Source organism: Arachis hypogaea, chromosome 6 (assembly GCF_003086295.3).
Source record: "Arachis hypogaea cultivar Tifrunner chromosome 6, arahy.Tifrunner.gnm2.J5K5, whole genome shotgun sequence".
In the NCBI taxonomy this organism is placed as follows: Eukaryota; Viridiplantae; Streptophyta; class Magnoliopsida; order Fabales; family Fabaceae; genus Arachis; species Arachis hypogaea.
Window position 1 is genome coordinate 11,327,665 of NC_092041.1, and position 72,089 is coordinate 11,399,753.

Genomic DNA, 72,089 nt, shown 5'->3' on the forward strand with positions numbered 1-72,089 from the left:
TCATTTTCTTCGCTTTTGAAAGTCTCGATCTCTATGCCCATAAAACTAAAGTACCCTTGATTTCGCAATATTTTATCTTACACCTTTAGAAAAAAATTGAAACTAATAATATAAAGAATTTTACATCATTATTTAATTAAATTTATGTATTTAGATAATTTTTAAATATGATAATACACAATTAATTATTTAATTTATGTCAAATTCGTTTACGTACAATGTTGATGATTTTTAAAAATTAAATTTTTAAAATAATTAAAAACCTTCATCTTTTGCCAAACGATAAAAAAATGTGTAGTGAACTTTCTTGTAATTATGAATTGTCTACTTTTAAGCTTACATCCATGTTAAAGAAAACGATATTGCTAAAGGTATTTACTAAAAGTACTTAATTAAAGTAGACTCTTATCTATTTTATATTTCTTCTAAACTAATTGATCTGCCAGCTAGTAGCATATACTACATATATATAGTGCAGATTAATAAGATTGTATAGAAAGTTTTGAGTCTTTAATCTTATCATGGTAGCTAGATTCTGGTTTTTGCTACAATAATCTTCAAACACAACCTATTCAACCAGTTCCACTAGAATTTTAAAAATCAACCAATCAATAATATAAATAGTCACATATTTAACTATAGCAAAAAATTATTTACATCACACACATTCATTCATTTACACTAAATCTACTAAATTTGTCAAGTATTCAAAATTTAAAATATTTTAAATTATTTTCTATCTCGACGGATCAAACTCGCAGCAATTAAAACGCAACAATTCCCCTACTTTTCTTTATATGCCATTAAAATTTTAATATTTTATGGTTGATTTAGTGCATTTCCTTATGCTTGTTGCATTGTTCTTATATTTTGATGCTATAGGTGTGTGCATAACTCTTTTATTAGTTTCGTAGTTTTGTTATGTTCAGCTTGTTTTTAATTTTCGGGGTTTATATATTTGGTTTATATTCTTAATTAAAGTTGTACCATATTGTAAACGAAGGGTATTTACAAATTTGATTAATTAATATTATTAATATTAATAAACGGTTATTAACCGTTTTGTATTATTTGGTTGAAGGGATACAACCTTTTAAGGATTGTGTATGTTTAAAACATTGTGTTTATTGGCTAAAGGGACACAACTCTTTAAGAGTTGTATATGTTCAAAACATTGTATCTATTGGCAATAGAAATGACACAACCATTTATATACGTAACTAATCATAATTGCTACGTACAATATGTATAAATAAGTCCTTGTCCATTATTTCAGATATGAAGTACTAAGCGTATAATTTACACTACTATTAAAAGATTTTCTTTGTTCAAGAGAGTTGAGAATTTCTTACTATTGCTAATTAAGAAATTCTTAGGTTTCATTGTATCCTGGGAGAGTATTGTCATCAACCCTATAGCAACTAAGTGTGGAGACAAATTTATCTCTAAAGAAAGCGATCTAATCATGCCTTGAAACCACTACACAAATATAAGATTTTGTCATCTTACTATCTTCATATACCCAACCATAAAAGTGTCTATATACTATGATTTGGGGGTAATATTTACACATCATTTCCTTAATTCAAATAATATATAGTTTAGTTTTGACATATTATATATATAACTAAAATTATGTATTTAATTTTTTTTTAATAATAAATTTAAAAATGAGTTAACTTTTATTAATATAATAATATATAATTTATTGTCTGTATAATTTTTTTATATTGATAATAAATAAAAATTAAATATTTAAAATAAAAAATCATATTTTTCTCTATCACGAACAAGTGATTAGATTCACCGCCAGAAGTTTATAATAATGTATGTCAATGTCTATAATAGTGTATATCAATGTCTCTGTCATAATTAGGGGTGGAAAAAGGCCAGGCGGCCTGCCAGGGGCCTGCAGCCTGGCCTGTGTTTGGTCTGGTCTGGCCTGGCCTGTTATAAAATAGGTACAGGCGCAGGCTCTTTTAAAAGCCTTAATACATTAATAGGCCAGACCCAGGCTCACTAATTAGCCTTATAGGCCTGTCAGGCCTGCCTGTTAAAATATAATTAAATATATAAATAATTATTTATTATTAATAAAATTATGAGATATTTTAAATTTATTATATTTTATTATAAATATTTTTGTATATTTTAAATATGTTAAAAATTTAAAACTTTTTATAAATATTAAATATATGACATATTACATATAACTATTTTTATTAAAAAATAATTTTTTTAAATAATATTTTTATTTTTGTAAAAAAATTATCAGGCCTTTTAACAGGCTTCAGGCCAGGCCAGAATGAATAATAGGCCAGGTCTAGTACTTTATAAAGAGCCTATAACAGGCTGCAGGCCAGGTTCAGGCCAATCAATTGTATAACAGGCCAAGCCTGTTAAGAGCAAAGCTTGGCCTGACCTGACCTGTTTCCACCCCTAGTCATAATATAAAATGACTCATGTTATAAAAATAACGTTAATCGGTACCCTATATGTCGGGTAAAGTTTTCTTTAGATTTGTGTCAAATTTTTAATTTAATTTTTAATATTTTATTTTAATTTAAAAAATTTTGAAATAGAGTTAATATGATTTTACAGTTGAATTTAACACAAATAATCAATATATTTAAGAATTAATATAATATTTTATTTTAATATATAAATAAAATTAATTTATTAATAATTATTAATGTAAATTTTTTTTGTTAATTATTTAAGTAAAAATTAATGATAGAATAATATTAACAGGTCAATGTAGACGTAACTATGTTAGGCCAAAACCCATTTGGTACCTGTCATAACTCATAAATACTCAAACGATATAAACAAATTAGAAGGGTATAGAAGAATCTATACATGAGAGACTATAATATTTAAATTACAGTAGAAACTCAGGTGCAGTCGATTTTATTTGAAGTTGATACATGAAAATTATTAAATAATTTAATTAATTTAATTAAATTTTTATCTAACAATTTTTAAATATTAATTTCACGTGAAATCTACTTCACTTGTGTTTTCATCTTAAATTATATAAAGGATCGGAGTTTCATGAATTTAAATGAAAATAGAGTAATTAAAAAGAAATAATAGTCCCATTCATGATAAGAAATAGAAGATTGAGTGTTGGAATTGAAGTAGATTATTGACGACCATTGATGGTTGTTGTTAATCAGTTTAGTCAAATGATCGTCATATATTTGGATCATTAAATTAATAATATACGTGTTGGAATTTGAATATTTTCTAAATAAATATATATGAAGAAGAATTAATTCTGAAGATAATCATGGTGGCGATGACTAAGTTCAATTTGGAAGAAAAGAATATCAAAAATAATGACAGGAATACAGCCTTTCTCACGCCACAAAAGACGCGTAAAGTAATAATATGACAACTTAAAATTATATTTATGTGAAAATAATAATTAAAATATAAATATATGCATGTTAAATAATTTTAATTAAATATATTTAATTATTTGAAAAATTTTGACTACTACCTTAATGTGAATAAATATATGAGTGCATATATAATAAATTTGGATTTAAATTTTTAAAATTTGAATTTTACTTTAAAAAGTAAAGTATGATTTTTTATTTTTAAATAGTTTTTTTTTATATTTATTTTTAGTTCTATCTATAAAATTAATGGTAAAAAATTATATTTTATTCTCTAAAATAAAATTCAAATTTTAGAGGATTCAAATCCAATAAATCTGACTATTTTTTTAAAATATTTGAAATTGGTTTAATTTTCTTTTATTAATCCCATAAGGATTTGGTTAAGATTATTATACAAAAAATTATTTTTTTAATAAACACATAATTTCATATAAAAAATTTAATTTATAATATTAATATATACTCTAAAAATATATTTTATCTAAACTTATCTTATAATACAAATTATTTTTAATCTACAATATACAAAAAAATATTATTTATATAAGAATAATTTCATAAAAATAATAATTAAATTATTAAATAATTTAATATATTTAATTAAACTGTTCAATTTAAAATATTTAAATTTTTTTATTAAAAATATAAAAAACTTAAAATTTATATATTTATTTTACATTTATTAAATAAAAATATTTAATTTTTTTATTAATAATAAATTTATCATATTATATTCTTAAGATATGTGTTAATTAAATTTTTATTTTTATATAAAAATATTTTGATCTGAATAATTTCCCTATCCATAAGCATAAGAATGTGACAGAGTGAGAAAACAGTGCGCGTAAGAGGCAGCGCCAACCAGATTCGTGCGCGTAACATTGACGTGGCCGTTGCCCAACTTGACTCTCTCTTCCCCCAATTAGTAACTAATCTAATCTAATTCATCACCATAACAAAATTAACTAATTAAGCCTTAAGCTTCTTCCTTTTTTTTTTTTTTTTGAATAAAGGTAGTGTGTTTACAATTGTTATTTTTAATAAACAAATATGTTTGACAGAAAAAAGCCTAAATTTTATTATTTATTTAATACACAATTGTTAATTTTGATGTATTTGAGTTTTACATAATTATATAATTAATTTATGTATTTGAATAATTTTTAAATAATATATTTGAAAAAATTTATAAAAATATTTTATACTATATCTATAACTTCATAGATAAATCAATATTAAAATACGTAAATTATTCATAAGTTATAGATGATTTCATATAAATACAAACACTTCCTTAAAATAAAAATACTAAATATAGATAAGTATTATTCTTATAAGATATTATATATTCTACCACTTATAGAAATAGGAAAAAAAACTTTAGATATGATTTTTTCTTTTTTACATTATAAATTAAGTATCTAGTATATTAAATACTAATAAAATTTAAAGGCAAGTAAAGCAAATTTGTATATTAAAAATAAAATCATACCAAAATCCAATAATATCATAATAATAAGAGCAATGATACATAATTAGCAAAATTTATTAATTTTAATAAACAATTAATTATTAATATTTAAAAATATTAATTAAAAATATAGTATTAGGCTATTAAATTAAATAAATTAGACTACTAATAAAAAAATACTAACCAATATATATGAAAACCAAAAAAAAAAAGAAAAGAAAACTTCAATGTTACAACATATATTTTTCAGAGTTTAAATAAAAACAGAAAAAAAGCATGCACATAAACAGAAATATATAAAAATTTATTAATCATCATTTGAAGAAAAAGAAAAGAAAAGAAAAGAAAAGAAAAAAACATGAACATATACAGAGTTTGAGTTCCCGAAGCAAATGAAACATCAGAGTCATTTTCTTTGCCACCTTCGAAGGAGCCTTCATTCCACGCTTTCTCCTATTCTTTCCTTTGATTTCTCTTCCTCCTTCTTCTTCTTCTTCTTATTCTTCTTCTTCTTCATTTCCATCAACAAAAAGAAACTCTCACAACAGAAAACAGAGCCCTCTCTGTTTTTGAAGCTTTCTCTTTTTCCTTCCCTCCTTTGATTCAATTCTCAGAACAAAGACATGGTTCACTACCACAGGTACCATCAACCCAGAAAAGCTTCAGACCCCATTATCACAAAAGATGAAGAATCACAACAGAACCTTGTCATGGATTGTTCAACCTCTTCTTACTACAAGAGAACAAGGCCCAAGTTGCTCTCTTTCCTCTTCCTCATCACTTTCCTCTCTTGCTGCTATGTCCTTGCACCACTCTTCCTTCCCCCTTCTTTCACCTTCTCTCTCCTCTGTAAGCAACTCCTCTTTTCACTCTCATACACTTTTGCTTTCTTATTACAACATGGGACTTCGTTTTTGACATCTTTTATGTTGTTGTTTTGGTTTGCTTTGGTTTTCAGACTCTCCTGCAACTGAAAATGATGCTCTTGTTGTAAATGATTCTATGTGTTCTTCAGTTTCAAGTGGTAATTCTTCTTATTACCCCCTTTTCTTCTTTTTCAATTTTCAATTTCCATTTTTTCCTTTTTAGAAACATATTGCATGAGTATAAATGAAAAGGGGTTTGATATCATAGCTTTATGCATTTTATAACCTGGGAAAGTAATGATTTTTATGTGTTTTAACCGCACAAATTCTTGTGATTGTTATTAAACTTGATGATGAACAGTTAAAGTTTAATTCGGTGTTTTCATTTATGCAGGAACTATATGCTGTGATAGAACTGGTTATAGGTCTGATATATGTTTGATGAAAGGAGACATTAGAACACACTCCCCTTCCTCTTCAATCTTCCTCTACAACTCAGGAATCATCAACAATGTTTCAAGGAATGTTGGAGCTGAAAAAGGCAAAGGGGATCAGATACTTCAGCACGAAAGGATTAGGCCTTATACTCGAAAATGGGAGAAGAGTGTAATGGAGACCATTGATGAGCTAAACCTCATCTCAAAGAGAGTGAATTTTGGTAATTCAGGCCATGGTTGTGATGTCAAACATGATGTCCCGGCCGTCTTCTTCTCGAATGGGGGCTATACCGGCAATGTGTACCACGAATTCAACGATGGAATCATTCCTTTGTACATTACCTCCCAGCATTTCAACAAGAAGGTTGTGTTTGTGATCCTTGAATATCACAATTGGTGGATCACCAAGTATGGAGACATTCTTTCTCACCTTTCGGATTATCCGGCCATCGATTTTAGAGGAGACAACAGGACTCATTGCTTCCCTGAAGCCATTGTTGGCCTTAGAATCCATGATGAGCTCACGGTTGATTTGGCTTTGATGCAAAGGAACAAGAGCATTGTTGACTTTAGAAACCTTCTTGATAAGGCCTATTGGCCGCGGATTCATGGATTGATTCAAGATGAAGAAAGGGAAGCACAAGAAAAGTTAAGAAAACAATTGTCTTCATCCCCATCATCAGAATCGGAACCAGAATCAGAATCTCCACAGAAACAAGAGTACATAATTAAGCAAAAAGTACAAGAGAATCCATTGAAGAAACCCAAGTTGGTTATTCTCTCTAGAGACAAATCAAGAGCCATAACAAATGAAAATTCTATGGTTAAAATGGCTGAGGAAATCGACTTTGAAGTCGAAGTCTTGAAGCCAGACAGAACAACAGAATTGGCCAAGATTTATAGGTCACTGAATGCAAGTGATGTGATGATCGGCGTCCACGGCGCAGCAATGACACATTTCTTGTTCTTGAGGCCTGGCTCAGTGTTCATTCAAGTTGTTCCTCTTGGCACAACTTGGGCTGCAGAAACATATTATGGTGAACCTGCAAGAAAACTTGGTTTGAAGTACATTGGCTATGAAATTCAGATTAGAGAGAGCTCTTTGTATGAGAAGTATGATAAGAATGATCCTGTTCTAAGGGACCCCGAAAGCATCACAAAGAAAGGTTGGGAATTCACAAAGAAGATTTATCTTGATAGCCAAAATGTTGTGTTGGACCTCAGAAGATTCAGAAAAAGGTTGCAGCATGCTTATGAGTACATAGTCTCCAAATCAAATCACAGCACAGAGTAAAATTTTCTTTTTGTTCTTTTGTTTCATTTTACTTCTCTATGTTCATTCTTTGATATGTGGAGGGAAAGAAAGCTTCCATTTTTTTTAGTATTGAGCATGTTGTACAGCAAAATACTTAAAAATGAATTACAGAATGTGTAAGTATAAGAGCAACAACTTTCCTTTTTGGTGTGAATAAATTAAGGATTTAATTTTGATACATTGTCATCATAAAGTAGTTTTACACATACATTTAATTATGAAACGCCACATAGTAAAAATAACTATCTTTTACATCAACCACGTGAATAGTTATCCAAAAAAACAAATATGATTGCACAAAACACTATCAGTGCATCAAAATTAAATTCTTAATTTAAATGTATTGACAAATTTTAGTATCTTACACAAATATTTGACTAAACTGTTCAACATTTTTTAAGTTGGTACATAATTTGGTGTACAACAATTAAACTCATAACCCTACAATTTGCTTAAATTCTATGGAGAGGTTGAAGTTGTTTGTGCAGTTTGCCCAACCAATGGTTAGGTGTAGATTGAAAAGTCCCATAGCAGGTTCTTTACTTATTTATTTATTTTCTGTAAAATTTAATCCCTTAATTTTACATATATAAATATATAAAACTTCTGGAATGAACTTGAGGTTGCATCATTGAGGTGTGAGGTAATTAATTGGGGAATGACATTCCATGTTGCTGTGGGTCTAATTTCTTTGGTAACAACACATGTTACAATGTGACTTCAGACTGACCCCTGCATGTTCTATTGTTCTTTATAAAATTATTATTGCTTTTATCTTATTTATTTTTAGTGTAATAACATTTCGTTATTATGAAATGGAAAAGGATGTAGTTCTCAGTTATAGATCTAAATTTGATGAAATGAAAATGGTTGTAGTTCTCAGCTATAAATCACCCAAGTCTTATTTTGGTGGATCACACCAAAATTAATTGTATTTGTCAAGATTTGTTGAAGTTGATATTTGAGAGCCGTAAGATGATTTGATTGATTTGACTAAATTTTTATTTAACAGCTCTAAGCTATCAACTTCATGTGAAGTCGACTGCACCTGAATTTTTACCATAAATAAGATTGTATATGAATTATGAAAATTTTAACATTTTTTGACTTAATCTCCGGATTATATAGCTTGTAACCGTCAAATTATAATAATCAGATCAACATCCAAATTAATTCTATTTTAAAATTAATTTCTGGAATTCCGCTAAGAAGCTAATGGAGTATTTGTACAATGGCCTATTTATTTGACTCAATATGAGTTAAAAAAATAAATATTCAGGATAAAATACTACTAATTTCTCAAACACAATACCTTCAAACTATCTAGAATAACCATCCAGAGATAATAAACATTTAATATTCTAATGAATCGAACATCCCTAAATCCTCATTGTACATATTGTAAATACTCAATTAGCTCCTTATACTTTCTCTCGTTCATCTTCACCATGGGATACTACTCCAATTCATTATATTTAGAAATGCATAAAAATAAAAGATCTAAATAGAAGCAACTTTATTATTGGAATAATGATGTAGAGGGTTGTGGCAATTCTAGTGTAAGAGTAGTGTGGGGAACGTTAACCTCGAGGGTTGTGTAGTGCATGTGAATAAACTCCATGATTGCATCTCTTATGCGAGTATGAAGTATTGAAGTGAAGCAAGTACAGATTCAATGGGGACCACTAACGGTTATGATTAATGGTTTATGAACCATCCATCAACCACACTGCATGTATTGTCTCAACCAGCACAACCTTTGTGCCAATTCGTCAGAACAACAGTACCTTTCAAAATTGATTCTCTCCCGTGAAGATTTTTCACAAATTAGTTTCTATTTCAAAGAGAAATTGCTGTAATGTACTAATATTGTTGGTTATTAATTATTTAAAATAATTACAACTTCGCTAAGTAAACAACAAAAAATATGAACAACGTAAACAATACGCTAAAAAAATGTTATATTATAATGATATATTTGAAAGTTTTGTAAAAAAAGGACTGACAAATGGAAGAGTTTAATGAATATCAATGAAATGAGTTAAAAGGGCTTTTCGTTTAGCATGGATTTTCTTTTCACAAGTGGTAAAAGGCAACATGTTTACATATAGGTATTTCACCTATATTAAATTTTTTTATTATATTACGTGTACACTAAAATTAACCATAAATATAAAATATATATTAAATATAAATATATGTTAAAAATAAATTAAATATTTTTGTAAAATATTAGTAGCTAATTTTAGTATACGAAAAATATTTTTGTAAAATTTTTTACCTAAATTTTTACCTCATTGTAAAATGTTATGTGTTGAATTTTACTATTGATTGAGAAAGTGAAGTCAAATATAAAATCTACAAAAATATCTAATTTATAATAAAAGTTAGCACAGATTATGGGATTGGAGTAACTAGATTATATCGAATGAACTCAAAACCGTATAGAAAGTAAGTTGACCGTGGGTATTTTTTTTTATATGAGAATTAATATTTATAATACTTTTTGTGTAGTTTTTTTTGTATGATCATCTTATATTTTATTTTGTATTAATCACATTTAATACAAAAAACATAAAAAGGGTGTGATTACAAATAACTGCACGAGAACAGAACAAAAGCTGTATTTATTTATCTTTTCTTTTTCTTTTCCAAAAATTTGTATTTGTTTTTCATGATCCTAGTTTCATAATTACAAAAATATTTCTAAACACCAAATTTGAAAAAAACAAAATCCACTAAATTGGAGGCTTGGAGCTGCTGGTGTTTCTTTGAGTCAAAGCAACCACCCCAGCATTGATATTTGGCTCTTGAAGTCTTCCTACAACCACCGTTTTGAGGTCTTCGCCGCTGCCGGAGGAGGTGTTCTAGCATTTCTCTCCTTCTCATCTAAACATAACCTTGTACTTAGTATGATGAAATTGCAAAGCATATTAATAGAAAAATGGCAGCTCTATAGGTTTTAACTTACATGGTACCGGCTTCCCTCCAAGCGAAGATCTTCGATTCGGCCCGGATCCATGAATTCCAGTTAGTGATTGCCTCCTCTGTGTCCTTTCTACAGCTGTAACCGATGATCTTACATCATTTGCATGGCTAGCACCCTTGATTGGAGACTTTACTTCAACCAAATTCTGTTGTTGGTTCCTGCAATTCACATTCAAAGATTGACACTCTTTTTTATAGAGTAGCCATAATAATAGACATGCTTAAAAAACAACAATGCCTGCTACACACGCACATACCTCTTTTCAGGGCCATTAATAAGTTTTCCGATTGTTCTCAAGGATCTTCTCAAGGAACCTTTTCCATTTGTGCTACTCATTCCCTTTGTTGTCTGCATAACACTATGCACATCATTGATATCCGGCATTGTTGGTTCCGGCGTCTGAGGTAGTACAAGAGGATGAATTTTGATCCCTTCATCTACTTTTATCAGTCTCTTTTGGTAGGTCATGCTTGTAGGACTTCGCGGAGCTTTGGCCTGCGAATCTGGCCTGGACATGCCATTGCTGAAGTGTCCATAAAGCTTTGACGCAGCTTCTGGATCTTGTGGTGGACGATATTTCTGCACAAGCACAGACTCATACTGTAAAGTCTTGCTAACATCGGATGACGCACTGTCTTTCTTGATGTTGCTCTTGGAGCCTTCCAAACTCAATCTTCTCGAACGAGGTACAAACGAAGGCGATTTACATGCAGCTTTATCCTTATCCTCAGGATTCAATGATTTTTCGCCCTTCACTGTGCTGCAATTCTCAATACTGAGTCTTCTAGAACGCAATGGAGTTTTCATGGTTGGTTTCTCTGATGGAGTGTATGGTTCTTTGGGTCTGCTGAACACTGATTTCTGAGCTTCCTTGTTTGCCAATGCCAGCTTAAGACTCTCAACCTAAACACATAAAGAGGGAAAACCGGTTTAGTTTGACTCCATTTGAGTTTCAGCAACCTATGATACTAACTTTCTTGTGGCTTACGGTATGTCATTACCTGTTCTTTAAGTTGCATAATTTCACTGGTTTCTTTGTTCATACGTGCTATCCCGAGTTCCACAGTTGAAACGCGCTGAGCGAACTTTAGAGTACTCGTTGTTTCACCAAAGGAATCTGCTTCCGGACTCACATGAGCAAACATCAAGGTTTTGGCATGACCACCTAATGCAGAAAATGTCCAAGAAAAAATTAAAGAAACTTTCTCTATAAGGTTAAAGAATTAAAGATAGAATCTTGTGGAATAGAATTCAAGATAGAATTCAATAGCGTGTACCTAAGGAGTCCTGCAAAAGAAGTGTGAGTTTGCTATTTCTATATGGAATGTGAGAATTCTTTTGAGCTAGTGCTGTGATCACATCTCCCAAACAAGAAAGAGATTTGTTAATGAATTGTGCTTCCTTTAGTCTTTCCCCTGTGACTTCTGACTTGTCTACTCGTTCACTTCCGGCAAGGTCTACCAAATGCAGACAACTGCGAATGGTGTTACGGGATGTATCTTTTCCGTGAACATGCACGGTGAGTACACTGAATTAAAACAGCCTTTATTATCAGTGTCTGCATTAAACATTTAAATTCAAGTTATAGGGTCTGAAAAAATTTTAAAAATTACCTGTGGGAACGACTACTCCTATTGTTCAGTGCAGTGGAACTGACAGCACGGTTGACCTCGCCGAGTTTCATGAGGGTCAGAACATCAGTTGTAGATGTCACAGGACGCAATGTAGCATCAGGAAGACTCAATCCATCATCATTGCAGCTCCTAATCTCTAATTTATTATCTGTTTTGTCCTCAGCAAGTAGGTCTCTAACTTGTTCATTGTAAATCTCGACCATTTGAACATAAATGTCATATGTCATAATGTCTTTCCTGTCATTAGACATTCGAAACAAATCGTTAAGAGCGAGATAATTGATCCCCATATCCTTAGAGGTTCCACCTGATGGACCACTCTGCCAAAAGAAAGAAGAAACAAAAGATATTAGATGGATATATAATTGGTTTAAGTTTGCATATATAGTAAGCAGGCATTGCTTGTTATTCCATTGGTCTGTGTCCGCGTTAATTAATATATGGGAGAACCAATGCAATGTGTATCATACTTCTTTTATCTTACCATGGTGTATGTCTTCCCAGATCCAGTTTGACCATATGCGAAAATACAAACATTATATCCATCCATCACGGATCTAATTAACGGCTGAGTGTCCTTAAACACCTCATCTGTGTACAAAGTTAGAATAAATTTCAATAAAATGATGTAAAAGAGAGGGAAGGGGAGGGAAAATTTCTGTAATCAGCATGTGGAACTCTACCTTGGCCAGCCTTTGGACCAAAAACCCGATTGAACTGAAAAAGTTTCCTTCCATCTTTCAATGTTTTGGATGGATCTAAAATGAATAGAGAACCATCCTCCCCAATGAAATCAATAATATTCTTGGATTCAGCCTGGAATGAGGGTCTGATTCTGCAGTAAACTCGAATATTACCTATGATTTGGATTTGAAGAGTTTGACAAAATTAACTTTGGTCAATAATATATAAAGAGAAAGTGACCATTAATTAAATAAGCAATTAAAAGTTCAACCTTTCAGATCTTGAACCATGTTAAATAATTTCCTATTCTCTTCTACTACTCTGTTGTATCCACCAGCTTTAGTTGCCATATCCTCTACTTGACTCCCTGAATTCATAAACCAGTATTTCATCTCAATAATTATATAAAAAACAAATAAACAAGGGAATCCTTTTACAACCAATCAGAACAATGAAAGAAAACCAACTATTTGAAATTGTAATGTTCATGGCTATTCATACCGAGTTCATTAAAAAAACTCTGAACTTGTGATTGCATGTCCTCAAAATCATTCTTGATTTTCAACTTTAAAGCCTTGAGATCCTGAAAAAACCCAGGATGTTACAAGCATTATCACAATGAATGCAGAAAACCACTAAAGCTTCTGTAGTATTTAATGTATGTTAGAATGGCAAGGTAGTAATGTCGATGTAATCTATTAAATTGTTTCTACCTTAACTCAACAATAATTAAAATTTCTAGTTAGGGCACAAATGATGCAACAGTTAAAGATTTACAAATGTCTACCTGAAGTTCATTTTCTTGCAATGCTAAGAGATGCTTCTGATTGCAAATGCACTTTCCAGTGCAACCTCTATTACACTGTGAGATGCACAATGGAAGCATCAGAATCCAAGTTCAAGACATTTTATATTGAATTGGTAATAGTACCACAGTATTAATGATGTAAATGTTGATCAAAAACAATATTCGGGTGAGCACATTAACATATTAACATATACAAATACAAATATTGCAAAATTTTATGTAAATACTACATCAGGCAATTATTCTAAATATTCTAAATTAATATTTCACAGAAAGGTACCTTTGAACTTTCAGGCACTAATGAAGCATCTGATAATGGAGGAGTGGAAGTGCAACAATGAAGTACGCTACTTCTTTCTTTTGTGGAATCATTTAGTGGCGTTGGCAGCTGTGTTTTAGTCAAGGAGATATTTTGTTAAATATCATTGCAATTGCAAAGATAGAAAATATTAACAAATAGAACATGAAAGCACTTTCTTAATATGACCAAAACAAATCTAGAGTTACAGAATTTTGATCCCCAAGGATGATTGTTTTCTACTACTTATGTATATCTCACAATTTTTAGCATTGATAAATGATCATCTCAAAGACTCAAACTAACCTCAGAGGATTTCGTCGGTAGCTTTACCCCACAAAAGTTTGTCATGATTTGCTTAAATAGTTTTACAGGATCCTACAAGCAAAGATTAAAATAATTATGAGGGAGATAAAAAAGCTCAATTGTGTTGAGGAGATAATTTAAACTAAAATTGTTACCATATTTTCGTTACGAAGAGAAGCAGCAAAGTTTCCATCCATATTTTCTTTGGCTTCCAAGATGCGATCGACCAGTAGCTTCACAAGTAGTTCTACATTTTCCTCTGCATCCAGTAGAGTTATTCGAAAGAATGAAATTATATGAGTACGAATGCTCTGTAATCACTTTCAATAGAAGTTTTTTTATCACTTGCAACCAAAACAATATATTTTATATCAGCACAGGATACAAAATTAGATACCAATATATGAGCAAGACTAAGTGATCAAACCTTCTCGTTTCTGAAAATTACTCTCAACAGAATGCACTTTTTCCCATGTGGCAGACAAATCCAATCGCTTACATGCATCGGAGGGAAACGCAGCCGTGGCTCTCGAATGAATTCTACTGGCTGACTGCATAAGTAATGGAGATCTTAAGTGCCTGTTGGAGGATCCATTCTCACTGTTTGTCTTCTTCAACTCTTGAAGTGCTTTAAGTGATAGAATGCAATCAACAACTTTTGATGCTGATCCCATATCTACACTATCCTGAAAATAATAAATAACTTGCAAGTTTACACATGCATAAGCAAGTTTACAAAAACAAGCAATATTGGCATGCAGTTGGACATGCATATCAAAGATGTATAATCTTTAAATAAATTACCCTTTCAAGATCAGAAGCTTCAAAAGCTGGAAGCTTTAGTTCTTCTGCAGCATCAAGAAAGTTCCGAACGTTCTCGAAGTACTGGAAAGCCGGTAATGGCTGGGAATCCCAGGTAAATGATTGCGAAGCAACCGGATTATCCACAACCTTAAAAAACAATCCCATCCAAAAAAGATGAGATAATATGCCCAATATCCATAAATAACAATTGTGCAAACTGCAAAACTCAAATTTCCCAATTTGAACCAATCAATTTAATACTAAAATGCAACCATATATTAGATTAGATTAGATTTCAGTACCTTAGGGACTGATCCTGGATAAATCTTGTTGATGACTTTGCAAAGAATGAGACCATTTCTCAAGCAAGAAATGAGTTCTCTCTCTGAAGGCTGTTTGGATATACCAAGAGGACCAACTTGGCTTTCTAACCACTGTGTTGCCTCATAGCGTCTCCAAGCTGTTCAATTTTTCATAACAGATAGATTCTTTCAGAATAAAACATCAATCAATAGCAAAGTGAAGAGCTTGGTGCAAAATTTCATGTGTATTTTTACATATGGAATTGTACCCAAAAGCAAATGGGAAAAAAAAAGGAAAAACCGTTACCATCACCAATCGAATAGACATAACAAGTACGCAACTTGGAACACAAAACCAAAAGAAACAATGTGATCGAACAAACTAACCTGCTTCTTCAGCTTTTCTTGAAGCCATGTTGATATCATGAACCCTACTTCTTAAGCAATTCTCCATTTTCTTCTTCTTCTTCTTCTTCAGAATCTTGTCTCCTGCAATGTTTCGTGCAGAGAATAAAAGACTGAGACAGTGACAAAGGAAAATAGAAAAATGATTAAAAAACAAAAAGAAGCATTTTTCTTCAAGAACCTGAAAGTAGAAACCAAAGTTGAAGGAAAAAAATGAAAACTTTTTGACGTGGGTGTTCAGTAAAATTACAAAGAAACCATAAAAATGAAGAGAGATTATCAGATTAATGGGACAGTGTTTTTGGCTTTTGGTTCGGACTATCGTGCTTAGCTTCGGATTCCGAACCTGAGAGGTACGGAATCGTAACGTTACATTTCGCTGATTTTGAATTCAAATCAGAAGGCCACGTTATTGGGGTCAGCGAGCATTTCCAACCGTTAGTTCTTCATACTGAGTCAACTGATCCTACGGTTGGGATTTGTTTTATTGGGAAAATACTTGTTCTGAAAATCAGCCCATTATATTTATGAGTTTAATTTAATTTTGATGCACTAATTTAAACGTTTTATATAGTCAGTTTAATTATATTCATTTTTCTTAAATGATTATTCACATAAAACATAATTAATATAAATAATAATTATTTTTATTATATAATATTATTTAATTGAATATACATATAAAATTATCTTATAATAATAATAATAATGAATCAAAATTAAATTCATTTATATGTGAAAATGGAAATTAATAAATACTTAGAGATTTTTGTGGGTTAAATTGTTTAATAAACTTAGCATTATTTAGTCATAAACAATTCTTTGGAATCTTTAAAGTTTTGACATGAATTTACTAATAACAAGGGGAAAATATTTTGACTGATTGACCAATCAAGCTCATTCATGATTATATATATATATATATATACAAATAAGGTAAAATCAGATTTTTTTTTCCTTTTCCTCTTATAAAACTATAAAACTATAAAACTATATACTTTAAAACTTAGGAGAGTGATATTATGGCTCAAGAATTTTAATATAGGAAGTAAAGTGGTGTTTTGACTAGAAATGGAAAAATATTGTGTTTTACCCAATAGTAAATTCATGTTCAACATGTAGGGGCATGTTGACTGCGATGAGTGTCAGGTGAGATGACGTAGTGCAAGTTGAATGGGACACAGTGGCATCACATGGGAGCGTGCTAACCTAGCACGTGTGGACGTGATGATGACGTGGCGGAGCAAGAATTGGCCATGTAGGCATCACGTGGGGGCGTGATGATGACGTGGCCGAAGATGAATGGGCCGCGCAGCACCACATAGGGGCGTGCTGATGTAGCACGTGGGGGCGTGATGATGACGTGGCGGAGCTTGATTGGTACACCTGGGCATCACGTGGGGACGTGATGACGTGGCACGTAAGGGCGTCTTGACACGTGGCAGGACGTGATTCGCCTGAGGCAATCAAAACGTGGGGCGTGGTGAATGCTACTCTCTATATAAGGCAGTGCTCGGGTTCATTTTTATTCTGAGAAAGTGCGTGAGTGTTCTTTGAGTGTGTTTCTAGTGTAATGGAGGGTACCGCAAACTTGGTAGTGTATCGCGACGTTAAGATAATACGTAATACTCATGAGGGAGTGAGGTTTGTGTGCCAGAATCCGTTTTTGTTTGTGGTTCCATGCACCATGATGTTTATGAAACTTCAGAATGGTCTCTGTCAAAGCATGGAGAACGGCACATTAATGAGAGTGAGTAAAATTCTGTACCGGAATCCGGTTGTAGTTTTTGGTGGTCTAATACAGTTTGATACCATGCCAATCACTGACGAAGTGACTATGCATAATATGTTTCAAATTCACCGGCAGACTCAGATGCGACAACCACAGATTGAGCTGTATGTTGAGTTTGAAACCATAGAGGTGGAAGGGATTCAAAATGACTTAGAGGTGGAGGATGATAGAGCTGCAGTGTACGAGGGAATGAATAGTGACAGCGAAGATGACTTCGAAGCCACTTATGAAACCGGCGATGAAGACGAGGATGGTGATGTGGGAGTTGAGACAGCAGCTGATAATGTAGTGGTTCACCCCTCGATCAGTCAACCGATGAATGTGCCACCTTTTATGCGTGAGTTGGATCTCGACGCCATGCATGCACCGGAGTTTCTAGAATATTCAAACATAGGTACGTGATGACCGAATAATATGTTATCTTTAATATATACTTTGGATTGATTAATAAACGATGATGGGCACTTTCTGTAGGCGTTGCTGATCCAGAGGACGAAGAGTTCCGGATTGGAATGGAATACAGTTCTAGAAAGTCGGTCATGGCAGCAATTAGAAGTTACACTATCACTAGAGGAGTTGACTACGACGTGTATGAGTCTGAGCCACAGACGTTCTATGCAAAATGCAAGATGTATGGGCGTGGGTGCGACTGGCTTATCCGAGCCAGCTCGATACGGAAAAAAGGTTGTTGGGAGATACGCAGATACAACGGTAGGCACACGTGCACAACAGGAGTGATTTCACAGGATCATTCCAAGTTGGACTCGGACACAGTTGCTGAGGCTATAAGGCTATTGGTCGAGACTGACCCGTCCATAAAGGTGAAAACTATAATAGTCGAAGTCCAGTCAAGGTTCAACTATACCATCAGTTACCGAAAGGTTTGGTTGGCAAACCAGAAGTCCATAGCGAAAGTTTTCGGTGATTGAGAGGAGAGTTACCAAGCCTTGCCGTGGTGGCTCTCGGTTATGATTCAGAAGATGCCTGGGTCAGTTGTCCAGATAGAAACACGCCCACTCTACAATGGGAATGAAGAGGCGCAAGGGGTAAAAATACTTCATCGCGTATTTTGGAGTTTCAATCCATGCGTTAGGGCATTCAGACATTTCAAGCCCCTAGTTCAGGTTGACGGAACACACCTATATGGAAAGTACAAAGGTACACTTCTGGTCGCTGTTGCACAGGATGGGAACCAGAATATTGTGTCTATCGCTTTGGCATTGGTGGAAGGGGAGACAGCTGATGCGTGGCACTTCTTTCTAAGGAATCTGTGAATGCATGTTGTTAGAAAATATGGTGTGGGTATGATCTCGGACCGGCATGAGTCAATTCGGGCAACAGTAAATCGTTCCGGAGGTGACTAGCAACCTCCAAGAGCATGGTGGATGTTTTGTATAAGGCGCATCGGCAGCAACTTCCTACGAGCATTCAAAGTCCCTCACTTGCAAAAGCTTGTGGTCAATATTGGGTATTCAAGAACGGTGGAGGAGTATAACATCAACTATAAGAGGTTGGAAGAGCGAGGTGAGGCATATGCCAGGTGGTGCGATGCCATTGGACTTAGACGTTGGGTATTGGCATTCGACGAGGGACATCGATGGGGCCATATGACGACGAACCTTGTCGATTGCATTAACTCAGTGTTGAAGGGTGCCCGTAATCTACCTGTGTTGGCACTAGTCCGAGCAACATATTATCGGTTAAATGAACCTTTTATGCGGAAGAGTGCTGAGTCTCACGAACGCAAACGTGCTGGATATACTTATTCCGTATTCGCACAACAGCGGATAAAGGCAAGTATGCAACAGGCTGGAAATATAATTGTGCACTGTTTTGATAGACGAAATGAAGTATTTGAGGTGCGCGAAATGACTAGTGGAAAGGTGTTAGTTGTTGATCTTGCACGACGTACGTGTGACTGTGGACATTTTCAGGTGGAACGAATACCATGTCGCCATGTTATTGCTTGCTGTGCTAACCAGCGAATCGATTGGCAGGTGTATGTGCATGACGTGTACAAGATGACAGAGGTCCGTAAGGTATATAGATTCGAGTTCTCACTGTTAGGTGATGCCGAGACATGGCCTGCGTATGAGGGACCCACATTGGTCGCTAATCCCGCCTTGAGGAGAACGTCGAAAGGTCGCCCAAAATTGACCAGATACTTGAACGAAATGGACTCACGCGACATGCGTGGTCCTCAGATATGCCATCTCTGTGGTGCTCAGGGACATAGTCGGAGTCGATGTCCTCAGCGTGCTGGATCGAGGGGTGGGGGGATGACTTTTATTTTCATTGTGTTTGTATTTTTGAATTTGCATTTTTATAATAGATTTTCTTTTTTGTCTTAGTCGTGTTTGTATTTTTAAATTTAAGATTATCCGTTGATGTTTAAGACCATGATAATGTTAACATTTACCGCCTTACTGAAGCAAACATACAAATTTTTAACTACGAATAACATCGGCCAACATACAGAACATTAAATACGTATTACATTGAACCCTAGTATGAAATCTAAAAACCCCAACCTGATGCTCACTTCTTACGACCCATCCAGCTCAGTGCCTTACCCATCATGCTCAGACCTGGCCGCGACGGAGTATACCTATCAGGTGGATTTTGCTCCGTCCGTAGGTCATATGGGTGACCTGGAACTGAGTCACCCATACCTGCAGCGGCCGACCCAGCTGCCTCTGCCGGAGGTGCTGACCCACCCGCCTCTGTCAGAAGTGCCGACCCACCTGCCTCTGCTGGAGCAGATGCATCGGGGTTGTACTCGTCAACAAGTGTGTATGTCCGCTGAAGGAATCTACTATCACACGATGCACCCTCTGACGTGTGGTCGGAAGCAGGACGCTGCAAACCATGGCTCATACCTACTGATGCCCCACGTGGATCAGTTGAGGCTGACGGTGAATGCATAACACTAAAATCTGACCAACCACCCAAACTAGCATTGGCCTAATTCTGTAGTTGCTGATCTCCGTGACCGCTGATGGAGAAGTCAAACCAATCATGACCGAATGGAATCGTCAGTATCGACTGAGAGTGCTATGAATGGTGGCTGTGCTGAGAGTGCTGGAAATGGTGGCTGTGCTGAGAGTGATGAGAGTGGTGGCTGGATGCACTATGGTCCTGTGGCTGTGGTACATGATAAGGAACCGGCTCAAACACTGCATGCTGAGGTGGCTGAGAAACATACACCGAGAATCTCAGCATATGTCCGAATGAGCGCACGTACTAATCCCGATACTCCGGGGTCGGTATGAAGTCCCAGGTCGGAAGGGGGTGCAGATCCCGCAGTCGAGTGTTTCGCCTGTTGCCCCACTCCGCTATCCACTCCCCAAGCAAAATTGTCCAGTCATAAAGCTGCACTCCGCGAAGCGCCATGCAATGCTGGTCCAATGGAATGTCCCTTGGTATTCGCAGGGGGAGGGGTGCTGTGCGAACCCAAACTGACGCATCACTCGATCCGCAGGATGCCATTCGATACACTCGAACGACAACAACGGAGCAACGATATCATACACATCAAGATGTCCATGTAAGTCGCCGGGTATGATCATTCCTTCGTATGGCCGCCACTCAAACTGCCACAGATAATTCGAATGTCATAACCCAAACATTAATGTCTGGATCTAGGATTCATTAGAACCATAAATATTTACCTCCTGCATGTAGTCTATATCATGCCTAAATGTCACAACGGTCTTCTCTAACCACGTTGTGCTCCGATCCGAATGACTCCACCTGAAACATGATATAGTGAAAAAATTTACGTAAGTAATCGTAACTGAAACATGCATAATGAATATAATCTCCGACAAGAACCATAAATATTTACCTCATGGCAACTGGTATCTCAGCAGGTGAAAGGATATGTCTCGATACAGGTGAAATACACGGCATTCGCTCCCATGTCCAAACAAACAACAGATTAAGAGGGTCATCCATCTCCTTCGTATCATATCGTGATGCACAGTATAGTGCTCTGTAAAGATGCGCGAGACATGCTGTACCCCAACTATAAGTATGGATCTGCTCGAAATTGCGAAGCAATGGTAGATACATCGCATGGGCGTATGCGGTCGACTTATCTGTGAATAGGGTCGACCCTAACATACAGAAAATTTGACATCTCACGTATCTCCTTATGGACTCTTCAGTGTCCAACGGCTCCTCATCTCTGATACATCGAACCCAACCAAACTTTATATAGGATTTCGAATTACGACTGAGCACCGGTTCACGTTCGAATATTGCCATGCTCTGACTCTGAACGAAATCACTACTACTATCAGTCCATCCACTCACAGGCTCTCCATCAATTGGTAAGCCAAATATATGTGCGACATCTTCCAATGTCACTGTAACCTCACCCACCGACAACACAAAAGTGTGAGTCTTCGGCCTCCACCTTTCAACCAGAACAGCTAACAACGGGTAAGATCCTCTTATCATCCCAATCCTAGATACGTGGTAGAATCCGGTGGCACATAAGTAGTTTTTGACCCTCGGGTTCCAACTCTGTGGCGGATCCAGTTTACGCACCAACAAAATTCTGTTGGGCTGCATCAACAAAATTATATTTGTTATATTACTTATAAATATTCATTTATTAATAAACAAATATTAATAAATGAATTTATAAAATGTATGTGATCACTCAATTGATAATATTATTTAGATATTTATTTATTTTAATATTTTATTTGTTAAAAGTGCATTACCATAGTTAAAATAATTTTTTTTCGTGCATCAACATATATTTCTCTAATATTATTAATAACAACGTATATATATATTTTTTAATATTTATTTATTTATTACTTTAACAATTATGTATTAAATTTTTGAATATGTTCAACATACATATTTATTTATAGAATGAATATTATTTATTTTACTATAGTATTATTTTTATATTTTTATCGTAGAGAAATATATTTTTCTAAAAAATTTTTAGTATGTCGTATAGAATAGTATAGTATAATATATATTCTATTTTAATATTTTTATAACAGAAAATTAATTTAAAATTAATAAAAAAACTATATTTAAACATATTAAATAACAAAAAAAAAACAGAAATTAAAATACACAATAAAAATATAATTTACCAACTTACATAAATTGGATGATCCAAATAATTTATAATATGTTCCTTCGGAGCTTTATAATTACGAACCATTCTTTAAAATAAACACAAAATAATATTTTTTTCTTCCTATTTTTCACCCTTTCTCCTTCACAGTGAAGCAGCAGCAAGCCTTCTGAGGAGCAAGCCTCCTTCCCCTGCCTCTCACTAACACTTTCTTTCTCATTGTAGTTGAAGGCTTGCTGTTTATATAGAGTAAGAACGCACCACACTTACTGTTTATCGGGGTGAGACTTGTCCCCTGCATGCCAGCAGCTCCAGCACGCCCCCCATGGTGCATCGGGACTCCGCGACGCCAGGTCCACCACGCCCCTACGTGGTGCCAGAACCTGCATGCTGGCCGCGTCACCTCGCCCCTGCGTGGTGCGGACACGTTACACCGTAGCAAGGTCACCACGCCCCTGCGTGTTGACCGGTAGCTCCACCACCGGGTAAATCCCCCATCCTCCAATATTCTCCTAAAACACCAACTTCTTTTCCATAAAAAAAAATAATTTCTGTGATATTATTACTCCTATAATAATTAATAATGCTTCTTCGTGTACTTTTTGTTTTCAAAAAATTCACTCATTCTCATTTATTGTATTTTTCATAAAAAAAATAATTTTTTATCATGAAAATAATTTGATAATAAAATATAATAGAAGTAGGGATGTGCATGGACCGGGTGAAACCGGGTTTAATGTGACTCAGATCCGACTCGAAATATATACCGGGCCTATTTGTTAGACCTGAACCCAGTCCTAGATCCGATGAAACCTATACACTTTCGGGCCACGATTATACCGGGTGAAAATCGGGCTACATTATATGGAAGGAACCCTTTTCTTGAAGAGCTCGAAAGACAGTTAAAGAATGAATTAGAGAGTATTTTGAACCAAGAAGAAATCCATTGGCACCAAAAGTCAAGACAACAATGGATAGTGGAGGGTGATAGAAACACGAAGTACTACCATACTAAGACAACAATTAGAAGACGGAAAAATAGAGTGGTAAAGCTGAGAAGACAGGATGGTGTATGGTGTGAAGATCAAGAAGAACTAAAGAACATGACAGTAGACTATTACAAGAATCTTTACGAAGAAGAGCAACAATTCAGGCCTGAACTCCCCATCTTTTCTACCTTTTCAGGTATTGACGAACAAGCCCGGACTCAAAATTTGAAGCTCCCTGACAAAAGTGATATTGAAAAAGCCCTCTTCAAGATAGGCTCCCTTAAGGCCCCAGGGGAAGATGGCATGCCAGCTTTCTTTTATAAGGAGAACTGGAGTCTTGTCAAAGAATCCTTATGCCGGTTTATATTCAGCATGTGGAGAAATCCCAGCATGATTAAGGAGGTAAATCAAACTCTTTTGGCTCTTATCCCTAAGGTAAACCAACCTGAATTTATCACTCAATTTCGCCCCATTGCTCTATGTAATGTAGTATATAAATGCCTCACAAAAATTCTAGTTGAAAAGATAAAACTATTCTTGAATGAAAACATCGCTCCAAACCAATCCAGTTTTATATCTGGGAGATTAATATATGATAATATAATCATAGCAAAGGAAATGGTCCATGACATGAAAAGAATGAAGGGTCGAAAGAAATTCATGGCTATAAAATTCGACTTTGAGAAGGCTTGTGACCGGTTGAATTGGAACTATGTGGAACGGTGCTTAATAGAATTTGGGATTCCTGGCCAAGTTACAAATATCATCAAAAGCTGCATAGCTTCGGTCACTTATCAAATTCTTTGGAATGGTTCTAAAACAAAGCTTTTCCACCCAACTTGGGGAATCCGTCAAGGAAACCCCCTTTCTCCATATTTGTTTGTCATTGCTATGGACAAACTCTCCCATTCATAGAAGAAAGGGTGGATAGGGGAGAATGGTTGCCAATAAAAGAAGGCAGAGATGGGCCACACATATCGCATCTCCTTTTTGCAAACAATCTACTCATCTTTGCGGAGGCATCAACAGATCAATTACAAATTATTAACTCAACTCTTGAGGCTTTTTGTGAAGCATCGGGTCTAAAAGTTAATAAAGAAAAAATTGCTATCTATTTCTCCAAGAGCACAGATCATAGATTAAGGGAAATCATTTGTAATAGTAGTGGATAGAAAGAGGTAAGTTGCTTGGGAAGATATTTGGGGGCGATGTTTACTAATGGTAGAAGCAAGAAGGAGAATTTCAAGAACATATTAGAAAGAGTGCAAGGAAAAATGAAGGGATGGAAAGCCAGTTGTCTGTCATTTGCAGGAAGAATAACCCTAGCTAAATCATTGATGAGCGCTTCTTTGAATTTTGATATGTTGCACAGCAAAATTCCAAAAGGTATATGCTAGCAGATTGAGAAACTTCAGAGAAAATTCATATGGGGAGAAGAAAAGAATACCAGGAAAATACATGCGGTAAGCTGGGAATTATTATGCAAAGAACAACTGAAGGGAGGAATAGGTTTCAGAAAGTTAACCATTATGAATGAAGCTTTCATTATGAAAGTCCTTTGGAGAATTCTCACTGAACCAAACTCTTTATGGACCAGAGTCTTGATAAGTAAGTATGGGAGAGGGATGAATTTGGTGGAGCAATTTCAAACACATAGAGCCGATTCGGAACTCTGGAAAGAATTGGCAAAAGTATGGGAAAGGGTGCTACATAACTCATCCTACTCTATTGGTAACGGCAAAAGAACTAATTTTTGGACACATAGGTGGTTATAGGGGGAAACAGAATCTCTCTCACAACATACAATTATTCAATTACAAGACAGTCAACAACAAGAAACTGTAGCAGATTACGTTGAAAATAATGGCAATTGGAATTTTCAAAAGCTGAGTACATACCTCCCTGATCATATTGTAAGTAAAATTCGAGCGATACCACCACCATCAGAGGAATTTGGAGAAGATAAAATCCTCTGTAGCCTGAGTAGAGATGGGGACTTCTCAGTTACAACAGCCTACAAAAGCATCACAAGCACAGAAGAAGACCTAGATGCAGTATGGAAAATAATTTGGGGCTGGAAAGGACCCCAACGTATAAAATGTTTCATGTGGCTCGCCGTGCATAACAAACTTCTAACTGCGAAGAGAAGACAAAGAATTATGGGAACAATACCTTATTGTCGTAGATGTGTTGAAATGGAAGAAACCCTTTTACATGCGCTTCGTGACTGTTCAGCAGCATTGCGGGTTTGGGCTAGATTAATCCATCCCTCAAAAATTGAAAGTTTCTTTAGAGCTCCCTTCAACACTTGGCTAAGGTGGAACCTCACCTCAGAGCTAAGTAACAAACCAAATGACCCTTGGATGGATATCTTCATGGTGGGATGTTGGTGGATCTGGAAGTGGCGAAACACAGAGGTGTTCAATCCAACAGTGAGCAGACCCCCAAGTCTTCATCAGCTTATAGCTAACTATGTTGAGGAGATTCGCACAGCCTTCAAAAAAGAAAGCCTCTTGAATACCGGCCCAACCAGATTTCAAGTGAACATAAAATGGAAATTGCTTCCACGAGGATGGGTAAAATTGAATTCAGATGGGGCGTCAGCAGGGAACCCTGGTCCGGCTGGATGTGGTGGAGTTGTGAGAGACGAGAATGGGCGATGGATTGCAGGTTTCATGGGGAATATAGGGACATGTTCAGCATATCAAGTGGAGCTTTGGGGAGTGTATTATGGTCTCAAAACGTTGTGGGAGTTGGGATTCAGAAAGGCTATGGTAGAATTGGATTCCAAGACGGTGATAGAAGTTCTTGATGAAAAAAACAAAGCAAAAAATCATCCAAATAGTCTAATAAAGAGAATTTATTCCCTTATCAATAGAGAATGGCAACTCCAATTCAGCCATACATACAGGGAAGGAAACCGTGTGGCTGACTGCTTAGCTAAAATAAGTACAAAAAGAGAACCTGGTTACCATTTTGTGGATCTGCCTTTTGGTATCCTTAGAATGATTGTTGATGATGATACTAGAGGGGTTGTTTTAGCCCGCATAGTTACAGTGTAGTCCCTTTTGCTTCTTGGACTTCATGTCCCGTTTAAAGTACCAAAAAAAAAACATTTCATTACCTTGATACCTTCTAATAAGCTAGCATATGAAAATATCCAAATTTCTAAGACTCCAATCATTATTTGACATGGTAAAATTCACTTAGAAAAATATAACAAGAACCAACTCTTCTCTAAAATTAAAGCATAACCATAATCAATACTAATATTATCTAATAACACCAAATATTTAAATCAATACAAATAACATAATATTATGCATTAGTCTAAAATCTTATGCATTTTAAACATAAAACATTAACTTATAGTTTTAGAATAACTAATAATACAAAATATTAAGGTTTACAATACTTAAACTCCACGTAAGAATAACCATCATCCATCACTAATAATACAAAATATTAATTGTGTATGACAACCGGACCACCGGGCCGACTTCGGGTGACCCAAGTCATGGTCTGGACCCGACCCGAAATAATGACCGGGTCTATTTTTGAGACCCTTACCCGGCCATAGACCTGATGAAATCACACCAAATTAGCCCCTAAAGTGTTCTGAGACGAGCCAGATTTTTGAGTCGGGCCGGGCCATGAACACCCCTAAATAGAAGAGTGACATTGTCAATTAATGAATGATAATATTTACTAAAAATTAACTTATAATATGTGTATATAATTATATATATTATTATGAAAAAATTAATATAATATATTTCATAAAACTATAATTTATACTTTATTTTGGTGAATGAATTTGGAATTTTTTAATATTGATTTACTGGCAAATAAGGATTAAGACTGCATTTAGTTTTAAAACAAAACATTGAGAATAAGATATATAGACAGAAATATATAAATTAGTATTCTTATATTTTGTTTGATGATAAATTAGAATAAATTATGAAGTCTAATTTATTATTATTATTTTATTTAATAAATTTAAAAAATATAATAATAATTATAAAAAATTAATAAAAATAAAAATTAAAAATAAATTTTACTTTTTATTAGTGTTTCTGATTTTTTGAATATAATGTCTCTATCTATATCTTATCTGTTAAATACGATTTTATATTTTTGTATTTTTATTTTGTGTTTGTTTTATGCCTATAAACAAACATAGTCTAATATTCATATATTATAAGTTTTAAGATTATCCTAAAAAGAAATGCTGATGAATCCTAAATATAAGCTTTTGTTTCTTATTAGTTTAATTAAAAACCAGTTATAGAGTGCTTTATTTTTTTACGATTATACTACGTGAACACTAAAATTAATCACAAAAATCAACTATAAATATAAAATACATATTGAAATATAAATACATATTAAAAATAAATTAAACTACACGTATATTTATATACAAATACATTGATGACTTTTGGTGCACGAATAATATTTTTTATTTTTCTTAATAAAAAGTACTTATTTATTTCGATAGAAGAAATAAAAAATACTATTAATGACAATAAAATACTATTTCGATATAAGACTTATATGAGAAGTTCAAACTATTTTTTATATATTAGTATTTAGTATTTTATCTGTAACAACCTAACTTTTAGCACGTCATGATCGTACCAAAAATAAGGTGTTACGGACCTGATTTCCTTTATTATAAATTTACTATTGAGCCTTTAGGTCGATATCGCATTTCAGTTTATAAGAAAATACCAGAAAATTATTTAGTAGTAATTACGATCACACAATTATTGATAATAATAAGTGCTATACAAATGAATTCAATATAAAACTCAAATACAATACCTATCCCTCTGGATAAAATAAAATCTTAAATAACAAGGGCGAGGGAATTCTATGAAAGCAACTCAACACATAAATTTAACTCAAATAAGGTTAATATTCGCCTGCGGCTTCAAACTGAATCTTCGAACCTGTGTCACTGAAAGGGTGGAAGATTTTGGGGTGAGAACAAACCACACGTTCTCAGTAGGGAATGGGAATGCCGTAAAAGTAATGATTTAACATGCAAATAATTAACTTTACTTAATAAAACTATTTTCTTCTCTTTTAAAACCTTTGGAAATACTTCTTACTCTTACTTCATATACTTAATTACCCTTTTTAATTTTTCGAACTAAAAAACAAAGCCCAATTCTCAGTCACCTCAATACACCAACTAATAGCACAAGAAACAGATCAACACACAAACAAATTGCAATAAGACAAACAAATCAAGCAGCACAATCACAGAGAAAATATAACAAGCAAACACAACCAAACACAAATGTGCAAACAACATGATGCATGTCTATTCCTAATGCAGGCCATGAACTCATGTGTCGGTTGCCTACCCGCTCTCGACATTACCCGGGCACAAGTCCCAGATATGGCTTTCCAGATGCATACAGTGTGCTTATAAGTCGTACGACCAGGCCGCATACAGTGTGACTTTAAGTCGTACGGCCAGGCCGCATACAGTGTGACTTTCCAAATCAATAAGCGTACATTTGGAAAACAGTTCTCAGTGTATGGGCGTCCCCACTTTACATTTGGCACTAAGGCCCAAACAATGTCACATCTGCTCTCCTGTGGCAGACACTTCACTAATTAATATATTCTTTAAATCCTTGTTCTCTGCTCTCCTGTGGCAGAGATTCCTTTTCTTAATAAACCGAGCTCAAATCTTTATTTAAAACAAAATCTTTTCTTAAAAGATTGGGTTTAAAAAATTATATTTTCCTTAATAAATCAAACTTTAAAATAGAGTAAATCTTTTCTTAACTAAATATATTTTAAATAATTTAATTTATTCAAAACCAAATCTTTTAAAATAACTTTTCAAATAAAACCTCAGATTTTATAAAATTTTGACAACACTTCCTCTAAAACTCGGGGTTAGCCACCCTTTTTCGGGTCCCAACTGAACCATTTTCAACCTCTTTTCAATCGAAAAATCAAATACATATTCATCAAATTCAGTCATTCCAAACAATCATAAATTATTTACAAATACTCACTGGACTTCCATGGCATTCATAGTTTAAAACAGTTAATTTTAAAATAGAATCCCCTACCTCCGTATGAAATCAAAATCAACGAAAACTTCAGAGAAACTTTCTGACCGAGCTGCTGAAGAGGAAAGCTTCAGAAATCATCTGTGCCTCCTAGAACTCCAGTTGGCCGAACTCAAAGAAAAGAGGAGCTACGTCACCGTCAACTTCCACCGATCAAAAGTGACGCCAATACGTAGAGAAGGAGGATGCAAATACTTTTACCGGATTAAATTTTTTTATTGGAGTTACGAATCTCAACAAATCGAAATCAAAAATTCGATGGGGTTACGGTTTTCTTTCTTGCATGCTTCGGCCCTCCCTTTCCTTATTTCTTTTCTTATGAGTTCAATGATGAAAGGAACAAATATGGGATAAAGATGTTTTGATGATTGAATGAAATGGATTATGTGTCTTGATTATATATATTAATATATGCATGTATGCCACGTTTGGCCTTACTTCCATAAGGTTAAGTAATATAATTAATATATATATATATATATATATATATATATATATATATATATATGCTTGTAACCGAGTTTCAATTTCAATTCATATGTATATATATATTGTTACAGTGGGTAACCGGTGATTAATAGGATGGATGGCGTTTGGTGGTCCAAGTGTATGAAGGAGGAGGGCTCCAGATGAATCTACAACTCGGGAGGCTCCGTCCGACTTGTGCTCGCGAGTGAATGGGGGGTGGTACCTGCAAAGACACTCCGATGCCTAAGTTAGCAAGAGTGTAAGCAGGTCTAGAGAGTATTGGACTTAGAGATACCTGAGGGGTGTCAGTGTATTTATAGTGGTGAGCCAATAACCACCGTTGGAGTATAGTGTCGTATCTTTAGGGTGTTAACCGTCCCCATTATCTTGGGGAGGTTAAGATATGACTTTATGAAGCGGTTAGAGAGATTTTAGGGGCGGTTACTCACTTGAATGAGCACTTATCTGCCAGCTAACCTCACATCCGACTTCTTCAGACCAAGTCGTGGTTAATACCGACTTCTTACGTGGAGGTCGGTACTTAGCTAGGCTTAATCCTTCGGATTAGGCCTTTTAATTGGACCTGGGCCTTTATCATTGGGCCAGGGTATGAACAGTGCCCCTACTTGAGCCCAAATTTTCTTTAAAGTTTGGGTTCAAGTACTTAACTCGGGTTCGTAGTCGACTTGCTTGGAGGAAACATGGGTCTTAGAAACCGACGTGATTTTCGCGACCCTTTGTTTCTGACAGTTACGTCAATTCAAGCGTCGTGTCCGTTAGGGAAGCATCGAGGACTTTGGTAACGGTGCAATCTCATTAATGACTGCTCCGCTTTTACCATTATGCCCCTTAGCATGTTTATAAATACTTTTCCTCTCTTTCATTTTTCCGTTTCTGCGATCTTTCAAACTTTTTCTTTCCCTGCTCGTGGTGCATTCTCGTGAAGATTTCCGTTCTCTCCAGCCTTCATTTCTTCGGATAAAGGTTAGTTTTGTTTCTTCCATGTCATGCCTTATGCTTGCATGTTTTGTTTTGTGAGTGGATAGGTCGACCTGTAGATTCTAGCTTCGTATCTCTCCTCTTTAGGGGCCGTGTTTTTTGATTTTTCTTTTTCTTTTTCCCTTTTGTAGGTTTCTGCCACTTTTATATAAAAAATGGCTTCCGTAGACGTTCTTTCTCAGTGGGTTGATGTTACGGTCCTTGGGGAGGAACCGTTGGTCGATGCTGAGTTTATCACTCATCTTCGTACTCATCACAGGCTCTGTACTTCGGAGGAGGATGAGCCAAAATATGAACTGATAATCCCGGGTCCTGAAGACCGGGTCTGTTTTGGGAGAGTTAATGAGGCGGCCCCTCATTTTTTCTTCATGTATGAATGTATGATCACCCGCTTGGGTGTTTTTCTTCCTTTCTCAAATTTCGAGATATCTGTTTTGCACCACTGTAGAGTTGCCCCTACTCAACTTTACCCCAATTCTTGGGGTTTTTTGAAGATCTATCAGTTTATTAGCCACGCTCTGGACTTTCCGACCTCTTTGAGGATTTTCTTCTTTCTTTTTCATATGACTAAGCCCTTTAGTGGGCTAAACAACAAACAGCAGTGGGTATCCTTCCGAGCCATACAAGGTCGGAGGATTTTCACCCTTTTCGACGAATCTTTTCATGACTTCAAAAACTACTTTTTTAAAGTTCAAGCCGTAGAGGGTCACCACCCCTTTTTCCTGGATGAGCATTCCTCCCCTCGCTTCCCCCTTTATTGGTTGCCGCCTTCCTCTTGTGAAAAGTATGGTCCAGATGACCTGGATGAGGTGGAGGCGGCTATTGTGGGGTTTTTCCGAGAAGCGTGGGGGAGGGCCCCATACTTGGATACCAGGAAAGTCCTCCAGGGAACGCCGACTTTTGTTCAATCTCAATTAGGTAGTACATGCATTCCTTATTTCCGAGTTGTTTCTACCGACTTGAATGTTTAGCCGACTTATAACTGTTAGTTGTTTTTCTTGTAGATATGGCAAGGAAGAATGCTCAGGAGGCTTATCAAAGGGTCCAGGAGGCTAAAGCGAAGTCCCGGGCTAGGTCCGGGGGTGCCAAAGCAATCGCCTCTCCTTCTCCTCCTCCTCCTCCTCCTAAGACTGTGGGTACTCCCTCTCAGCCTATTATAATTTCTTCTTCAACTCTATCTCGGCCACTCCCTTCTGCCCAACTTCTTTCCGAGCCAGAGAAGAAGAAGCGCAAGACTTCAGAGTCTAGCTCTTCTTTGGATGGTGGGGTTAAGGCGGATGCTCTTGCATTCGTCCGAAAGAACATCTATCCCTATATAAGCATGGATGATGTTTCTGTTCGGAACCACCTCACCGCTCTGGCCAAGGAGAGTTTTAGGGCGGCGGGTGTTTGTGGCAAACTTTTGGACATTTTTTAGAAGACTCCCCTCAGCTCTTTGGGGGCATCCTCGAAGGTTGAGGAGTTGGAGGGGAGACTTCTTATTTATGAAAAACATGAGAAAGAGTTGAAGGAGGAGAGAGATAAATTGAGGAAGGAGAGGGATCACCTTAAGGAGGAGGAGAGTAAGCTGCGGGCTCAATGCACTTTGGAGGCAAATTTGAGGAAAACAGCACAAGACAGCTACCACAGTTTATTTCAAGATATTGTTGCTGTGAGGAAGGACTTGGTGAATTCTCGGAATGCATATGCCGAGTTGGAAGACTCTATTGCTGATAGGGCCGAGGAGTCTTGGAGAATTTTCCTGGAACAAGTCAGAGTTATCGCTCACGACTTGGACCTTTCTCCTTTACATCCCGACAAGGTAGTTATTGATGGCGCCATCGTTGATCCTCCTGTTCCTGAGGTTGTTTCTGAGTCGGATCTGAAGACTCGGGGGCAGAGGATTATTGAGTCTCCTCCTCGTTCTAAAGATGCTCCGGGTTCTTCCTCCGTTCCTCCGACTGGTCCTGGTGGCGCCCCTCCTGAGTCTGGCGGTGGTGATTCCTCTACTCCCTTGAAAAGATAACTTTGTTTTTTATGGCTATATGGGGGCTCGGCCTGTGAGTCCCCCCCTCTTTTTTTTTTTTTTTTAAACTTATTCATTGTTGGTGGTTGTGTGAACAATTTCCCTTTGGCCTTTTAGGGCCGTAAACAAAATATTCTGATATGTGCCCTTTTTTGGATAAGGGTTTTTAAACAAAAGTGAATGCCCTTTTTTGGATAAGGGTTTAAGTTACCTTGCGCGCGTATGCTTTTCTGTTTTTGATATTTCGAAGAACCCTTTTTGATCTTTTTTCTGAAAACCTTTTTCTTGGCTTGTAACTCTTTTTCGAGTCCTTTAGCTTGAGGGCTTTTTACGTAACCTTCGATCCTAGGTTTTGCAATCTCTTTTTGGTATCCTTTATACTCAACTTTGCTTTTTGATGAGTTTTCATGACTTATGTTATTTTTGTGATGCGTTTTTCTTTTACTCGGAGCTCGGTTTTCTTTTACTCGGAGCTCTTTCGAGTTTGTTTTACTCGGATTTTCATCTCAACTTAAGAGTCGGATGGTTCCTGAGTTCTTACGATCAACTCATATAACCTCTTTACGCCGACTTGTACCTCGTCGTTTTATCCTGACGACCATCTAGGTCGGTTCATGGGATTTTCACGTTTTGTCGAGCTTAAGTCGGCGCGTTTCGTAGAAAAACTTAGAAAAATAAAGTAGGATATTATAAGAGATATTGTAAATGAAAAAAGATCTTTATTGATTAGGAAGGTACCTTCTTGCTACTAAGGGTCTTGATAGCCTATTTTCCCTTAGCCTCTACTATGATGCCTCGTTAAAAACCCATCTCCAAAAAAAACCCTTTTTGGGAAAAAATCATGAAGTTGGGAAATGAGTACATCAGGGAGTAGAGTTCGCTTTTAACTGTAGTACCTTTTCATATTACAAGCATGCCACGACCTTGGTAACTCAGTGCCATTCAGGTCGGTTACTTTATAATAACCTTTCCCTAACACTTCCTTGATTTTGTATGGCCCCTTCCAATTTGCGGCGAGCTTTCCTTCTCCTGATTTGTTGACTCCAATGTCGTTTCTGATGAGGACCAGGTCATCCGTGACAAATGTTCTTCGAATGACTTTCTTGTTGTACCTAGTAGTCATCCTTTGCTTTAATGCCGCTTCTCTTATTTGGGCACCTTCTCGGACTTCGGGGAGCAAGTCGAGCTCCTCTTTGTGCCCTTGTATGTTTCCGACCTCATCATGGAGAATTACCCTTGGGCTTTGCTCATTGATTTCTATTGGAATCATGGCTTCTACGCCATAGACTAATCTGAAGGGTGTTTCTCCTGTGGCGGATTTGGGAGTTGTCCTATAAGCCCAAAGCACCTGAGGGAGCTCTTCAGCCCAAGCTCCCTTTGCTTCCTGTAGTCTCTTCTTTAGTCCTGCCAGTATGACCTTGTTAGCTGCCTCGGCTTGCCCGTTGGCTTGTGGGTGTTCCACCGAGGTGAATTGGTGCTTGATTTTCATACTGGCTACCAGGCTTCTGAAGGTGGCGTCGGTGAATTGGGTTCCATTGTCTGTAGTGATGGAATAAGGTATTCCATACCTTGTGATGATGTTTTTGTAGAGGAACCTGCGACTTCTCTGAGCGGTGATAGTGGCTAATGGTTCTGCTTCTATCCACTTTGTGAAGTAGTCTATTCCCACGATCAAGTACTTGACTTGTCCTGGTGCTTGGGGAAAAGGACCTAACAAATCCATTCCCCATTTTGCAAAAGGCCAGGGAGAAGTGATACTGATGAGCTCTTCTGGTGGAGCTACGTGGAAATTTGCGTGCATCTGACATGGTTGGCATTTTTTCACAAAGTCTGTGGCATCTCTCTGCAAGGTCGGCCAATAGAATCCTGCTCGGATTACTTCCCTGGCCAGCGGCCTTGCTCCGAGATGGTTTCCGCAGATCCCACTATATACCTCCTCCAACACCTCGGTGGTTCTTGAGGTCGGTACGCACTTTAGCAATGGCGTTGATATCCCTCTTCTGTAAAGGACATTTCTCACCAAAGTATAATGTTGTGCTTCCCTTCGGATCTTTTTAGCTTCTTTCTCCTCCTTAGGGAGGATGTCGAATTTCAGGTATTCGACTAGGGGATTCATCCATCCGAGGTTTAAACCGACTACCTCAAGCACCTCTTGTTTATCTTCTGTTTTTGATACCGAGGGCTCTTGGAGGGTTTCTTGGATCAGGCTTCTATTGTTTCCTCCTGGTTTGGTGCTTGCTAACTTGGATAGGGCATCCGCTCTGTTATTTAGATCCCGAGTTATGTGTTTAACCTCGGTTTCTGCAAAGCGCCCGAGGTGCTCCAAGGTTTTTTCCAAGTACCTCTTCATATTAGGGTCCTTTGCCTGATATTCTCCGCTTATTTGGGAGGTCACCACTTGTGAGTCACTGTAAATCATCACCTTTGTAGCGCCAACTTCTTCTGCTAATTTTAATCCGGCGATCAAGGCTTCATATTCTGCCTGGTTGTTTGAAGCCGGAAATTCAAATTTTAAGGAAACCTCTATCTGGGTTCCTCTTTCATCTACCAATATTATGCCTGCGCCGCTCCCTGTTTTGTTGGAGGATCCATCTACATAGAGTTCCCATGTAGTCGGTTTTTCCTCTTGATCTCCTGCATATTCTGCCACGAAGTCGGCGAGGCATTGGGCTTTAATTGCTGTCCGAGTTTCATATCTCAAATCGAACTCGGAGAGCTCTATCGCCCATTGAACCATTCTCCCTGCAACATCCGTCTTTTGGAGGATTTGCTTCATGGGTTGGTTTGTGCGGACTTTTATTGTGTGAGCCTGAAAGTAAGGTCGTAGCCTTCGTGAGGCTATCACTAAGGAGTAGGCAAACTTTTCTAGTTTGTGGTACTTTAGTTCAGGGCCTTGTAGGACCTTACTGATGAAATAGACTGGGTGTTGTCCGACCTCGTCTTCTCTTATCAGGGCCGATGAGACTGCCCTGTTTGCTACGGATAGGTATAGGACGAGGTCTTCTCTCGGTGTGGGTTGGGTTAAGATAGGAGGTTGGCTTAAGAATTTTTTGAACTCTTGGAATGCCTCCTCGCATTCCGGAGTCCATTCGAATTGGCATCCTTTCCTTAATAAGGAAAATAGTGGAAGGGATTTCAATGCCGATCCTGCCAAAAATCTGGAGAGGGCTGCAAGTCGGCCATTGAGCTGTTGAACCTCTCTCAAACAAGTCGGGCTTTTCATTTCTAGGATGGCTCTGCATTTATCGGGATTGGCCTCGATCCCCCTCTGTGTTAGCATGAACCCTAGAAATTTCCCTGCCTCGACCGCGAAGGCACACTTTGCAGGGTTTAGCCTCATCCCATGCAACCTTATAGTGTCAAATACTTGTGAGAGGTCGGTTAAGAGGTCGACTTCTTCCTTGGTCTTTACTAGCATGTCGTCGACGTATACTTCCATCAAACTCCCTAGATGGGGGGAAAATACCTTATTCATCAGCCTTTGATACGTGGCTCCTGCATTCTTTAGTCCGAATGGCATGACCACGTAGCAATAGTTGGCTCTAGGTGTGATGAATGATGTTTTCTCCTGATCGGGTGCATACATCGGGATTTGGTTGTATCCCGAGTAGGCGTCCATGAATGATAAGTATTGGTACCCCGAGCTGGAATCCACCAGGGTATCAATACTTGGTAGAGGATAAGGGTCTTTAGGACATGCCTTATTCAAGTCGGTATAGTCGACGCACATTCTCCATTTACCATTCTGTTTTTTGACTAGCACCACATTGGCTAGCCATGTTGGGTATTTGACCTCTTTAATAAAGCCGGCTTCCAGGAGCGCCTGTACTTGCTCTTCTACTATTAGGGCTCGTTCCGGGCCGAGCTTGCGTCTTCTTTGTTGTATAGGTCGGGACCCTGGGTAAACCGAGAGCCTGTGGGACATAAGCTCGGGATCTATCCCGGGCATGTCGGAAGCCTTCCATGCAAAGAGGTCGGAATTAGCTCTTAGGAGTTCACCCAACCTTTGTTTTAGGGTTTCTCCTAGGTTGGCTCCTATGTAAGTGTTTTTTCCTTCCTCCTCACTTACTTGTATCTCCTCGGTTTTTCCTCCTGGTTGGGGTCGCAGCTCTTCTCTGGCTCTGGTGCTGCCGAGCTCTATGGTGTGGACTTCTTTGCCTTTTCCTCTCAGATTTAGGCTTTCATTGTAGCATTTTCTTGCCAATTTTTGATCTCCCCTCACCGTTGCTATTCCTCCTAGGGTTGGGAATTTCATGCAAAGGTGGGGAGTTGATACCACTGCTCCAAGGCGATTAAGGGTAGTCCTGCCGATTAAGGCATTGTAGGTTGACCCTTCATCGATGACTATGAAGTCTATGCTCAGAGTCCTTGATCTTTCCCCTCTTCCAAAAGTGGTGTGAAGGGGCAAGAATCCCAGTGGCTTTATTGGCGTATCCCCTAATCCGTATAAGGTGTCGGGGTAGGCTCTCAACTCTTTTTGGTCTAACCCTAGCTTGTCGAAGGCGGGCTTGAATAGGATGTCCGCCGAGCTTCCTTGGTCTACTAGGGTTCTGTGGAGATGGGCATTGGCTAGGATCATAGTTATCACCACGGGATCATCATGCCCGGGGATTATCCCTTGCCCATCTTCTTTTGTGAACGAGATAGTGGGGAAGTCGGGTGTCTCTTCCTCGACTTGGTAGACTCTTTTGAGATGTCTTTTGCGAGAGGATTTAGTGAGGCCGCCTCCCGCAAATCCTCCTGAGATCATATGGATATGTCTCTCTGGAGTTTGCGGCGGGGGATCTCTTCTATCCATATCATCTCGCTTTCTCTTTCCATGGGGGTCCGACCTTTCCATGAGATATCTATCAAGCCGACCTTCTCTAGCCAGCTTTTCTATCACATTTTTGAGGTCGTAACAGTCGTTGGTGGAGTGACCATATATTTTATGGTACTCGCAATAATCGCTGCGGCTTCCCCCTTTTTTATTTTTAATAGGTCTAGGGGGTGGCAGCCTTTCAGTGTGGCAAATCTCTCTGTATACATCCACTATAGAAGTTTTTAGAGGAGTATAAGAGTGATACTTCCTGGGTCTTTCGAGACCGAGTTCTTCCTTTCTCTTGACTTCCCTTTCCTTCTCCTTAGATGAAGGAGGGGGTCCAGGTCGCCAACTCAGGTCCCTTAATTTTGCATTCTCTTCCATGTTGATGTACTTTTCAACCCTTTCTTGTACATCACTTAGAGAAACGGGGTGCCTTTTGGATATGGACTGTGAGAAGGGGCCTTCTCTGAGTCCATTGACTAGCCCCATTATGACTGCCTCTGTGGGCAGGTCTTGGATCTCCAAACATGCCTTATTGAACCTTTCCATGTAGGCTCGTAAAGACTCTCTGACCTCATGTTTTATTCCCAGGAGGCTCGGTGCATGTTTTACCTTGTCTTTCTGGATCGAGAACCTCATCAAAAACTTCCTTGAGAGGTCCTCAAAGTTGGTGATTGATCTCGGGGGAAGGCTATCGAACCACTTCATCGCTGCTTTCGATAAAGTGGTCGGGAAAGCTTTGCATCTCGTAGCGTCGGAGGCATCGGCTAGATACATCCGACTTTTGAAGTTGCTTAGATGGTGCTTTGGATCCGTAGTTCCATCATAGAGGTCCATATCAGGGCTTTTGAAGTTCCTCGGAACTTTTGCCCTCATTATGTCCTCGCTGAAAGGATCTTCTCCGCCCGAGAGTTGATCTTCTTGTTCGCTGCGGGAGTTGTGACCCTTGAGGGAGGATTCCAGCTGTAAGAGTTTTCTTTCTAACTCTTTTCGCCGTTCCATTTCCTCTTTAAGGTACCTTTCAGTTTCCCTTTGTTTCTCCCACTCCTGTTCCAATTGTTCCAGGCGACTGTGGACTAATCCCATTAATTCAGCTACGTGGGATGGTCCGCCTTTTTCTGATTCGCGCCCGTCAGAGGAATTTACCTTCGGGTTCTTCACTCCGGAGGTACCCTCTCTGTGTGGATTGTTATCTTCCTGGTGTAGGGCCAGGTCTTCATTGTCATTGCCCATGTCTAGATTCTCTTGTTCAGAATCTGTTTCCACATGTCCTTCTTCGTGGGATCTGTCCGCTATTAATGGATGATCTCGCGGTTCCCCGGCAACGGCGCCAATGTTACAGTGGGTAACCGGTGATTAATAGGATGGATGGCGTTTGGTGGCCCAAGTGTATGAAGGAGGAGGGCTCCAGATGAATCTACAACTCGGGAGGCTCCGTCCGACTTGTGCTCGCGAGTGAATGGGGGGTGGTACCTGCAAAGACACTCCGATGCCTAAGTTAGCAAGAGTGTAAGCAGGTCTAGAGAGTATTGGACTTAGAGATACCTGAGGGGTGTCAGTGTATTTATAGTGGTGAGCCAATAACCACCGTTGGAGTAGTGCCGTATCTTTAGGGTGTTAACCGTCCCCATTATCTTGGGGAGGTTAAGATATGGCTTTATGAAGCGGTTAGAGAGATTTTAGGGGCGGTTACTCACTTGAATGAGCACTTATCTGCCAGCTAACCTCACATCCGACTTCTTCAGACCAAGTCGTGGTTAATACCGACTTCTTACGTGGAAGTCGGTACTTAGCTAGGCTTAATCCTTCGAATTAGGCCTTTTAATTGGACCTGGGCCTTTATCATTGGGTCAGGGTATGAACATATATATATACATATATACATAAGCCACAACGTGGCTTGTCTTTCTTTTCGTTTTTCCCTTAATGGTTTTCAGGAAAATTAAATGATAGCTAGGATAATATTATAATAATAATAATATAATAATAATAATAGTAATAATAATAATAATAATGATAAATTTTGTCTAATCAAAATAATTTTCTTAAAAATTATATCTTAATATAATACAATAATTTGTAAATAGTCAATTATTTAATTTATAAAAATTTGGGGTCTTACATTATCACCGTATAAGTATAATTTTGAAAGCAATTATAATAAACATTAAATACTATTAATGACAATAATGTTGGGTCGCTTCAAATAATACTTTTAAACCAAGAATTAACTTTGGAAATAAAAAAAAATATCGCTAAAGATAACAAATAAAAATGACAGATTACAAAAAATAATAACGTAGATCTAGGGTGTCTATGAATTTTTAAAGGAAAATGTAGTCGTTGTCGTTGTTATTATTATTTGATATTTGATAGGATTGTTAATATTATTATAGTTACATTAACATAATATATTAGTGATTGATTGATATATAAAATCAGTTGCGACCTAGTACAGTGATTAAGTGAAGGGTGATCATCATATCATATAAAATATATCGTATTCATAGTTATGGTTATAGTTATGTAGTTACAATTATGATAAATAATACGATCTTAATGTTGTTTTGAGGCAACCAAGCTTCCTAAAAGGAGCATGAATTTGATATAATCTAATTGTTACAATAGTGATGTGATTAAGAAGTTGACAATTATATTTTTTTTTTTTTTGGTTTATATTATTTTTTTGATTGGTTGCCTACAAAATCTTCTAATCTAAAGAGGGATACACAGATGTCTTTAAGCAGACGAGTGTGAGTTGATTATAATCTAATTTTTGTTTCTCTCTGAGTTCTTGTAATGGTTTTGGTTAGAGCTAGCCCATTGGGCTTCATTAGGCTAGCCCATTGGGCTTTCATTCTTTGGTTAAAAACGAAAGCCTTCTAGTCTTATGGAAAAAAACTCAACAACAAAAAATAAGTCTTATGAAAAAAAATGATAATAAAAAAAATAAAAGAAGTATACAGAAAAAAAAAAAAAGAGAAGTGGAAGTAGACACCGCCATCGCCACCACCCGAAACGGTGCCACACAGAGAAACAATGGCGGGATTGAAAAGTCTGCTGAAGAAAGGGTTAGGGTTAGGAGACATGGGATTCAACGCTGGCGGAGGAGCCATTAACTGGTTCCCTGGACACATGGCTGCGGCCACACGCGCCATACGCCACCGCCTCAAACTCTCCGACCTCGTCATCGAAGTCCGCGACGCCCGCATCCCTCTCTCCTCCGCCAACTCCGACCTCCAGCCTTACCTCTCCGGCAAACGCCGAGTCGTCGCTCTCAACAAGAAAGACCTCGCCAACCCTAATATCATGCACGTAAAGTAAAACTAACTCGCAATTCCTCTTTTCTTTTCAACGTAGATTGAGTTATGCGTGAATTAATGGAAAATTATGATTAATTTCTGCGTAGAAATGGGTGGATTATTTTGCGAGGTGCAAGCAGGATTGTATTCCGATAAACGCGCATAGTAAGAGTTCAGTGAAGAAGCTTGTGGAGCTTGCGGAGTTGAAGCTGAAGGAAGTCATTTCGAGGGAACCTACTCTGCTGGTTATGGTGGTTGGTGTTCCTAATGTTGGAAAATCTGCGTTGATTAACTCCATTCATCAAATTGCGCAGTCTCGCTTTCCTGGTAATCAATGATGATCAATTGGAACATATTTTATAGTGATGGAAATAATAGCATGTGCTAATTGAATTCTTTTTTTGAGTAAAGTTGGTTTGGGTTTGCATTTGGTGATGTTTAGATTTGGTTCCATAGTGCAGGAGAAGATGAAGCGAGCTGCTGTAGGTCCACTACCTGGTGTTACCCAAGATATTGCTGGATTTAAGGTCTTGTACTTAAATTTCCCCACTTTGTTTCTGAGTTGATTTAATGAACTTTGAATACTGAGTTTTATCGTTATGTGGGATTTCTGTGGTGATTAGTGTCACTCTATTTATTGGTTTTTAGCTTACAAGTTGTGTATATATCTCAATTGTTTCAGAAATGGTTTGTAGTTTGCTTTTATGTGTGGGTATACTTCAAACTTGAGTTTAGTCTAGATTTCCAGTCTGTCCCGGATGCTGAAAGTTTGTCGTTATTGTTTGAAGGAAATATTGTTTACAAAAGCTAGAAGGGTAGTAAAGAAGTACCCGTGGTTCATGTTAATTCTTGTAATATGATTAAGTCAGTGCTTCCAATATTTTGTTTCTATAATTGCTCTGCCATCTTTTTCTATGATACGTTGATGGTTCTCATAATGAAATGTGCATCTTACTTGATGTTTCAGATAGCACAAAAACCCAGCATATATGTCCTAGATACCCCAGGGGTGCTTGTTCCAAGTATCTCAGACATAGAGACAGGGTTAAGGCTGGCTCTTGCAGGTAATGTATCAAGCAATTGAAGTTACATTTCCTAACATCCTTTTTTCCCCAGAAGAAAAAAAAAGTAAAGAAAATAAAAAAGAATTGTTTTCTTAATTTCCAATAAAACTGTTCCATGAACTTTTCGTCCCTCAATTTGTGAAGTTCTCAGCAATTTTGTAAGATCTTATCTGCATGCGCTACTTCTTGACTACATGTGTCCGTTGCACATATGCTAGTCTAGCTTTTCTCGTCTAACCTTGGTTGTTGCATTGATAGGTTCTGTGAAAGATTCAGTGGTGGGTGAGGAGCGTATCGCACAATACTTACTGGCAGTTTTGGATACTCGGGGGACTCCACTTCACTGGAAACACCTAAATAATAGGAGAATAGATGGTATTGAATATGATGCTGAAGAAAAACCTGACTATAGTCTGAAAAATCTAAAGCCAAAGACAAGAAATCTACCAAATAAATCTCACTTGATTTATGTTGAGGTAAGATATGACTTCATTTCTCTGGTTTTTTTTCTTCTGTGCATGACAGTCTATGATGCTCTCAGCTTCCAATTTCCATCCTTGGTTAATAAATTCCAAATTCCATAACACTTCTCAAGTTTTTCTAACCTCATTTAATGGAGAATACTTGTGCTTTTGATGATTTGACTGTTGGACTATGATATCTAATCCTGTATGATGTTAATTATTACATTGTGAGATTTGATTTAAATCCTTTGAGGTATTTTTATTGATTAATATTTTGAGTGATTTTGTAGTGCAACTATATGTTGCTGCTACCTATTTGAGAAACAATCAAGAGTTTTAACAATTAGCAGAAAACCTTTGTTACTGCAAGTGCAAAAGACATTGAAGTGCATTTTATTGCACCTGCTGATTAAGGGTTTTATTGGAATACATTTTTGACATTGGGTGTTTCGTCCTGTGAGATGATGGCAAGGACTGTATATGAATGTTAACTGCCATGCTATATATAAATGGATCTTTTTGAACTATTTTTGTTCTTGAGCCATCCATCACAGGACCTTGTAATGGAAGTTCAGCGTGCACTGTATTCAACGCTAACAGAATTCGACGGCAATGTAGAAGATGAGAATGACTTAGAGGGCCTCATTGACCTGCAGTTTGGAGCACTGCAGAAAGCAATGAAAATTCCTCACAAGGCATCAGAAGCAAGGTTGATGGTATCCAAGAAGTTTCTCACTTTATTTAGAGCTGGTAAACTTGGACCTTTCATTCTTGATGATGTTCCTGTATCATGAAAGATCCACCACCTTTCCTTTCTCGCATTTGTACCATATGTTTTGATAATCTATTATTCTAAAATTTTCTGCAATATATAGTTGGAGGTTGAATTTCCTTTCAGTTTGATTAACAAGATTATAATTTAGATTTGTATTTTTATGTCTATCAACATTTTATTCGTTTAATAACTATTATAATTAAACTAATCTTTTAAAATAATTATTTGAAGATATGAAATATTATTCTAAATGAAAATACCTAATTACATTTTCGTTTGGGGACTTGGAGTAGTAAAGTAGTTGGCAACAATTTTTTTTTCGATTATTGAGTTACAACCTCGACTCAAGAAGAGGAGAAAAGTACAAAGACTAATCTTTAATTAATTAAAATCTCCTTCGGCATTTTCTTTAAGGAAAAATAATCAATCAAAATTAATCTAGTTAAAGCTAAACACAGAGAATCTTGCATCAACAACAAAGTAAGGCCTAGAAGATTATAAAAATATACAAAATAATAACAACTTAAAAAATAAAGAAGAGTTTATTCCCACCTAGATCTAAACACACTAAATGTTCACCCTTGAGACTAGGAGTGTGAGCCATATCAGGTTTTTATTTTTTTAATCGGTATTATTTTTGGGGTTGGGTTCGGGTTTTGTTTCGGGTCACCTAGTCCGATCTAAAATCACTTTTTACACTAAAAAATATATATTTGAGTTAATTAGTAATGTTATATTATACTTTTATGATTCAATTAATATTTTTTATATTATACGATATTATTTTTATTTTAAAATAATTTATTTTAATATAAATGTGACATAACATTTGTCAAATTTATTTTTTAAAAATAAAATTTTATTATTTTAATATATAAAATTTATAAATTTGTATATACTAATGTTTCATCGAATCGACTTCGGTTTAACCGGTTTTTTTGGATCACTTTGAGTCGGGTTAAAATAGACTTTTTTTTTTGGGCCGAATCTGGGTCTACTTAAACCTGGCTTAGCACGGTCTATAAATACCCGTACTTGAGACACCAATATAGCAAGACTTTCACCTTTTAAAATGCTCATAAACTTTCAATGATAAGTAGCAAACTAAGGGACGAAGAGCCTTAGTTCAGGTGGCATTTCACCCCTCCCCACCACTAAGGTCTAGAGTTCAAATTCTAGAGAATGCATTTGAAAGAAAAAATGTGACAAATGAATTTACAAAATGTCTTATTTTTCATAATAACTGAAGCTATTCATATTAAATGAGTTATTTTCTCTTAACACCCTTCATTGACATCTTTTTTTTTTGCTAACCCCAAACAACACCCTCTCTTCATATATATAAACTACTGTTCTATACATATCTAATTCCAGACTCATAATTCCAAATTAAGAATAATTAAACATCTCATTTTATATACTAAATAACAAAAAATAACAATCCTAATTTACATTCTTTCAATTTTATCTAAATCTACTATCTTTCTTTAATAAAATTAAAAATGATCGTAACATGTGGAATAACAGCTTCATTTTTTGTGGGCTCATCTAGTTCCTCTATAAAATAAAATCTCTCACCATTTAGTTTCAATGTAAGAATGTGTGTATCCCTTCCTCTGGCGTGTCAAATTTTTTACTCCATTTTAGACTCTAATATTTTGGGATATACAATTTATACTTATGGTTGAATTATTACTTGATAATAGGATAGTAACAAGTTTAATCACCCGTGCCATGCACGTGATAAGATTGATATTATAATTTTAAGTTGTTATGTTAAATTTCATTTTAATTATAATAATTTAATTAATAAAAAAATAACTTATATGCGTTGTTTTTCTTTTCTTAATATAGTGTTAATTGTATTAACTATAAAATAGTTATTTAATCTATTTTTTATAAATCAGACATATATACTCAATATGACCATAAATAATCTAGTAATACTTAAATCTACCAACAAAGTTTTATATGTTGGTATATTGTGAAGTAAGAAAATATCAAAATCAGTTCAAAATGAAGAACAAATTAATAGAGAATCCTAATGCAGAAAATTTTGTAATAAACAATAAATAATTTAAACTTACTGAATAACAATTCAATGCTATCCTTTGATACCTGCAAAATATATACATGAAACAACATTGTATCAATATTTGTATATAAAATTATATGATTAACGTAATTATAAAATTGTTTGTCAAGAGAATAAAATTATACGAATTTTTATGATAATTTTAATATTCTCAAACTATTAATGTACAATAAGAATTCATCTATTAGTTCCTAGAATTTCTAAATTTTTTTAAGTGATAGTAATAAATTTTAATAAATAAATAGATTTAGTAGGACATTTTGTTATTACCTTTTTATTATAGGCTCTCAAAAATTTCTCTATGTACCACATTCATCGTGTAGTAATTTCCAAGTGTATTAATCCGTGTCATGCACGTGATAAGATTAAAATTATAATTTTAAATTATTTTGTTAAGATTAATTTAAATTATAATAATTTGATTAATAAAAATATAACATGTTATGTATTATTTATTTTTTCTTAAGCTAGTGTTAAATATATTAACTCTAAATAGTTATTAATTGGTTTTAGTAATCTACTTTCTTCAATAAATCAAACATATATACTCAATGTGACCATAAATAACTTAATAATACTTAGACCCACCAACAAATTTTTATATGTTATTTTACTGTCAAATAAGAACATATCAAAATTAGCTCAAAATAAATAATAAATTATTAGAGAATTCTAATGCACAAAATTCTCTAATAAACAATGAATAATTTAAATCTACTAAAAAACAACTCAACACTTTTCTTTGATGCCTGCAAATCATATACCTAAAATAATATTATATCAATGTTAGTATATAGTTTTACAATCATCGACCGTATTTACTATACATGAATCATTCTTAAAAGTTATTCTATACATGTGTGCAGTCGGAAGATAAATTACTGGACTTTATTTTATTTTTCTAAATTATTATAATTATGCATTATTCATTAAATGCTAATTGTAATATTGTAATATAATCATAATAAAGATATTTTTCTAAAATAAATTTAGAAGAGAGAATAGTACTTTCATTTTGGAGAAAAAATGAATTCATGAGGAATTGACACTTCACTTTTATTAGTTGATAATGTATTAAATATTGATTTTATATAATTATAATAAAAATATTTCTCTAAATTAGTATAATCATGCATTATTCGTTAAATGTTAATTGTAATATAATTATAATAAATATATTTTTTAAAATAAATTTAGAAAAGAAAATAGTGGTTTCATTTTAGAGAAAAAATGAATTCATGAGAAATTAACACCTCACTTTTATTAGTTGGAGAAAAAATCCAATTTTAGTATATTTTGTCATTATTATACATTTTTCTCTAATCATATATACACCGTTTTCTTTTCTTTGTTTCAGCATTTTGAACCTGGGTTTAACTTCTCGTAGTTCTCACTTCTCAGTCATTCTATTAGATGTAGTTGATAACTATTGAAATTATTTGATTAATATAAGAGAAAAATATATTATTATATGATAGAATTAATATGAGTATATTTTATTATTAAATAAACAAAGTTAATATAAAATAAAATTATACATAAAAAACAAAGAAAATAAAATTAAAATAGCAAAAGTGATAAAAAAATTATTTTTATAATTTTATTTTGTCATTTTTATGTATAGAAGATTAGAAAATAGTAAATTTTTAACTAAATTAATTTATATTTATTGTATTCAATTTAAATAAGTAATAAATTATCTTATTTTAATTTATTCCTTAAATTTATATATCATAAAAATTAAATCAAATAATTAATATACATAATTTTAAATTGTGTGATACTTAAATATCTATTCAAATTAATTAGTTGATATAATTAATTCATCATAATAAATTAACTTTAATGAGTTAAATAAAATAATACAGAAGCATGCTACGTTGATTCTATCATTAAAGGTAAAAATTCGATTTTTATATGATGATAGGATAGATAATATAATAGACAGCGAAAAAGAGAAAGATAAACATTTTAGATCTTAAGTTGTTTCATTTGAATGTTGCAATGTGGGTATCATATTATTTTACTTATTCTACCCTATGGACTCTTTTGTAACTTTATTTCAGTATCAATAGAATTTTACAACTTTTGAGTACTAAATTAAAATTCAAAATGAAACTAAAAAAAAAGTAAAGAGTATAAAATTATTGATTGAAAAACACTCTAAATAATAAAAAGCCAAATTAACTTTAATATTAAATTTATTAATACGATTTTAATTTTATATAATAGTTAGAAAATATATTAGCAAAAGCAAATGGAAGAATAGCTTTAATTAGTATTTGATAAAATATTCATTTAGAATAATTAAAAAATATAAAATTATGATATTATTAAAAATAATACATTTTTATGTTAAAAAATTATATTTAAATAAAATATTTATAAAATATAAAATTTAGAGTAACATAGCTTTATAAACATTAATCATTAATCAATTATGAACTAACATAAAATTATAATATAATTTATTTATGAAAAAATAATCAATAATTAATATTAATAAATATAAAAATCATCCAAACACTTTAATTAAAAGTATGAATGGTTAATTATTATTCATTATTAATAATATTTTGTTCATAAAAAACTGAAAATATAATTATTCAGATTTAGATTTTAGAAAAATAAACGTATAAGTAACAAATGATCTATTTTATCATGTATATTATAAATTAATGAATTAAACTAACTGATATAATGTATTATAATTAATTAATTGGTATAAATTATAATAAATTATATGATATTTAAAAAGAAAATAAAATGAATAAAAAAGTAAAAATAGAAGAATAGAAGACTACAATAAAATAAATTGAATGTAAATTTTTTTTCTTTCTACAAATTTTATATCACATATGCTTCAATAATAATAAATAAAAATACATCAACTTAATATCTAAGAAAAAATGATGAGATAAAATCATAACACAATTCTAAAATAAAAGCTTAAATTAAACCATAATATCATTGCACAACACAAATTAAAAATAATTTTACACTACAATATACCACACAAATAGATAAATAACTTAAGATTAATTATGGATTTTTTATTTATTTATGCAAACATGATAACACCATGGTCTATAAATGCTTAATAGATAACATATCATATATTGCTCTAAATGATGAGCACGGGAGTTGAAGAGTGTGTGCTGATTTATGTTCATGATAGTTGCCTTCTTGTGATGGCGCCTCATAGGAAGAAAAAGAATTGTTGTAAAAGCTACTCAATAAAAGAGTAATTGGTAAATGAATGATATTTTCTTCTAGCATATATGGTCGTCTTTTATAGTGGTAAAATAAAAATAGAATGAATAAAATTTTGTATTTTTATATTAGAAATAGAATTTGATATTTATCCTAATAAAATTAAATAATTAATTAGTTATATTTAAATAAATAAAATAAATTAAATAAGAATATTTTTAAGAATTAATCAAATCAATTAGTCAATACAAATAATTAGTATAATTAATTTTATTTGATTTATTGAATTCAAAAAATAAATTAGAAAATAATTGATTGAATTAATTAGTTGATATAATTAATTTATTATAATTGATTGTATTTAATGAATTAAAAAAAATAAATAGAAAAACATAGGAGACAGTGATTTTTTTAACTAAATTAATATGTATTTATTATATTTAATCAGTATAAGTAACAAATCATCTATGTTATTATATATCTTATTTAATCTTGCATGGCACGAGTTATATTTTGATTTTTAATTATTTACGTACATAAATGATTAAAATATATAACATAAATATCGTAATTATTATAATTCTATGATATAATTATAATTAACATATTTTATCATAATTAAATATTGATTTGATATAATTATAATGAAAATACTTTCCCAAAATAATATAATCTACTATTATTCATCCACTAATTATTTGGCAATAAACCTTAATATGATTTTTTACATCTCCGCTATGGAAAATAACTACTTAGATATACCAAATAATATGTAATATATTACTACCTGTATAAGTTAAGGCACAAATACAGAATTTAATTAAAGTGATTGAAACTTTCACCAAACAGAATATGACCTCAATCGAATAAAAAAGGGTACTCGATTTTGCATTAATTATCTAGTCGAAGAAATAATATACTCGTTCATTATTCATGTTTCATTATATTTTTTAAATAATATATAGAAAATATATATCCTGTGTTGTGACTATTAGTAATTTTATTAATAAGCTTTTTTTTAAACTATTACTAATTTCAATTTTAATAGAAAATCTAAGGAAATAATTTCGCTTGCCATAAATAATATACTAAAACTGTTAGTATATTATCTTCTATATGGTTAATTGAATTTATCAATGATTTTTCCGTGTAAATCGTTATTACCCAGTTTTTAATAACTACTTAATATACAAAATTTGAAATTGGAAATTGTTATTACTAATTCAATTAACTGGTTAATTGAGTAATAATTGTCAAATTATTAAGGTGCAAAATCATTGATTTACTCAATAGATTTCCATATATTATTTATATTTCAAGTAATAATTTGAAATTATATTATTTACCCAATTAATAATACTATTATTAATAATTATTTTTTGCATTGATTTTTAAATCAATTATTAAATAATTATTTTTTTAAGATAATTGTTTATAAATTATTTCAAATTATATTTTGTTAAGATATAATTATTTAGATTATTACTCATGACACGGGTATAATTTCATTTTATACCAATTAATCAATTATAATTATATGACACAGGTGTAATTTCAATTTTATCCGCCGATTATTGGCAAATAAATTTTATTCTAATTATAAATAAAATCAGTTTTTATTGGTAAATAAATTGTCTTTAGGTCAACGATTTAATATATGTGTAGGTTCATTTTTTGTCAAATATAATGAAAATACAAATAAAGAAATAAAGGATAAAAATAAACTTAATAATATCTGACACACTTCATTTTATTAAATTATTTAAAAATAGCAAATTCACAAAAAAATCATCGTAATATATAAATTGAGGCAATAATTCAAAATTCTATAATTATAATTTAATCAAATACTAATAGTAAAACCAAATTACCTAAACAATATTGAACCTATTATAGTCCTTAGTCACGTATAGAATAGAATCATTCTTGTAACGACAACCAACTGAAATAACATCGTAAGTTTTAATATTTAGAATTCGTGCAAAATCAGACCATCCTCTTGTAAGATAAGCTTCATCATCCGCTATCCATGTAATGCGGCAAGATATAGAATTGTCACACCGGGAAACCAAACTAACTCTTATTTCCCTCAATGACATTGCGTGCATGCAAAAGAAAGCTGGTAATTTTTGAAAAAAATCAAAATATGTTAAAAAATTATTCTAATAATGAACAACTTAAACTAAAAAAATTTAAATATATTACCAATCGTTGAAATTGCATATTTGAATTTGTCACGAATTTAGCAAAACTGAACTGAAACTGAGGAAATTCAATTTCATTATGTGCTCCACTTCGAAGATTTTCGGACAGACGTAAAAAGCATGGATGAGATGGAACTTGAACTTGCCTTATAAAATTCCGTGGATGCAATTCCTCAATCAAAAATCGAGCTCCTCCTAAGAAATATAACTTTAACCACATTCCATTGGGTTGGTCATAATAGGTGAGTAGATCCAACCATCCTTCGGTAAAGTAGAGACTATTGCCTCTTCTTGGAACGCTTACATCCATGTAGTTGGAACCCGAATCAATGAAGACAACTCGATGAGGTATTTCATGGATGTGATGCATTGTAAATGATTGTGGCAAAAGATAATCGAAGTGGAACATTAGACGATAAGAATAACTTAGAGTAAAAACAAATAAAAAATTATCAAAAGAATAATATAATAGAATGAGTATATAAAAAATATTATAAAAAATTATAAATTGTACCTTAAAAGGATCAACTTCAATAAAAAACGAAGAATACATTCTTATTCTATGAAGTAGTAAAAAAACCACTAAATATAAAATTATGAATTGACTCTCAAATTTAGATTCATGTACCACAGGAAAACACTATATATAGACTTTAGTAAAACAAAAATAAATATGTAAATTACTTATTATTAAGGTAATTTTTTAATAATGCATTAAATTTTGATTTGATACAATTATAATGAAGATATGTTTCTAAATTAGTATAATTATATATTATTCATTAAATATTAATTACAATATAATTATATTAAAGATATTTTTTATAAAATAATTTAGAAAAATTATTTGATATATGTGAATCGGGTAACAAAGATTTTTTATTATTATTATTACTATTATTGATATTATTATTATCATTAAAATTATTAAAATTGATAATTGATAAGTAATTTAATAGTGCATTAAATATTGATTTGATATAATTATAATGAAGATATGTTGCTAAATTAGTATAATTATATATTATTCATTTAGTATTAATTATAATATAATTACAATAAAATAATTCAGAATAGAAAAAAAATTTATTCGTTTTGGAGGGAAAATGGAGGCATGAGAGATTGACACGTCATATTTAGTAGTTGGGGGAAAACCCAGTTTTAGTATATTAAGTAGATTTATCTAATCTAATAACTAGTCAATCAAATATATAAAATATATAATTTATACACAAATATATAAGGAAATGAGTAAGCTATTTTACCAATTAATTTTAGTTATATGGTGATTATTTTAGTAGGTACTTTTTAGTGGGTAAATAATATTTTGTTAAAGAGTAAGTATAGAGAGTTAATAGAGTATTTATATAATATGTACAATAAAAATTAAAAAATGTTCAATTCAGTAGAATATCAAATATTTATTATCTTTAGTATTCGGATGATTATTCTGAATAATATAGGTATATTATGTTTGAGAAATTAATAGTATTTTATTTTAGATATTTATTTTTTAATTTATATTAGACCAAATAAATAATTTATTGTACATATTATACAAATACTCCATTGACTCCCTAACAAGATTCTTTGTTAAATATTAAAATAATAATTTCTTCACATTAGAGAAATGAATGAAGTGACTAAAAAAACCGGTGGCTTTAACACTCATAACATAGCTCGCAATCCCTGCTTCCCTAGTCTTTAATACAAGAGAGAGGTGCAATATTAATGCAATGCAATGTATGTAATGATGATGATTTCTTTCCATTGACGGTCTAACTCTGCAAAAGAATATTATGAGATTGTGTGACACAATGCAACCATACCTACATACATATCCAAAGTGGAACTCGAGTGTACTACTCCTTATCTCATGTGGCGGTTGCCATATCTACAAATATTTAAATATCACTTTATCAAATGAAAGAGACCCTTTTTCCAATTACTTTAATATTGCCGGACTTGGAAAAACACAGCCACTTGAAAATAATGCATCATATCAATGTATATCTATCTGTGATCTGTGATCTGTGATAGATTGGAATGAATCAGAAAAATTCAGAATCTCATGACACATATAGCTTTGTGTGTGAACTTGGTCACGTGGACTTCATTCATACCATCATAAATTGCAATGTATGGTTTTCATAGAGACTGGTTCCTTCTCACTCATTATTTAATTCATTAAATATATAATGATACATTATGCATTGTTGTCTGGGTACAAATGTTGTTTTTGAATATAGATTTTTTATTTTCTTTTGTATTTTATATCATCATTCAATTTAAATTTCATATATCGGTTTATAATATCAGTGAATTACTACTGGTTTAGATGCTTTAATTGAATAATAACTTTAATTATATTCGATTATTTCCTTTAATACTTTTAAGGTCGGAGTAATTAAAATTGTTCATAAAAAATAATCTCTCATTATACTAAAAATTTTTGAAGTTGGCAAAATGTGATTTCTATTTTTTACCTTGACTTTAGTGTATCACAAACCAAACTAACTGTATTTATTTTATAGGTTTATTTATAAAATTATAAATAAAAAGATTGTTAAAAATACAAAAAAATTTTTAATTTTAAAATATTTATTTTATATTTATTAAATAAAAAAATTAAAACTTATTATTAATAATAAGTTTATCATGTGCGTATCTTAAAAGCACATGTTAATTAATTAAATTCTTATTTTATTAGTAATGACAAGAAAATAAAAAATAGTCAAAATTTATTTTATTTAATATTTATTAATTATTAAACGTTATTGTACACATTATATAAATAGTTCATTGACTCCTTAATAAAGTTTTTTTTATTATTAAATATTTTTATTATTTTTATTTTTGAAAAGGCGGGTTGACTTTTCAAACAATGAGAATCGTGCCCATACGGTGCCATAATGAAGCATGCAATAGCTAAGTTATATAGATTATACAAATGTCACTTTGATTGTTACATACACACACTACTTCCCCAGCAATGGAGTTGCATGCAGAAGTGATGGAGAATGAAAATAAGAATAAGAATAATAATGTTGTTATTAGGAGGGAAGTGTGTTTGGTTTGGGAAGAATTGACAGTGGTTATTAACAGCGGCAAGAGCAGTAATAATAATAGTGAAAGAAGGAAGAAAGTGTTGAACGGAATAAGTGGATATGCTGAACCAAACAGAATCATGGCTCTAATTGGTCCTTCTGGTGCTGGCAAATCCACCTTCCTTGATGCTCTTGCTGGTATGCTCACTTTAATTGCATCATTAATGTCTTAATTCATGCTTTAATTTACATAATCATTATTTGATTTGTTGATGTGTGCAAGTATCCAATAATTAATGTATGATTTACTTTGTCTCATAATTTTCTAAGCATAATTGGGACACCAAAACACTTCATCATATCTTATTATAAAATGGCTGCTCTTTGTTTTGTTTTTTCTTATTTCTTTGATTTGCTTTTCTTTCTATAAAAATGGATCTACTCATTTCATGGGTTTACCTATCGTTATTTCATTATTTGTGTCTAACTGTCCATAAGCCAAAAAATGGATCATAACTTGCATGTATTCTGTGTGTATTTTATCATCTATTGTCCCACTTAAAAAAAAAAGACAATTTTGATATATACGACTTTGTTAAATCGGATCATTTTTAATAATAATTGAAGAAAAATTACTAATATAATTGATATACGTATTAGAAAAATCAAAATTAAGCAACTTGATCTTAATATTTTAAATTTTATAAGAGTATATAAATAATTTTAAAGACTAACGACTAAAATATTATTAAGAATTTAATTTTCATGTATTCGCAATACAAAAGATTTTTTTGTTGTATTTTTTAATACGATAAGTCAAAGATTAGTCAAATGTTGTCAAATAGTAGGTTAATCCATTCATTTATACTATTGGCCAAAATTAAAAGGAAAATTTTCCAAAATCTCAGCCCATTCATTTATTTTTGGATAAAAATTTTTAATTTTAGACTCAAAAATATTTTATGACAGAAAAAGGCCAATTTTATAACAAAAATATTAAACAAATTAATTTTTAGTTGGTGGATCAAGTTTTCAAGTCCAAAAAAGGAAAGTATTGAAAAAAGTAATATCTTTAGAAAATACAAAAGATTATAAATAGGCCACTCATTTAGTTTTTTTTTTTTTGTGACTGGCCACTCATTTAGTTTGCGGATTAGTCTGTTTAACCTGTAAATTTTTTCAGATTGATTAAACTCATCCCGTTTATTTCAGAATTTAAACGAGTAATTTTAGAGATAAATATCTATGTAAAGTTGTAAACTACCGGAGCTGAAGATTTGACCCATTCTAATTGTAAATTGTTACATCAATGAAAGCAATTAATTTTTAAATTTATTGCTTACAAAATCATATTAACTCATGAATTTTACTGGATAACCGTCCTATTTACGTCAGTTCATAAAAATTAAAATTCTTAAAAATTAAACTCTATAAAACCTAAAATTTGAATATATCACACATCTTTGATCTCTTGAGATCTATTAGCAATATTAAAATACAAACTCCATATTCATAAAAGTATAAAACCATTCCCTCCTTAGTCCATTTTCTATCCTTTTTTCACAAAGTGTACACAAATTTTCTCTTATATTTTGACAATATTATACTTTCTTAGTTTATAGGTGTACAATACAGTTTCTCAAATGCTTTGTGGAGTTTTCAGTAAAAATAGTTTGCTCCATTATACAAGCTCTCTGAGTCCACATCTCTTTCATGATTTTAGTGAAAATTAATATTGTTTGTTTGCTTCCAATTAACTTTCAAACACAACAGGAAGACTTGCAACCAATGTCAGCATTACTGGAAATGTGCTATTGAATGGCACTAAGAGAACCACATCCTCCAGAGATCTTGTAAGTTTCTATTTACAATTCTGAATCTTCAAACTCAGTTTTAGTAATGTTCTTTCAGTGCAATTGTGTTATTAATTTAGTTTATTATATATTATTACTTACAATGCAAGGAACATACATATTATTAGTTTCTTATGATTCAAACTTAACCAAATTGAGTTTGTATTGTAAATTGTTGCAGTCTTATGTAACACAAGAAGACCATTTCTTAGGAACACTAACTGTGAGGGAAACACTCACATATGCTGCTTATCTGAGACTTGCTGCAAACATGGCCAATGATGAGATTGACAAGGTTGTAGCCAAGACGCTCGACGAAATGGGTCTTCAAGATTGTGCAGAGAGCAGGCTTGGGAATTGGCATTCAAGAGGAATTAGTAAAGGAGAGAAGAGAAGACTCAGCATTGGCATTGAGATCTTAACTCAGCCTCATATACTTTTGCTTGATGAACCTACTAGTGGATTGGATAGTGCTGCTGCTTTCTTTGTCATTTCATCTCTCAGAAGCATTGCACATGATGGCAGAATTGTTATCTGCTCCATTCACCAACTTAGCAGTGAAGTTTTCAATCTCTTTGATGACATGGTGATCCTCGCAGGAGGCGAAACTGTGTATTTTGGAGAAAGGACTAAAGCTGTTAAGGTACTAAATAAAGTTCTCTTAAGTTACTTACAACTTAACAAGTATTTGATTTGAGAAACTTAACTAAATTCTGTTCTTCCATTTCAGTTCTTTGAAGATGCAGGGTTTCCTTGTCCAACAAGAAAGAACCCTCCTGAACACTTCCTTCGTTGCGTCAGCCCCGAATTCGATAGTGTTCTGACTTTGATACAGTCCAAGAATGCCAATAATGTTAGTCAATAGTCACATGAATTTCATCTGTGTATCAATATTTTCTTCTATTCATTATTAGTATTATCATTATGTGTTTAGGAAGCACCATCATCATGGAATTCTCTAATGAATATGACAACAGAGGAGATTAAATGGAAACTTATAAACTGTTTCAAGAATTCTAGGCAGTTAGCAAATGCAAGGGAAAAGATCAGAGAAATCAAACTAAGAGTAAGCCATAACTCTTTTGTCCTTTCTAAATTGGTTCTATTTTTTCTTGAAATAATTAAATAAATTTCTTCGGATTGCAGAAAGAACCTTCAATAGAGAGGGCATATGATACTAGAACACTGAAGCAGCTATGCACATTGACTCATAGATCATTCCTTAACATGACCAGAGACATTGGTTACTATTGGTTAAGGATTCTGTTCTACATGTTAGTATCAGTGTGTGCTGGTTTTCTTTATCTAAATGTAGGAACTAGTAATAGTGCAATCTTATCAAGAAGCAAGATTGATGGATTCATCTATGGCTTCATGATCTTTCTGTGCATTGGTGGCTTACCCTTCTTCCTTGAGGAGTTAAAGGTACAAAACACAAATCAAATAGACATTTGTAATTGTATCTTCCTACATCAAACGGCGAGTTAACTGATCAAATAACAGGTCTTCGAGCGCGAAAGATTCGGAAGGCATTATGGAGAGGGAGTTTTTGTTCTTTCGAGTTTCATCTCGTCACTTCCTTTTGTTGTTTTCATTTCCCTGACTTCAGGAACAACACTTTACCACATGGTGAATTTTCACCCTGGTTTCTCTCATTACTGCTACTTTTGCATAAACCTCTTCTGCAGCATTTCTGTCACAGAAGGCTCCATGCTTTTAGTTGCTGCTCTTGTTTCCAACCAGCTCCTAGCTATTGGAACATCAGCTGCTATAACTGTAAGCAACCAAATTCTCATCTCTTTCATGATCTAGTTAATTATGTTACTCAAACTATGCACTTATATGTATATAGATACTGATGATGATGCCATCAAATGCATTTCGAAGAATGATTGACATTCCGAAATTCTTCTGGCGCTATCCCATGTCCTACATCAGTTATATCGCGTGGTCAATACAGGTACTAGGTACTAGTACTCCTCTTCATGCAGGAGTCTTTCTGATACATGAATGATTATATATATAACAGAAACAATGTTTTAACATAATCAAGAGTCAAGGATATTCAAGTTGAGGAACAGTTATATAAGAATGTTTGAGAGGATGCTAATACATAACTACATATGTTTGTGAAACTGATGAGCAGGGGCAATACAAGAATGACCTGATTGGACTTGAATTTGAAGGAATGATGCCAGGAGACAGAAAGATAAAGGGTGAAGTGATACTTGAAGAAATGTTTGGAATAAGAACAGATTATTCAAAATGGTGGGACATAGGAGCCTTGGTTTGCTTGTTAATATCATACAGATTGATGTTTTTCTTGGTTCTTAAGCATAGGGAGAGAGCTTCATCACTATTTCACACCATTTTACTCACAAGATCCTCCCTCAAACTCAATCTCAATCTCAATCTCAATCTCAATCACAAACATATTTCTTCCAAGAGACACCATTCCCTATATCCTTTCTCATCTCAACATGGATTTACCCCTCCAACAATATCCTAGTTCACTTCTTATTTGTCTCTAATGTAAAAGTTGCCTCTCTAGTATGAATAAATTGAAATACTACAATATTCAAAAGTTTAAAAGATTTATATCTAACTCTATTGCTAGAAATTTAGATTATACAACATAAACTTTCTTTTTATATCACTAAATATTTTTAAATTATCTATATAAATAAGGTCAATATCATGAAGAAGGAAGAATAAAAATAAATAAATTTTAATCATAATAGCATCTAAAAAATTAGTTCAAAATTTAATTTAGACAAAAAGAAATGAAAATTTTATATATAGTAGGATAAAAGTAAATATTTTATAAATTGTATGAAGAAAAACAAAGATATAAAATAAAATTAAAAATGTAAAATATAAATAAAAAAAATATTATTATTATCTTTTAGTAGAAAGGAACGAAGGACCTACAAAGTCTAGAAAATAAAAGTACTAAATATAGTTTAGTACAATGAATAAAAAATTAAAATTAATATAAAAAATTGAATAAAATACTTCAAATAACTTTATATAGATAGAATCCTTTTATTATTTTAAAGGATCTTAGTTTTTCTTTGTTGGAGCAAAATATCAAAAAATAATTGAAAAAAATAAAATAAAATAATTTAGTCTTAAAGAATAATATTAGAAACTAAAAAAATTATAAAATATAAAAAAATAGATGAAAAAATAAACACAATATTATTTGAGCATTCTAAAGACTGAAAAAAAAACAAAAGAATCATCTAAAAAAAATAAAAGATACGAGAAGTGTTAAATAATAAATAAGACCATAAATTATATATAAGCAAATTAAAAACATGTATTTAATGTAATTTATAAGAAAAAAAATTCACGTTTATTCATTTGAATGTTAATCGTATCGCATAATTGAAAAATCAAATCACAATGATAAATTAAGTTTAATATAGTAATAGTAAAATTTTAAAGTTAACCTGAAACATTAATATTTTTATGGAAAACAAAATTTATTAATGACTTAGATTAACGTTAGCATATTAATATAATTAGGTTCACTATGTTAAGCTAAATGACTTGGAAAAAAAATTGTTACACATGACATGTTATTAATTCTATCTAAAATCAAATAATTAATATAATAATAGATTATTTACAATTGATTAATTTAGTTTAATCAATCAAACAAAATAAAATTAAAAAATATTTTGCAAGAAGAAGCTATATATGTCAATTCATAATTAAATGATTGAAATTCAATTTGATATTTATAAATTAATTAAATTAATTAGTGTGATACTTAAATATTTAATTAAATTAATTAGTTAATAATTTAATATAATTAGTTCATCATAATAAATTGTATTTAATGAGTTAAAAGAAATAAATTAAGAAATACTCTTAAAAATATGTCATTTCGATTTCATCATTAAGTACAAAACTTAATTTTTATAATATAGTAGTGTATAAACCCGTGCTCAGTACGGAATAATTTATAAAAGTAAAAAGAAAATTATATGTTTGGATATTTTAAAAAAAAAATTATTATGTTAAAAAATTTATAAAATTATTATCAAAATCAAAGTTTAACTTAAAAATAGTGAGTAATAATCATTTTATACTTTTTTAAGTAAAATAATTATACACTGGTACAGAATTTAAAATAAAATAAAAATATTTATATTAGAATCCTATGTTTTCAAAGACTTCTTTATAAACAACATTGATGGTTGAATTTGCAGATATTCCTACGTGATTCATAAGTAAAATTTTTAAACCTCTCTTACTCTTAACTCTTAAAAGTGTCATATATAGCTGGCCATGTGTAAAAACTGGTTTGGGCAAATACAATCCAATATGAGATAAAGTTTGTCCCTGAGACTTATTAATTGTCATGGCAAACGATACTATTATGAAAAAATGTCTTCGTTGGAATCTAACTTTGGGACGGTTTCATTTGTTGGTACTATATTCATTCTTGGAATCAAAACAATATGATCAACATTGTTACCCGTTAAGACTTCACATTCTATGACATGATTTCCAAGCTTCCTAACTTGTAGTCTTGTACCATTACAAAGACCAATTGATTGGTCAGTATTCCTTAGTAACATCACCAGAACACCAACATTGAGTGTTAATTTATGTGAAAGAAAACCAGAGCAATTTATGTAATTACCGATGGAAAATTCGTCGAAAAGTTCGACGTTTCAGGGAAATGGATGGAGAGTTTATAGAGAGAAAATTCGTTAGTAACTGGTAAAAATCCGTCGGTAAATAATTTTCGACGAGACTTTTACAGAGAGATAAAATCCGTCGGTAACCGAAAATCTATCTATAATAAAGACTAAATCTGTCTGTAAATCTGTTTATATTAATCTATTTTTTAGTTGGGGATATATATCCCATCAACTTTATCAACTACAAGATAATCAGTGTGAATAATTTTAAGATACTGGTGGTAAGTTTTATATATAGTTTTCAAATATTAAATTCCGATTGATTGTGTATTTTTTTATCATATAAAAATATATATCTATATATCAATGTAAAATAAAACCATATTAAAATATGTCTTAACGTACAAATAGTATACCTCATAAGTAGGGATGTCAATGGGGTGGGGCGGGGTGGAGAATGCCTCCCTTCTCCCTGTCTCCGCCTCCAGAACTAATCTCCATTCCCGCCCCGTTCTCCGTCATGGGGAATAATTGTCTCCATTCCTGTTTTCCGCGTTTTCCACGTTTCCTGTGGAGTTCCATTCCTCATCTCCCTATGTTTAACATTCATATGGAAATTATAATAAAAAATATCAAAAAAATAAAAAAACAAACTATAAAATATTATTACAAACACACAAACATATCTTATCCAAAATTATAAGTCCAGATTATAAGTTTGGCTTTCAACAGCAGCATTGCTTGAGGGGAACCAGGTTTGATGTTACATACAGAATTCTCAGTTATATTTAGCGGTATTTTGAACCTTGAGTGTGCCGTTTTTTCATTGGAAAAAAGTAAAGATGTAATACTACTTGAAGCAATGTTTAACACAATATCACCCCTTGAGGAAATCTCAGCAGACATAAGGTTCCAGAAAAATATTTTTTCAGTACCCCCATGACCATACACAAAGAAAAACCATTTCATCACAATACACAACTCTAACAATTTTATCGAATGCATATTTCTGCTCAGGTATTGCAATGGCTAACATGTCTGAGATATTTTTCTTTAAATCATCCCTGTTAAAGTTTAGCTCTTTCCTAATAACCCTTACGGTTAACAAAGAACTATCAACTTCAGTTGTTAAAGGCATAGGAGGATAGTCTTTCAAGGTTTTACCATAACATCTTGTCTATATCCATTAAACACAGCTGATTAATCTCATCATCTGACATGGTTAACTCTGCATATTATACGATACTGTAGAAATTCAATAAACTAAAAATGATCAATAATGAAGAACTTTTATAATTGTAATTATAAAAACTCACCCCTCATGTTCATCACGGTTCTCTGTCGATACAAAATATCATCTGAGAGTTCATGCCAACATCTATCCCAGACATGTTCTGGTCTTGAGATATTGTTGGATGTTAATAGAATGACAAATAACCTTCTAACATATGATCTTGAGACCCACGAGCTTGATTCCTTAATTGCATCCATGAATTCTCTGTCATCTTGCAAGAGTCCAAGGACGAAGCATACATCTCTATACAGAGCATAAATTGTTCTTCCTACTATTCTTATATCTCAAAAATTTATACATCCTCTTTGAGTATTCAAAAGAAGTCGTTGGTAATATTCTTCAGTATTTACTACAAAAAACTTGGTCAAAATCCCACTTTTAAATTGCTAAATGGATTAGGCTACACGATTTCAATTATTATGTAGCTACACATCCGCATAAGATTAATTTTTCTAAAAAATATAGAACAATTCTAAAATTGTATAATCTACAGATTATAACTACTGAAAGTTATTTGAACATTTATTTTTTAGTGTAGATAAATCAAATAAAATGGACGTGGGATACATGCTGTTAAGATTTTAAATTTAAATCATCAAATAAATAAGATCAAAATTGAATATAAACTCGTCATTACCTGCAAGTACATGAGTCAACCTTCCAATTGCGAAGCCTTGCTTTCGAGGAAACCACTTTGAAGCATCGTCCTTCCAAACAAACTTGGTTGGAAACTCAGCATAAGTCAGACTTTGAGCATAGGGATATGACATGTTCGCCGCCATCCATCCCAAAAATATGGACTTAAGATATTGCTCTTTCGACGATATCATTCACATTAGAAGTTTTACTATAAACCACAGGTTGCTCATCCTCCAAATGGAATGGAAGTCTAATCACAAATGGTTCTTTCTCTTGGATTTCGTATTCAAATAAACCAGACTGCCTCACATCCTAAAATATACCTACAACCATAGTAATTTCTAATTTTTTCAACAACTTGTGTGGCTTCTAACAGATCACCAGTGTTGTATAGGGTAGTTGTTATGCGGTCATTGCCCTTGTGTACATACTTAAATAGATATTTAATAGAACTTGTTTGGCATGTGTATTCTACATTTATGTGGCACCCGAACTTGAGCAACAATTCTAGATTATAAGGAATAATGAACTTATTGTCTAGTACACATTCCATTTTTTCACTATTCGACCGTTATCAGTACACCTATATTTGGAAAATTCAGCTTCATCAATGAGTGTTCGCTGTCTAAACTCTTTGGGATAAAACTTTGAACAGAATCCATTCTTCATGCAAGGTGAATTCTTGTTGTACAGACCACATGGACCATGCACCATGTAATTTTGAATAGCTCCATGTAGATTTGGCCTTTCATTTTCATCAGGAATCTCATCTATTATATGTTTGTGTATGTCATCTGGTGTTTGTGGCTTGAACTCGTTACTCATGAATAAAAGGATATGTGCATGCGGAAGCCCTCTCTTTTGAAACTCTATAGTGTAAATATCTGAAAATTGAAAAAAACAAATGAGCAAAACATTACAACATAAGATTTTAATAAGATGTTACATAAACACAGACTTACATCCCAAAATTTTGCCAAAGATTTTTCCCTCTTTTAGGTCATCAATCAAACTATCAAGTTTGATCTTGAAAACTCGACACAATATATCAGGGCGGTCTTCTGCCTTCAATCCAATAGGAGTCACTTCTCTTTTTATCTCATCCCATTCAGGGTTACAGGTCATAGTGATAAAATAGCTAGGATATCCTGCATATCTGCAAATTGCAAATGCATTTTTACAACTATTTATCATGTACCTAGGTCTACTGGTAAAAGTACTGGGAAGAATGATTCTTTTGCCAAGCCTTGCAGCATCTACATTCCCATTTATAAGACTTTCATGCAGCCATTTGTATTTATTTATCAACCCTCAACTGTGGTTGTTTACACCTAAAGAATTTTAACTTCTCTGATTTTACCATTGTGTAGGCATTTACCAGAAACTGTTGAAATAATCTCTTTGATCTCAGAATTAATGGAGATTTATCCGTCCTTTTCTGTACGTAGTTGAAAAGCAAAGAATTATCGCAAAGTGATTATTTTATTTTTCTTTGTAGGCCTAGCAGAGATATAATCTGATGTTGCAATACCCAAACAAAATCTATCTTCTCAATACGGAAACAACAATGGATATTGCAAGGTTAAATAAGATGGGTGAAAAACATCAATCTGTTGGAGCTTTCTAGTTTGACTCTCTATAATAATATCTCTATCTTTGCTTAGTTGTTTGACATTGCCAACAATCAATGCAGCCACTTCAGATGCAAATGGCAAGTTGTATGTCCTGCCATCTGTAGTCTTTTTACTAATCAACTTATGCTTTATGTTTGTGCAATTTTTCTGTTGGTACCTATCTCTTGCATAGCAAAAACTCTTTGCCAAACTATTATATTTGTCTAGCATGTTTCTTAATATTGCCACAATTTTCTTATCCCGCTCATTTATAGCTTCATTGGAACTACACAAAAAAAAAAAAAAATTTTATGTCATTTTCTCTCACAGATAAAAAATAACTAAAATGTTTGACTGGTTGCATGAAAATTACCAAAGTGTGCCTATCCGATTATCAATCTCATTTCCTGTGTCATAGATATATAGCTGGGCAAATGTTGGTCGAAGACTATCCAGAGGAAGTAAGCTACCAATGCTATGGTAGTTTTGACCCTAGGCTTAAAAATTGGAGGAGTAGTCCCATTATTCACCCCACGGTCAATTTTTTCGGCCATTGATGTAAAGCAAAACATTGAATCAAATGCCCTTATATTTTTTAGGAAATGAATACTTCTTTGATCTCCTCCAGTATGAAGCTGAATGAGCTCATCAGGAGGCACAGAAAGTAGAGAAAACTCTATCTTTTCTTCCATACAACATAATGATTCTTAGTACAAACAGATTGGAAAACTCATAAATTCCATTCTTAGCTATCCCTTGAAGTAGATGATTCTTGGTATCCTGATCACGAATAAAGCAATGGTGAGGCCACAATTAAAAAAAGACCGAGTTATCAGTTGTAAATTTAGAAACGCTTAAAAGATTTCGGGTTATTTGAGGCACAAGTAATAGATTGGTTAATTTAAAATAAAGAGCAGTATTTGAATTATAAAGAATAGAAGAACCAGAGTTAGAAATATTGATACCTTGACTATTACCTATATACAACTGATCTGATCCAATCTGATTCTCAACAACTTGAAGAAGGTTATTAGGTTCAGCTGTCACATGGTGACTGGCTCCAGAATCAGGATACTATACGGTATTTTGTGAGGATGATGATGATAGTGGTGCTGCCAAGAATGCCCTAGGTTGATGAAAGGATGGTAGAGGAGCTGGAGGGTGATATGGCTGAGCTGAAAATGTTGCATTAGGTAACTCAAATTGCTGGTCAAATCTGTAATAATAACTCTAAGCAGCATGTCCAGGGCGATTACAGATCTGACAAAACAAGCGAGTTGAGTTGGTAAATCTGCCACCTCTCATGAATATTCCTCCTCTTCTTCTGCCTCTAGAAGGATTGAAGTTTCTTTGAAAATTCTGATCCGAAGAGATGGAAGATTGAGATAAATTGGCTAAAGGAATTGGTTGTGAAGGTTTCTAGAATCAATTTAGCATGTCTTTATATGCTACCAGGTATGATTCTGTTTCAACTACCATAAACTTACGCATTTTTGGCATGACAGTGCTAATGAAGCCTTGATATTCTTTAGTGACTCCATCAAGAATGGTCTGAATATATTCATCTTCAGAGAACGGTACTTCTAAGGCAATTAATGAATCTACTAATTGTCTAATTTTTGTAAGATATTCAGTAGTGGTAGTAGTGAGTCTTACAGACTTTAATTGTGATCGAAGACTCTGAATTCTTGCCCTTGATGATGCTGTAAAGAATTCAAGAATAGTATCCCACATCTCATAGAAGAATTTGCAATGCACAATCTTATTTTTGAAGATTGTATCCATAGATGCCAATAGCCAGGTCATAAGAGATTTGTCCCAGAGTCTCCATTCTTTGAAAGTTTCTGATTCAGTCTTTGTTGGCTTTGCTGGGTCTCCAGAATCCACCGTTTGAGTTGGGATATTCTTCTTCTTGAAGTGGTTTTCAAGATTCTGGTTTTCCACTATGATTATTGCAGTTTGTTTCCACGTTAGGAAGTTGTTGCCATTTAGCTTATCAGAGATAACTGGTAAACAATATTTGGAGTTGGAAGCGTTAGAAAGGATCATAGCCATGGTGTCAACCATTAGGCTCTAGATACCATGAAAAGGTTTCTGATAAGAAGTAGTAAGGTTGATGATGGAGAAAATAAAATTGTAGAGTGCAAAGAGAATAATAGATGAGAAGTAAATTGAGAGAAAATCAGAATGAGTCCCGCTAGGGAGACAATGAGGTATCTATACAATATGTACAATGGTTGTTTATTTAGCTCAATATGTATTAATAATGTAAATTAATTAAACATCATTATCCCTAATTTCTAGTTGCCTGATCTGTTTTGTGATATCTATTCCCAATTTACCCCAAATTCTTTCACATTAACCCTTTATCACCCACCATTACCCTACCCCAAAAAACCCTATTGTTTGTTCCGCAGAAAATTTCCCTTTCTCTGCCGCCCCGCCGTGTGCGCAGCAACCTGCATCCCACAGCTCTGTTTCTATGCGATGTGTAGCCTCTGTTCCTACCGATCGGAACTGTCGCACTCCGCCTCCTTGTGCCAACGCCCTCGCCGGAAGAACCTCCGTCACTCCTCATGCAGCCAAACATCTGTGACCTGCAACTGTCAATGCCGCCAACGTGAGTTACAGCACTGAACCCCCCGCGCTCGCGTCATCCCAACGCCAGCTTGCTGCCTGGGTCTTGTTGAGTTACTTGAAGAATAAACATCCACGAAAATTGAGAAAGTGAACACCCAAAATCATACAAACATGAACATCCAATGTGAACGTGTATAAATAACAACGTAATTACTTTATAAAACGACTAGCTACCAACAAAATAACCGTGTAAAAAAATATTTTGAAACCATGATAGTCAGATAAATCATAACCAGCAATCATCATCTACAACTAACCACCCAAGAATGATCATCCACGTTCACAGAGAAAGTGAATATCCAGCAACGGGAAGAAAGCACAAACTTGCTACAATGGAGGCGATGGACGTCCAGATTGCTGTGGTGCCGCGAGCTTGACTCACACAATATGCGCGTCCTCTCTACGTACGGTGGCCTGTGCGGACAACGGCGTCAGTCGGAAGAGTGTCGGCGTGATGTCCGATGGCGGCTGGTAACCGTGGTGGCACTGTACCGGACGACGCCAGTCGGAAGAGTGTCGGCATGATGTCTGACGACGGATGGTAACCGTGGCGGCACTGTACCGACTTTTGCTTCGAGGAGAGAGTGAGGTAATCATAATTTGATTCCATAACTGACAGAAATCATGATTTGTTTCAAAATTTAAATTAGAAACTACTCAAAATTAATTAATTACCTCTAATTTAATTCTAATTTCAATTTAACTCTATTGTACACATTGTATAAAATGTACATTGGCTTCTCATACTTTTTCAATCAGAATTAACTATCATGTATTAAAACTAACTTCTTTATGTATAAGGCATTGTTTTTTATAGATGCATAAAGACATATTATGTAACTAAATTTTGTAACAGAATTTCAATTTTTTACTAAGCTACACATAGTTAACCAAAATCTACAGCTTCTTGATCTTGATCCTTGACAATATTAGCAAGTATTTTTAAATTACCTATATAAATAAGGTCAATATAATGAAGAATAAATAATAAAAATAAATAAATTTTAATCGTAATAGCATCTAAAAAATTAGTTCTAAATTTAATTTAGACAAAAAAATTATATATAGTAGGATAAAAGTAAATATTTTATAAATTGTATGAAGAATAATAAAAATATAAAATAAAATTAATAAAAAATGTAAAATATAAAAGAAGAAAATATTATTATTACCTTTTAATTGAAAGGAATGAAGGACATACAAAACCTACAAAATAAAAATACTAAATATAGTTTAGTAGAATGAATTAAAAATTAAAATTAGTATAAAAAATTGAATAAAATACTTCAAACAACTTTATATAAATAGAATTCTTTTTTTATTTTAAAGAGTCTTGATTTTTTTGTAGGAACAAAATATTAAAAATTAATTAAAAAATAAAATAAAATCATATAAAGTCTTAAAGAATAATGTTAGAAAATAAAAAATTATAAAATATAAAAAAATAAATGAAAAAATAAAACACAATATTATTTGAACATTTTAAAAAGTGAAAGAAAATAAAAGAATCATCTAAAAAAATAAAAAATATAAAAAAAAAGTTAAACAATAAATAAAAACTTAAAATCATATGTAAGCAAATTAAAATTATTTATTTTGAAACTTCCAAGATAATGAATTAATAATTAACTAAAGGACTGTCCCACCTGTTTATAACTTTATATATATACACTATGTTAACTTTACACTAAAATTAATACATTATAATGAATGGTTTACAGACAAAATAAAGTAAAAGGTGGCAGTCTGTACTGTGTCTAAACTTATATTGGTGGTGATAGATCAAGACAACCAATTAAATTTGAGTTGGAGCAAGCATTCTATCAAAGCAAGTATATTGCCACCATCACTAAGAAGCTCAAGAAAGAATAACGCTATCCATAAATTAGGATATTGAATCCTGATGAATCCACTAGTAGTTACTTGTCATCTAATGTATTCAGTTTGTATTATTGCATGGAATAATTGCTTCTTATTATAAAGAAAGCGCATTATACTCACTGGTGTGTTTTTCTATTTGTACCATTAATAAAAATTTGTATTTATTAAATTTATATTTATTTTGAATGAAAACAAGTTTATTTTGCAATGAAAAAATCTAAAAAAAATTATTTTACTTTACTGATGGATTTACAGACAGATTTTTTGTCTGTATTCAGAATTTGGGATGATTTTCCAAGGTTCCAAATACGGACAGAAAATCCATCGAAAAATTCGTCTGTAATTACAGGCGGAAAATCTGTCTGTAATTACCGACAGAAAATCCGTCGAAAAATCCGTCTATAATTATCGACGAAAATCCGTCAAAAAATACGTCTGTAATTACCGACGAAAAATCCATCGGGAAGTTCGACGTTTCAAGAAAATGGATGGAGAATTTACAGAAAGAAAATTCATCGGTAACTGGTAAAAATTCGTCGATAATTTTCCGACGGAAAAAAATCCATCAGTAAATAATTTTCGATGAAATTTTTATAAAGGGATAAAATCCATCGGTAATTTCGTTGGTAACCGAAAATTCATCTATAATAAAGACTAAATCTATTTATAAATTTGTCTATATTAATCTATTTTCTAGTTGAAAATATATATCCCATCAACTTTATCAACCACAAGATAATCAGTGTGAATAATTTTATGATACTGGTGGTAATAAGTTTTATATATAGGTTTTAAATATTAAATTCCGATTGATTGTGTATTTTTTTATCATATATATATATATATATATATATATATATATATATATATATATATATATATCGATGTAAAATAAAACCATATTAAAATGTCTTAACGTACACATAGTATACCTCATAAGAAGGCCAGACGTACGCTAATATACAATTATATAAGTTTAATTATAATTAAATTACTTAGAATTAAAATATTTTACCGAAAAAGAAAAATTAAAGCCGTAGTTTAAGATGGAAAAGGTGCGACTTAGTTTAAAAGTAGATAATGTATTAATTAAGACTGTTGGTTAATAACTTAATACAAAAATGAAAAATGTCACGTAGCATGGTTAAGCTTGACTTAATATCCTTCCTAACTACTATATTACATGTATAAAAAAAAATTTACAACTTTCAGTTATTTGTATAAAATATATATTAAAAATAAATTAAATAATATATATATTTTATAAAATTATATTATAACTAATTTAATAATTATTTTGATGGGCATGCACATCATATTATTTTATGGCCCCTATGCAGTTGGGATATCTATGTTTATCAACACGGGAGATTTTATGGTGCTTATAGTTAAAAAAAGCATAGTATGCTGACTATATGTGTCATGAGAAGAAGAATGACACGTAATTTTGTATGTTTGTTTCTCCTTCATACTGTCACCTTTACACACACAGTCACAGTCATACACACAATTTTCTGTTTTTTATTATGAGCTAAATTACAGCATAATATTTTGATTAATTTTTTAAAAACTGAAATTTATTTTTGATAATGAACTGAATTTATTTAATTTTTAGACTTTTAATTGAACTTATAATAATTGATATTTTATAGACCAAAGCTTGATTGAAATCATATATAATAAATATATATAATTTCTTGAAACTTAAAAAATATATATATAACCCCTTCCGTAGAGTAAAAAAAAGATATACGACAACGACGCTGACCTTTTTTAATGTAGTTTTTTATAATTAATATCCCATGACACATCAAAATAGAAAAAAATATATTCTTAAAAAATTAACAATAATTTTATAAATCCCATAACATTGGTTATTATAAAAACTTCATTTCATAATATTCGCAAAAGCTACTAATCAGTTTATTTAATATTTTAATCTAATTTATTATTTTATCTCTATTTTTATTCTTAATTATTTATATAGTTTAACTAAGTTACTAATCATAATTGTAGATTTGTTAGTTAGGTTGGTGGAATTCGTTAATACAGAAATAAATTTTTTGAATTAAGAAAAATAAAATAAATAATTAAAAATTGAGAAAAAAATTTATTACTAATAATAATGTATAGAATAAACTAAGTGAGAGTAACAGTAATTTTATTTTTGACAAAATTAGAAGTTATGAGAATATGATATCTTCTTGTCTTTAAGAATTTGAATAAAAAGTTATATTTAGTATATAAAAAATATTATTACATATTAAAATTAATTATTATGTATTTAATCATAAATACATGTATTGTATGTTTAATTAATTTTTAAATTATTTTAAAAAAATGATTACATTAAAAATCATTTACCAAAAAAAAATAATCAATTCTTTTAAAAAATAAGTTATAAATTGAAAACATGAGAAATGGTAATTTTATTCCTATTTTTTGATAATGTTACTCTATATATAATTTTTTTTGGTATATCTTTTTTTTACTGTATAAAAGGAGTTTTATATATGATTTTTTTTGGTATATCTTTTTTTTTTACTGTACAGAAGGAGTTTTATATATATATATATATATATATATATATATATATATATATATATATATATATATATATAATATTCTTTTTAGGTTTAAGAGATCATATATATTTATTATATATGATTTCAAGTAAGTCTTGGTAAAAAAAATATCAACTATTATAAGTATAGTTAGTAGTCTAAAAATTAAATAGATTCGGCCACTACCAAAAATGAATTCCAATTTTTCAAAAATTAATCAAAATATTAAGCTGTAATTTAGCTCATAATAAGAAATGGAAATTGCGTGTGTGATGATAACTGTATGTATAAAGCTAATAGTGTGAGGTAGAGAGAAGCACATCAAGCCACGTATCACTCTTCTTCTCTTGACACATATAATCAGTATAGTATACTTTTTTCAGCTGTAAACACCATAGAATTTTCCTATCAACAAACTGTTAAATATGGCTTTCAATATTGAAAGAGGCTTTGCCTAACTGCTCGTGCATGGACAACACTTCTAATTTTGCATAGAGCATATATAATTTTTTTTAAAATTTATTAAAAATTTTAAAAATATTTTTAAAATTTATTTTATTTTATTCTTATTCCAAAAATATTTTATTTACATCAAATATATTTCTGACGGATCATTTTTAAAAAATTTAGAACCAATTCAACAACAAATTTACAAAAACAATTATCAACATAAATAAGTTAGAAAAAATTATCATGTATTTTTGTCAGATTAGTTCTAAATTTTTAAAAAATTTAGTTGTCATTAATATATTTGACGTAAATCGAAATTTTTTAATACAAAATTAAAACAAA

At 32.9% G+C, this 72,089-nt stretch overlaps 6 protein-coding genes across 7 annotated transcripts; 4 read left to right on the forward strand and 2 right to left on the reverse strand.

The window, feature by feature from the left end:
• The first annotated feature begins 5,095 nt into the window (after positions 1-5,095).
• On the forward strand, positions 5,096-7,674 carry LOC112696008 (xylan glycosyltransferase MUCI21). Its single transcript, XM_025748583.3, has 3 exons — positions 5,096-5,727; positions 5,837-5,902; positions 6,139-7,674. The coding sequence occupies exons 1-3, from the start codon at positions 5,502-5,504 to the stop codon at positions 7,473-7,475; spliced, it is 1,629 nt and encodes a 542-aa protein (XP_025604368.1). The 5' UTR covers positions 5,096-5,501; the 3' UTR covers positions 7,476-7,674.
• Positions 7,675-10,108: 2,434 nt separating this feature from the next.
• Positions 10,109-16,032, reverse strand: LOC112696009 (kinesin-like protein KIN-14L). The gene is made up of 19 exons (XM_025748584.3): positions 15,908-16,032; positions 15,709-15,810; positions 15,322-15,479; positions 15,020-15,166; positions 14,643-14,901; positions 14,371-14,474; positions 14,216-14,287; positions 13,892-13,999; positions 13,591-13,665; positions 13,305-13,386; positions 13,075-13,170; positions 12,803-12,976; positions 12,604-12,710; positions 12,099-12,439; positions 11,763-12,013; positions 11,487-11,650; positions 10,742-11,388; positions 10,468-10,643; positions 10,109-10,385 (listed from the first exon to the last, which is right to left on the reverse strand). Exons 2-19 carry the CDS (start codon positions 15,773-15,775, stop codon positions 10,318-10,320), a joined length of 3,096 nt encoding a protein of 1,031 aa, XP_025604369.1. The 5' UTR covers positions 15,776-15,810; positions 15,908-16,032; the 3' UTR covers positions 10,109-10,317.
• Positions 16,033-18,903: 2,871 nt separating this feature from the next.
• LOC114927809 (uncharacterized) lies at positions 18,904-19,979 on the forward strand. The gene is made up of 2 exons (XM_029298834.1): positions 18,904-19,789; positions 19,915-19,979. The coding sequence occupies exons 1-2, from the start codon at positions 18,904-18,906 to the stop codon at positions 19,977-19,979; spliced, it is 951 nt and encodes a 316-aa protein (XP_029154667.1).
• Positions 19,980-20,853: 874 nt separating this feature from the next.
• Positions 20,854-23,014, reverse strand: LOC140173594 (serine/threonine-protein phosphatase 7 long form homolog). The gene is made up of 6 exons (XM_072198080.1): positions 23,009-23,014; positions 22,760-22,861; positions 21,665-22,090; positions 21,366-21,559; positions 21,190-21,271; positions 20,854-21,111 (listed from the first exon to the last, which is right to left on the reverse strand). The coding sequence occupies exons 1-6, from the start codon at positions 23,012-23,014 to the stop codon at positions 20,854-20,856; spliced, it is 1,068 nt and encodes a 355-aa protein (XP_072054181.1).
• Positions 23,015-40,935: 17,921 nt separating this feature from the next.
• LOC112696010 (short integuments 2, mitochondrial) lies at positions 40,936-43,718 on the forward strand. Of its 2 annotated transcripts, none has more exons than XM_025748585.3 (6): positions 40,936-41,306; positions 41,401-41,620; positions 41,750-41,820; positions 42,261-42,357; positions 42,616-42,833; positions 43,376-43,718. In XM_025748585.3, exons 1-6 carry the CDS (start codon positions 41,031-41,033, stop codon positions 43,613-43,615), a joined length of 1,122 nt encoding a protein of 373 aa, XP_025604370.1. In that variant the 5' UTR covers positions 40,936-41,030; the 3' UTR covers positions 43,616-43,718. The 2 variants fall into 2 exon arrangements, with proteins under 2 accessions (XP_025604370.1, XP_025604371.1); XM_025748586.3 differs by having other exon boundaries at positions 40,940-41,306; positions 41,434-41,620.
• A 10,373-nt stretch (positions 43,719-54,091) lies between these two features.
• Positions 54,092-58,587, forward strand: LOC112696011 (ABC transporter G family member 15). The gene is made up of 9 exons (XM_025748588.3): positions 54,092-54,353; positions 55,929-56,008; positions 56,190-56,651; positions 56,739-56,861; positions 56,943-57,074; positions 57,155-57,433; positions 57,512-57,784; positions 57,861-57,968; positions 58,155-58,587. The coding sequence occupies exons 1-9, from the start codon at positions 54,101-54,103 to the stop codon at positions 58,515-58,517; spliced, it is 2,073 nt and encodes a 690-aa protein (XP_025604373.1). The 5' UTR covers positions 54,092-54,100; the 3' UTR covers positions 58,518-58,587.
• Positions 58,588-72,089: the final 13,502 nt, after the last annotated feature.

Coding starts and splice junctions, on each gene's coding strand:
- LOC112696008 (XM_025748583.3), top strand. CDS start 5,502: ATGGTTCACTACCACAGGTACCATCAACCCAGAAAAGCTTCAGACCCC. Junction 5,728..5,836: donor TTTCACCTTCTCTCTCCTCT/GTAAGCAACTCC, acceptor TTTGGTTTTCAG/ACTCTCCTGCAACTGAAAAT. Junction 5,903..6,138: donor GTGTTCTTCAGTTTCAAGTG/GTAATTCTTCTT, acceptor TCATTTATGCAG/GAACTATATGCTGTGATAGA.
- LOC112696009 (XM_025748584.3), bottom strand. CDS start 15,775: ATGGAGAATTGCTTAAGAAGTAGGGTTCATGATATCAACATGGCTTCA. Junction 13,171..13,304: donor GAGTTTTTTTAATGAACTCG/GTATGAATAGCC, acceptor TTATGAATTCAG/GGAGTCAAGTAGAGGATATG. Junction 12,977..13,074: donor CATGGTTCAAGATCTGAAAG/GTTGAACTTTTA, acceptor TCCAAATCATAG/GTAATATTCGAGTTTACTGC.
- LOC114927809 (XM_029298834.1), top strand. CDS start 18,904: ATGTTTTGTATAAGGCGCATCGGCAGCAACTTCCTACGAGCATTCAAA. Junction 19,790..19,914: donor TCAGCGTGCTGGATCGAGGG/GTGGGGGGATGA, acceptor TTGATGTTTAAG/ACCATGATAATGTTAACATT.
- LOC140173594 (XM_072198080.1), bottom strand. Junction 22,091..22,759: donor TTCACTGTGAAGGAGAAAGG/GTGAAAAATAGG, acceptor TTGTTGATGCAG/CCCAACAGAATTTTGTTGGT. Junction 21,272..21,365: donor GAGATACCAGTTGCCATGAG/GTAAATATTTAT, acceptor ATCATGTTTCAG/GTGGAGTCATTCGGATCGGA.
- LOC112696010 (XM_025748585.3), top strand. CDS start 41,031: ATGGCGGGATTGAAAAGTCTGCTGAAGAAAGGGTTAGGGTTAGGAGAC. Junction 42,358..42,615: donor GTTAAGGCTGGCTCTTGCAG/GTAATGTATCAA, acceptor TTGCATTGATAG/GTTCTGTGAAAGATTCAGTG. Junction 42,834..43,375: donor CTCACTTGATTTATGTTGAG/GTAAGATATGAC, acceptor CATCCATCACAG/GACCTTGTAATGGAAGTTCA.
- LOC112696011 (XM_025748588.3), top strand. CDS start 54,101: ATGGAGTTGCATGCAGAAGTGATGGAGAATGAAAATAAGAATAAGAAT. Junction 56,009..56,189: donor CCACATCCTCCAGAGATCTT/GTAAGTTTCTAT, acceptor AAATTGTTGCAG/TCTTATGTAACACAAGAAGA. Junction 57,075..57,154: donor TCAGAGAAATCAAACTAAGA/GTAAGCCATAAC, acceptor TTCGGATTGCAG/AAAGAACCTTCAATAGAGAG.